The 72,089-nt window shown below is 34.7% G+C and overlaps 2 protein-coding genes across 28 annotated transcripts; both read left to right on the top strand.

Moving 5' to 3' along the window:
- The first annotated feature begins 32,966 nt into the window (after positions 1 to 32,966).
- LOC107944073 (peptidyl-tRNA hydrolase ICT1, mitochondrial) lies at positions 32,967 to 37,084 on the top strand. Of its 27 annotated transcripts, none has more exons than XR_005914505.1 (8): positions 32,968 to 33,313; positions 33,443 to 33,500; positions 33,644 to 33,726; positions 34,370 to 34,483; positions 35,110 to 35,175; positions 35,310 to 35,415; positions 36,119 to 36,242; positions 36,679 to 37,084. XR_005914505.1 is itself a non-coding variant. In XM_041095304.1 (5 exons), the coding sequence occupies exons 1-4, from the start codon at positions 33,203 to 33,205 to the stop codon at positions 34,382 to 34,384; spliced, it is 339 nt and encodes a 112-aa protein (XP_040951238.1). In that variant the 5' UTR covers positions 32,967 to 33,202; the 3' UTR covers positions 34,385 to 34,483; positions 35,110 to 37,084. The 27 variants fall into 27 exon arrangements, 3 of the variants coding, with proteins under 3 accessions (XP_040951238.1, XP_040951240.1, XP_040951239.1); XR_005914507.1 differs by having other exon boundaries at positions 32,968 to 33,331; positions 33,438 to 33,500; XR_005914501.1 differs by having other exon boundaries at positions 32,969 to 33,313; positions 33,438 to 33,500.
- A 25,012-nt stretch (positions 37,085 to 62,096) lies between these two features.
- On the top strand, positions 62,097 to 63,226 carry LOC107952449 (uncharacterized). Its single transcript, XM_041095591.1, has 2 exons — positions 62,097 to 62,586; positions 62,748 to 63,226. Exons 1-2 carry the CDS (start codon positions 62,097 to 62,099, stop codon positions 63,224 to 63,226), a joined length of 969 nt encoding a protein of 322 aa, XP_040951525.1.
- Positions 63,227 to 72,089: the final 8,863 nt, after the last annotated feature.

Below are 72,089 nucleotides of genomic sequence, written 5' to 3'. Positions count from 1 at the left end.
TATCCTTTTCCGTTGATTCAGGTATAGTAAGATCATCGTGTGCCCCAATCTGATCAAAATTTGAGCAGCTTAAATCACCTCGTGCCCCATTCTGATCGATATTTGAGCTGCCTTTTTGGGGTTTTCGACTCAAATCCCTTTTGGTCTCAAGGCGCCCTTTGCGGGTTTTCACCTTGGCCTTTTCGTTTTTTTAGAGACTCAAAATGCCCTTGGCGGGTTTTCACTTTGGTCTCTTTTTTCAAGTGAAGTATTTCTTGACTGAGTCTGAGTTTATAGGATTTGGCAAGTTTTTACCATCCATCTCACTTAGAATCAACGCTCCACTGGAAAAGGCCTTCTTTACAACTAAGGCCCCTCCCAATTTGGCATCCATTTTCCTCTAAAATCCTTTTGTATAGGAAGAATTTTCTTCAACACCAGATCCCCTTCGTGGAATTCTCTGGGACAAACCTTTTTATTATAGGCCCGCATCATCCGTTTTTGATACATTTGACCACGCTGAATGGCTTTTAACCTTTTCCCTTCTATTAAGTTCAACTGGTCGTATCGATATTGAACCCATTCTGCTTCATCCAATTTTAGTTCAGCCAATACCCGGAGCGAAGGAATTTCTACTTCAATGGGTAAAACGACTTTCATCCCACAAACCAGAGAAAATGGTGTTGCCCCAGTAGAGGTCCTAACAGATGTTCGGTAAGCCAAGAGAGCAAACGATAACTTCTCGTGCCAATCCTTGTAGGTTTCAGTCATTTTCCCCACAATTCTCTTAATGTTTTTATTGGCCGCCTCCACTGCACCATTCATTTTTGGGCGATATAGAGATGAGTTACAATGTCTGATCTTAAACTGGTTACAGACCTCCGCTATTGTGCTATTATTCAAATTCAACGTATTGTCTCTTTCAGGCATTCCATATCGACAAATAATCTCCTTTTTCAAGAATTTACTAACCGCAGATTTCGTGACATTTGCATAAGAAGCAGCTTCCACCCACTTGGTAAAGTAATCAATGACCACGAAGATGAAGCGATGCCCATTTGAAGCCTTCGGTGATATTGGTCCAATAACATCCATGCCCTACATGGAGAATGGCCACGGAGCAGTCATAACATGCAGAGGTGAAGGAGGTACATGTATCTTGTCTCCGTAGATTTGACATTTTTTGGCGTAGTTAATACAATCTCCTTCCATGGTAGACCAATAATACCCAAATCTCATGATCTGTCTAGCCATTGTAAAACCATTTGCATGAGTTCCGCAAATGCCCTCATGAACTTCTTCTATGGTCTTTTTAGCCTTCACAGCATCCACACATCTTAACAGCACTTGATCCTTCCCTCTTTTGTACAGTACTTCCCCATCTAAGACATATTCAATGGCTATTCTTCTCAGTGTTCTCTTGTCAATCTTTGTCGCTTGATCAGGATACTCCCGGTTCTTCACATATTGCAGGATATTCTAATACCAAGGATGATCATCTTTTCCCTCCTCCTCAATACTGTTGCAATGAGTCGGAGTCTCATAGATGCTCATCTGAATAGGCTTCATTACCTCTAACCTGTTCACCTGAATCATCGATGCTAGAGTAGCCAATGCATCAGCCATCTGGTTTTCGTCTCGTGGGAGGTTGCAGAAAGTGATGTCATCAAACTCATCCATCAATTCAAGAACCAACTTTCTATAACTGATCAGCTTAGGGTCCCTAGTTTCCCATTCTCCTTTGAGTTGGTATATCACCAATGCGGAATCTCATATACTCTTAGCACTTTGATTTTTCGTTCAATAGCTACACGAATGCCCATAATGCATGCCTCAGATTCTGCCATATTATTTGTACAATCAAAGTCCAGCTTGCTAGCAACAGAGTAGTGATCTCCACTTGGGAATACCAAGACTTCCCCAATTCTATTTGAGGCATACATGATCTACTTGGGGATACCAAGACTGCCCCAATCCCAACAGGGTAGTGATCTCCTTGTAGCATTCGAAGCCCCATCGAAATTTAACCTCCATACATGATCCATTTGAGGATTTTCTTCAGTGTTTGCCACATACATCAAGTTCTCATTTGGGAAATCGAAGTTCAGAGATTCATAATCTTCCAAGGCTCTACTAGCTAGGAAATCAACTATCGCACTTTCCTTTATGACCTTTTGACTTACGTATACTATGTTAAATTCAGAGAGCAGAATTTGCCATCTAGCCATTCTCCCATTTAAAGCAATTGATTCCATCATGTACTTTAAAGGATCCAATTTTGAGATCAACCAAGTCGTATGATACAACATGTACTGCCTTAGTCTCCGAGTCGCCCAGATTAAAGCACAGCACAACTTTTCAATCAATGTGTATCTCATTTTACAATCAGTGAATTTCTTGCTGAGATATTATATTGCCCTTTCTTTCTTTCCCGTCTCATCATGCTGACCTAATACGCATCCTATGGAATTGTCAAACACCGTTAGATACAGTATCAATGGCCTATCTGGACTTGGCGGTGATAGTACTAAAGTATTAGCCAAGTATTGCTTTATCCTGTCGAAAGGTTTTTGACATTCTTCGTCCCATTCACCCGGATTATGTTTCTTCAGAAGACGAAATACTGGATCACATTTCTCAGTCAGTTGTGAAATAAACCGAGCAATGTAATTCTATCTCCCTAGGAAACCTCAAACTTCTTTCTGAGTGCATGGAGGAGCTAGATCTCGTATTGCTTTAACTTTATCTGGGTCAACCTCAATCCCCTTTCTACTGACTATGAAGCCTAATAACTTCCCTGATCTGGCTCCAAATGTGCATTTTGCTGGGTTAAGCTTGAGCTGGAATTTTCTCAATCTCAAAAATAATTTTCTCAAGACTTGAACATGTTCTTCTTCAGTTTTAGATTTTGCAATCATATCATCAACATACACTTCAATTTCTTTATGCATCATGTCATGGAACAAGGTCACTATAGCTCTTTGATACGTTGCTCCTGCATTCTTCAATTCAAAGGGCATTACTTTTTAACAAAATGTTCCCTATAAGGTAATGAATATGGTTTTCCCTATATCTTCAGGATGCATTTTTATTTGATTGTATCTAGAAAAGCCATCCATAAAAGAAAATAATGAGTAGCCTACTGTATTATCTACCAAAGTATCTATGTGAGGCAACGGAAAATTATCTTTTGGACTAGCTTTGTTTAAGTCCCTATAATCCACACACATTCGTACCTTTCCATCCTTTTTGGGAACAGGGACGATGTTTGCTACCCATTCTGAGTACTTGACCTTCTGTAAGAATCTGGCATCGAACTGCAGTTTGACTTCTGTTATTTTTAGCACAATATCAGGTCTCATTCTCCTGAGCTTCTGTTGGACTGGTTTACAATCTTCTTTTATAGGCAAATGATGTACCACAATGCTAGTACTTAGCCCAGTCATATCTTGATATGACCATGCGAAAACATCTTTGAACTCTCGGAGTAATTCAATGAGGTCTCGTTTTGTCTTTTTGGTAATATCAGTTCTAATTTTCACCTCCTTCCCTTCCTCTAGGCTCACGATTTCCAATGATTCCCTATGAGGTAGGATCTATTTATCCTCTTGTTCCACCATTCTCAACAAGTCCAGAGATACACCACAGTCTTCGTCATTTTCAAAGTCATGAGATCCCTCTAAACACATCTCTTGCTCAAGAAGAGACTCCGTGTTTGAAGCAGCATCACTCCTGTCATTGATATCTGAGGACCTATGAGGGTATTCATCAAAGAATATACAACGAATATATAAATTTATGAATGATTATTCGTATAATAAGGTTATAAATGTAATGAAAGAATCATTTGGAAGAAAATCAATCAAATGGAAAATATTTACTTGCATGGAAAGAATAAAATAATAATTGCTCAAAATGAATGCAAAAATGTATTTTATTAGAATAATGATATTCAGACTCAAGCCTATTTCACAAAGGATTTCCTATCATTTTTAGGCTAAAAACAACAAGAATGTTCTGAGCATTACTCTGAATAAGCTCTAAAGACTACAGGTATTTCGTTTGCAGTCCAATTGTTTAGCTTACTCCCAGGTTCGTAAGGGCTGATCTCCAACAAGGTCCTTCTTTCAGTTGTTTGTATAGCATTGATATGAACATTTTCCAACATTTCTTCAATGTCTTCCTTTCTGAGCACCCCTTGCTCAGGGTAAATAAACCCACTTGACATAAAGGATTTAGATATGTGGGGAAAGGTTAAAGGCTCCCACTTGGCTTCCTCTCTGCTCAAACGTGCCCTTTTTCTCTTCTGTCTTTTCTCTGCTTCTTTCCTCTTCTGCTTCATATCTGGCTTGTATGCTAAGCCAAAATTATCAAAATTTTCCCTTAGCATTGGTGCTTCAATCCTTCCTTGGATATGCTTTCCCAATCCTTTCCCTGGCGAGGCTCCTCTTCCTACCATCAACTGTAGACCCATCTCGGTGGTCTTGGATATCTTTGGTACCGGAATTTTGTGCCCCTCAGCAATAAACGTTGTGTTTACAAATTCTAAAGATCGGAAAGAACATTCCACTGCCTCATCATTAGTCTCTACATAAGGCGCATTATCAGTTACAGTCGCAATGATATCCTCCTCTGCACTTATTGTTACCAATCGACCCTCTGATATTAACTTCACCTTCTGATGTAGCGATGAAGGTACTGCCCCTGCCGAGTGTATCCATGGTCTCCCCAATAAACAGTTATAGGAAGGCTTAATATCCATTACTAGGAAGTCAACCTCATAAGTGGTTGGGCCAATCATTAATGATATTTCAATTCTCCCCATAACCCTCCTTACTATATTCTGGCATGTTTTCATATGCAAACTATCCACAGGCAGTCGGTTTAGAGTGGATAAAGGCAATACATTCAGTGCAGATCTATTATCAATTAGAACCCCCGGCAATGTGTATCCCTGGCATCAGGTAGTAATGTGCAGAGCTTTAGTAGAACCCCTACCTCCAGACGGTATTTCATTATCATTGAAGAACATTAAATTGTCAGCACTTATATTGTTGACCAACCGATCCAGCTTATTGACTGAAATGTCATTGGCCACATATGTTTCATTTAGTACCTTCATCAGTGCACTTCGATGTACTTCTGAGCTTAGGAGCAAAGCTAATACAGAAATACGGGCTGGCTGTTTGTGCAGTTGCTCCACAACACTGTATTCACTGTGTTTCAAAAACTTCAAGAACTCCCTTGCTTCTTCTTCTTTTATTGGCTCATTAACCAATGGCTCAGATTCAACTGCTTTCCCTTTCTTCTGTTCTACCACCAGAGTCTTTTATCTTGGCAATTCTGGTTGAGTATCATAACACTTCCCATTACGCGTATATGAACCTATCTCCTGATTGCCCTCAACTTCTTCTCCTGCGATTGTCACATTGCATCCATAATTCCACAAGACCATTGTACTATCCTTATATGAAAAATTTGATGGTTTCTGAATTACAATTTTTGGTGTTACCTGAACCCTAGCCTCATTATTCTTAGGGCGTGAGATAATGACCACAGGATGATTTATTTTCGGAGTCCTCATTCCCGACTCTAACGCGTATATGCTTCTTTTTCCTTTCACCTCTTCATAGAACCTCATCTCTTTGTTATCCATCATGCTTTGAACCAAAGCCCTGAATCTTTCACATTCTTGAAATTTGTGTCCCGTTTCATGGTGGAATTCACAATAGTTTTCAGTCTCATACCCTTCCTCAAAATCTGAAATAACTAGCCCTCTTTTCGCCATCTCTTTCCAAACCCATTTCAACGGTGTTTTTACTTCAGCAATGTCATTCTTGACCTCTTCTCCCTTACCTTCGCTCATCATATTCACCCCCTTATCAGCATGATTAGGTAGCGTATTTTTTGCGTTGGATGAGTCATCAACCTTGACAACACCCATGCTGATGAGTCTTTCAACTAACTTCTTGAAGGCAGTGCAATTCTCTATTGAGTGCCCTGAAATTCCTGAATGATAGTCACATTGTGCATTTATATCGTACCATTTGGGATAAGGGGGTTGTAAAGGGGTCAAGTAATGAGGGGAAACAACATGTGCATTAAATAAATTTTGATACAACTCCTTATATGACATCGAAACTGGCGTGAATTGGGGCCTTTCAGTATTCTGCCTCACTCCTGCTTCTTGTTTCGATGAGCCTTGTTGATTAGCCACCACATTTCCTGGTTGACTCACTGTGATTATCCTACTGTAGGCATTCACATTGTTCATTTCATTTTCTCTTTTCTTTGGGGCTGGTCTTCTATTCTTCTCCCACCATCTATTCTTCCACTTTTAATAGCATGTTCAATCATTTTACCGTTCATGATTATATTCGAGAAATTCTTTGAAGCACTTCCCAACGTGTGAGTAATGGACGGGGCTTTTAATGTATTGATAAAAAGCATTGTCATTTCCTTTTCCAAAAGTGGTAGCTGAACCAGAACCGCAATTTCTCTCCATCTCTGCGCATACTGTCTGAAGCTTTCATTTGATTTCTTCTCCAAATTCTGCAAAGTTATTCTGTCAGGCATCATTTCTGATACATGATTGTACTGTCTCATGAAAGCCTGTGTCAAATCCCTCCAAGTAGCAATTTTGGTTCGGCTCAACTGATTGAACCATTTTGATGCCGCCCCTGTAAGACTATCCTGAAAGCAATGCATTAATAATTGATCATTATTAATTTACCCCGTCATTCTCCTACAGAACATGGTGATATGGGCTTCAGGGCAACTGGTTCCACTGTATTTCTCAAATTCTGGCATCTCAAACTTATAAGGAAGTACCAAATCTGGAACCAAACTCAGATCTTTTACATCTATTCCATGATAGCTTTCAATGCATCCCATTGTTCTAAATTTCTCTTCAATCCATTTCCATTTCTCTTCAAAATACTTTGGAAATTCTGCCTTCACCTTGTCCTTCTCAGCTACTTCATCGAAATCTAGGACAGCAATATTATTCAGGTTATCACCAGTATTAGAGCCTGATCCGACCTGAAAGTTCATCGGCATTGAAGCATCTCCTTGAAACTACTGAGGCCTAATCGAAACAGAAGGTCTCGAAGGATGCGGCTCAGTCTGAACTTGCGCATGCGGAGGCATAAAACCTGGAGGATAAAGTGGTTCATCATTGTTTTCTTCTTCATTACCAATCACAGGACCTTTCCCTTTATCTACTCCTTTGGTTAATAATTGCGTCAACTTGGTCATCATGTCATTTTGAGACTCCAGCATCTTTTGTGTCATGTCATGCTGAATCTTTTCTATTTGTTCCTTCATTTGATCTTGCATTTCCTTTTGAAGGCACTCAAGCTTTTCCAATCTTTCATCCATAATTTTTGATTTCACACGGGTACTGTAACGGTGCTTGGTGGATGAATTTTTGTTGGTTTCCAGATTAACTGAAGCACAATTTTAACCAATTAAAACCTTTTCTTAATAGTCTTGAATGCATATGATGTCATGTAATGCAAATGCATGAAATGAATACAAAAAGAGCGTCGATTCTGGTCTAATTTCTTTTAGAAAGCTTTATTGATAAACAAAATTCTTTACATAAAATGAATTACAAATATGGCTTTGCCCTAATGCTCAAAGCTTTAACCTCTTTCAACAATGAACCTAACTCCTGACCCCGATTCGATTCCATTTCATATTTTACACTTAAAACGTCAGCCTAAATCGCCATTGTTTGTAAATGGTCGGCTACCTCCCGGATCTGAGCCACGGCCTTACCCATAATGTAATCTCTGTTCTGGATTTGATTCTGAGAATGATAAAATTGTTCCTTCCAACGTTCTTCATTTCTTTACAAGAGTTAAATCTGTTGCCTACAGCCATGTAACGCAAACTCTAATTCTTCTATCCTCTTTTTCATTTATTCAATCTTGCATAGGCTTGCTTTTAATTCCACCACAGAATTACGACTTCTATATAGAGCAAGTGATCTCTCAAGTTCTGCTATTCTAACTTTCAGTTCCTCTTGATGGCTTTGAATTTCTAACACCTCTCGTTCTAGAGCCTCTTTCTGCACTTGGGTCTCTTGAGACTTTCTTTCCTGCCAATCGGCTTTGTTTCTTTCTTCCTGTATCTCCTGTCGCCATTGCTCTGAAGTCTTTCCCAGCCCAACAGTTCTCATCTATAGCCGTAACTTCTTGTAATCTGTCTTTAAACTATCTAGGTCCTCCTCTACTTTATTCTTTCCCTTCCTTAATTTTTCAGCCTCTAATTTTTGAACGTCAGCATGTAACCTCAAATGTATCTTTTCCTCTTCCAACCGTTCTAATTTCTTTTCAAGCTCTAAATTCTTTCTTTCGAAATCTTGTTTTATAATTTCCAGCTCTGATGGGATTACCTGTAAGTATTCTTCCATTGGTCGAACACCTTCTGTATTTAACTCTGGGATATTATCATTAACCCTCTTGCTTCGCCACTCACCATACTCAGGAGTCGACATTGAGCCCACAAATAGCTTTTTTATTCTACGAGCCTGATTCCAAGCCTGTGAAATTTATTTTACCCTCTTCTTGTAATTATCTCCTTGGTACGAGAAATCACAATGAGCTAACCGGTGTGTTACCGACACAAACTGCCTTGAACCGTATTGCCTCAGTACCAGCAAATGTGCATACCCAACGGCTCCCCAAATTCCAAGCAACAGAACCCAATCAAAGCTCCCGCATCGGTAAAGAATTCTATCAGGAATCAACCAAGGAGCTCTCCACTCAACATCTTCTTCTTGGAGGTTTTGCAGAATTGCCATCCAATTTTCCTCTGATATATCGCCCCTTCTTGGCATGGCCACTATCTCTTTTAACAAGGAATAATATTCAGAGAAAACTCGATACGAAATTTTATCCACATTCCAGAAATGACTATGAAACCAGGCTAATAGTAACTGTGCACATCCTATAATTCTTCCATCACCAGCTCGTCTACATGCATTCAAGGATCTAAATGTTTCAGCCAGAATTGTAGGAAAAGGTGTGACTCCTTTATCCAGTCGGTCGAAAAGATCTGAAACTGCTTCATCAACATGACCTAATGCCCTAGGGAAAATCACCAACCCATATATACTTAAGGCAAACACGTCAAACTTCTTTTTCACATCTGGGTGCGCTAGAATCAAGTCTCGCAAATTCTTTCATGGGATACATTTACACTCACCCTTCTACTTAATCCTGGCCGTGATCCACTGCTCACTCATTCCAGTAATACTCATCAATTTCTTCTAAAATGTTGGGACATACGCGGCTTTGGAATATGCTTTATCAACCTGAAGCCTTTGGCAATGTAGTAAAGCCATATACTCCTCTACTGTAAGCACCAGATCTACTTTTCCAAAAGTGAAATAGCTATATGCAGGGTTCCGGTATTGAGCAAGGGCCCGAAACAATTGCTCATCCACCTTGATGTCTAATAAGTACGGTAAGTCCCCATAATTTGAGTAGAACAACTGCTTAGTCTCATCATTCCACCGATCCCATATCTCCTTTAACTCCTGCAGTCTATTTTGCGTCACACTAATGCGAGTATAGTCCCACAGCTCTGACACATATCCCTTAGCTAGACTGTCTCCTTTTTCCAATTGCATTTTCTCTGACCATATATGGACAATAGCATTATCCTCCACTTTATCAAGAAATTCGTTTGCCATGACAATTTTCTAATTTAGTAACTGAAATTGAATCGACACTCTTTGAAATATGTAGTGACATGCAAAAATATCAACAAAACACAAACAAGTCAGTACAACATAAAAACAAAATTCAAAGCAAGTATACGAAACACAAACACCTATTTGGGCAGTCACTAAAGGTTGGAATAGTTCTAACTAGGTTGAGCTCCTAAGTCCACTATATGGGGTTTGGTTATAAAGTTAAGGTACCCGAACTAGAAGATTCCTTGATCTTCACCCATTATAGGCTCATACAGACCGAGTTTGATTCAGGGGAATACATTTCTCTATGGCTGCACGGAGATGAAAATCTCACGAAGACATAGGTATGGATGTATCCCGAAAGTGATCCACTATCCTGCACGGAGGTGAAAACCTCACGAAGGAGTAGCTTCTCACTCCCACTTAAAGGGGTAAGACCAAAATAGCCTTTATGTAATATGATGTGAAGATTTTTACAAAAATCAACCTACAATAATCATACAATCAAATTCAAAGAAAGGATCATAATTTTTCAAATCAAATTTTCAATTTTCGAAAATAAGACAAAAAATAATTAATTTTATGGCTTGACTCTCTAATGTCCCCAGTGGAGTCGCCAAGCTGTCAGAACCACCTTTTTTGAAAACAAGAAAAAAAAAAGTAGGTCGACTTACTAAAATGAAAATTAGGGGTCGCCACCAATCTTTTAATAAGGTGTGATCAGATCACCTTGAAAACAATATGGTGTGGATAAACCACTAAATGGTGTAGAAAAGTATGACCCTGTGTGTTCATTCGTTCATTATTTTATAGATTTTTCAAAGCTAGTTACGAGCTCGGGGATCGTCAAGCAAGTCCGTGACACTATCGATCACTATTTCGGTATTTTCAATGTTTGAAACTTTGAACATATGGCATGTATAGACTAGTATTTTTTTTGGTTGGTTTGAAGCTTGTATATATTTAGCCATGCGAAAATGGCTCAATCTTTATGTTAAAGTTCTAATGTATAAGTAATTTTGATCATGAAACATGCGTGTGGAAATCTTGATATATAGATGTGTTTTGATTGTTAATGAAGTTTATGTTATGTAATTTCAGTAAATATGTATACTATGTGGTGTGTTAGAAATTGATTTTGGTATGAAGAAATGATATATATATGTGACTTATGATTAGTTCACTTTGGTATTTACTTATTACTTGAGTTTATTATAGACAAATGTTCTATTGTATATATTTGCTTGTGTTGTTTTGAAGTATGATTCAGTAATGAATGATTACAAGCTTGGTCTATAATCGGCTATGAAAGTGCTCATTTTAAAGATGTGTTAAGGTATATGAAATATAGGTTAAGTAATGGTTATATCATGATTTTTGATTCATTATTTAGATGCGAATGGTGATAGTAAATTATGGATATGTTTTATGGAAGTTTGGTTTGATAATAAGAGTTTGAACTTATGGATCGAATATATGAAAAATGAAACGGTTAAACATGTGTTATTTGGTTGATTGTTTTGGTACAAATCTAAATGGTAAATGATGATTATGAATTTGGTATGTTTTGGGTAGATTAAATGGATTGTTAAAAGTATCAAAATAATGTTAATATTATAATGGGTATGCGCATATGTGTACTTGTATATTTAGTTTGGATATATGGTTTATTTTGGTAAGCCTATGATCTTTATAACGGCGTGGTCGAATCAATGAACTAATTTAAGTTAGTAAGCTTATTACTGAGTATATATGTCTGTGATGTTCGTTAGATGATTTGTTATGGGGTAATGATAAGCATAATGTACATTTGACTATGATGTTAACTTATTTAAAAGTATATGTGTGGCATATGATATGGGATATAATGGTACGAAATTTGTGTTTATAATTGGTGATTGAATTTATGACCATTTAGATAGTTAAGAATGTTAGTTAACGGTTATATACGGCTAGTCATAAGTAAAATAAATGTGCATGCTAACGTTAAGATCAGGTGTACTTGGTTATAAATTCGGCTTGTGATGGCTAGAAATAATCATGATTTGTAATGACAAGGTTAGGTTAATATTGAATGGTAAAATGTCGTGTTACTTTTAAGTTTAAATTTTAATAACCGAAATAGGTGATAAGTGAATTGGTTGTGTGAATGAAAATTTTTGGCATGATAATTAGCATGAAAATGGGTGTACTTCGATTGTATTTTGTGCTTTTATTATGGTTCATAGTGATAGGCTAAAATGTGCATTATATATGTTACATTAGAGATATATTCGAATTTATGGAATGACACCACGGTTACATATATGTTTAAATGTCTTTATGTATGCACAGGAAAATTATCATGTTTTAAAATCATTTTAAAATTTGATTATTTAAATGATTATAAGGAAATGTACTTATGATTTGTATAATTTAATTTATATTACCTTAAACATGAATAGTAATGAATGACTCTCCTAAGTTGTATGATGTTCGGGAATGCCTCGTAACCCTAATCTGGCAATGAATATGGGTTAGGGGTGTTACAGTAAACCACTAATCGGTTCAAATAAAAGTTGCTAATACGGTGTGGATAAACCACTAAATGGTGCAGAAAATCTACTAACAGTTCCTCTATACATTTAGTCTCAACCCATGCAATGCAATAATACAAGCTCAAACAAGCCAATACAGTAGCATTTAATTACGCTTTCAATAGAATAATATAGTAGCAATAATATGCTTATAACAAATCGGAACAGTAGCAATTAATATGCTTATAACAGTTCAACTCGGTAGCAAAAGTCATTCTTATTAAGTGTTTGGTTTAACGGCGTCATAAAGCATACTGTACATACAACTGCAAACACCGAAGCAATAGTCATACATATTGTTCACAATTCATGCAATTATATAATCAACATATTAATACGATCAATCAATTAATGTATTCTGACATAATTCATAGTATCAAGGATTTAATTAAATAATTTAATATACTAAAACAGTTCGAGAATCAATCAGGGACTAAAATGAACATATCATAAATTCTAGGTAAAACGTAAAATTTATGAAGCAGTGGACAAAATTATAAAATTTGAAAAAAAGGAAATACTGTAAAATTTGAAAATATAGGCAAAATTATAAAATCTAAAAAATAGAGGCAAAAATATGAAATTCAAAAAATAAGGGCAAAATTATAAAATTTAAAAAATAGGGGCAAAACTATAAATTTTGAAAAAATAGGGGATAGATGGTTATGTGGTTGGGCCATGTAAAAGATTAAGGCCACGTGAAAATTGCAAAATCAACCTATAGGTGGGACATGGTCGTCTAGAGGGTCCAAGGCCGTGTAATGGGTTGTGTAGTCCACACGCTCGTGTAGCCCTATTCCGAGGCATAGTTCTTGAGCAATGTTCCTCACATTCAAATCTGGTCTGATGCACCTAAAATGGGTCCTTCAAACGATAATTTCATACAGGTTAACATTTGATTTCCAAGATTTATCAATTTTAGTGAAAGATTTGTCGAGAATCATGAAACATTCTCTAATTGATTTGAAAGATTAATATCAAATAGAAATTCTACGAAGGTTGAGGTCTAAATTTTAAAATGAGATGCACTTACCTAAGTTGATGGAATTACAGAGGCTATCAACGATGAATTCAACAAACGGTAAACAATTGATTTATCGGAGATTGATTTGATATCGAAAGCAAAAATAATTATCAACAATTAGGTTGAAAATGTAGTGTAAAGAAAAGAGAAAGAAAATAAATAGAAAGATGGAAGACAAATTCTATTAAGGTTTGAAAATTGGCAAATTGAAAATCTAATTAGGAAAATAAGATAAAAAGATGGTAGAACTCTAATTCTATTGGGATTTTGAGGAAGGGCAAGATATGAGTTCTAGTTAGGAAAGAGTTGGGTGAATTCCTAGGGCTTGTGAACCCTAGAGGCTACACTTGTAATTTTCCCAATATTTTTGCCCAAATTTGAAATTAAAATAAAGGGGAGGAGGCTCAAACATTGGTCACTTAAGGGGGCTAACACCTTAACCATTGGGCTATTGCCCATTTTTTTTAATCATATTGATATGTTTTGGAGTGTCTTTGGAAAAATTATGTAAAAAAAAAGGAAGAAGGAATTCAAACCTAGGTCAATTGGGAAGGGAATTGGAGTGCTAACCATTAAGCCTAAGTCTATTTCTTACTTAGTTTTTAACTCAAATAATATTTGTTTTAGTGTGATTTTAATCCTAAATTGTAGAAAATTAAAAGGAAAAGAAATGGCAGTAAGGTTAGAACCTAGGCTCTCTAGGGAGGGAAGCTAACACTTAATCATTCAATCTATGTCTTCTTTTTTGTTTATTTTAGTTACTTAATTTTATATATTTATTTCAAGCTCAACTTATATGTTGTTTATTAGCTTACACATTTACTAACTTATTTAACTTTATAGTTTTTGACACGTTCTTATTTTTGTTTATATACAATAATTAATGCTCATAATCAAGTCTCATTATTAATATTTTAATTCATTTTACCCATTTTCCAATTAGGTTCTAACTAAATTAAAACACATTATTTTCAAATTAAACCTCGTAATCAAGTTTCATTTTAAACTCATTAATATTATAATACTTGATTATATTATTTTAATACTTTAATTAATTATTTATGAGCCTAATTTTGGTATTCATTTCAAACCCTCGATTTATAAATGCTCAAAGATAACCTTTATAAATCGAGGCGTGACCACTTTCAACTTTTACAAACTCGATTCTTCCAACCTGATTTTTTGGGTGTAACATTGTGGGTTTGTTTGTTGTTATGGAGGAAGCCAACTCAAGAGCTAAAGGAAACCTCCTCTTATAAATGTCCACAACTAAGTTTTTTGTTCTAAGGTAGTATTTATATTTTTTTTTGTAGCAAAATTCTTAAATGAGTTTCCTTTATCCTAGTCCAAACTTGTTCAATATTTTTTAACTATGGGCCAAAATTTGGTCAACTTCCAATGTAGTATGGCTCAAAGCCTACCCAACTATTTTAGCAATATGAGCACACTTAGGATAACCAAATTGGGCCGCACCTAGCTTGTCTCCCCTTATCTTGCTTACTAGGCTCAAAATGGCCTGCTTGAAATTGTACCTTGTCATTTAAGATTAAAGCCTGTTGACTTTCATTAGGAAACAAATCCTTTCTGCTATTTTCATTCATTGCATTATCAATCCCATGAAAATTGTCATTGACCATATCTAAAGATTAAAAACATGAACCGGTATAGAAGTCTAACTTTCATAGCAAGATTCATGTTAGCCTTCCTAATCAGTCGTATAGTTTACTTCTCCACCATCATCCAACTTCCAACATCCAACATCATTCTTCTCCACCTTTCATTCCACATTTGGTTTTGATTCTAGCAAGTCCTCTAGCAGCTCCAATTTATCTTATTCCGTTTACAATATTGAGTTCATCTCTCTTAGGTGTATGTATTTGCTATAATTAAAACAAATATTTGGTAATGGCTCATATTCTACTCAATGTAAAACCATCGATCCATACCTTTGACACTAGTGGCTTCCTTAATTCTAAACAAATTGTCATACTATTGAATTGGCATCTTAAGCAACTTTTGGTATTAAAATTGATCTTGATAACTTTCTTGATAAACTCATCAATTACTGTAACAACTCATTTTCAGTGGCATTGAGAATATTATAATTTAATATTTATGAGTCAAGTATAATATTATATTGAATTTTGGTTTAATAATTTTTTCTAAGTAAACAAATAATTAAGTACAAGTGGTTTGTCCATAAAGTCAAGTGATTTTGGAAAATGAGATTTCGGGACCTCATTTCTATAAAGTAAGCCCGTAAGTATTTTTTAAATATTTACGGAGTTACAATATAGGTTTATTGAAACTTGGTCCAAGAATTTTAACGTTTAGATGGTTAATTAAGTAAAAAGGGTTAAACTGTAAAAGATGAAAAAGTTGATTGCTACTTGCTTAAATGTGTTAATTTGTTAAAGAAACATTATTATAAGGCTTTAAAAGGTAATTAGGTGTTTTTAATGGTAGTGGAAGATTTATGCTTTGTTAATAAAGAAATTATTAATTGTAATTAATAACAAATTGGTAATTAAGTTATTAAAAATGAACAAATGAAAATAAATAAACCATTATCATCTTCCTTTAGCCATTGTCAAATTTGGGAACCAAAATTAGCCATGGGAAGAGCTTGAGTATTCAGTGGTTTTAAGTGCTTGCATGTGAGTGATTTCTTTACTCGTTTTTAGTGATTTTTATGTTTTTGATATCGGTGTAGCTTAATCTAGCTAACCCAAGGACTAGTTCACAAAATTGTTAAAAGTTTTAAATTATGGAATTGAAGAATTGGTGATGTTTTTGAATTTTTATGATAGATTTATAAGATTGATAGTTAAATAGGACAAATTTGTAAAGTGATTTTGGTTAATTTTTATGTTAAAGGACTAAATTGTTAAAATAGTAAATTTAAATGAAATTCTTGTAAAAATATGATGAATATGGGTTGTAGGAGAATTATATAAAAATTTAGCTGGCCTAGTTTGGATTAATTTATGATTGAATTGAATGCTTCGGGTTTAGGGACTAAATTGAATAAGTAAAAGTTTAGTGTAAAAGTGTAAAATGATGATTAAGGGTCAAATATATGAATTTCAATATTTTATGATATTTGAATTGGTTAATTGAATAAAATTATTATTTAAATGAAGAAACAAATCAATCGGACTCAAATCATGGAAAAGCTATATTAATAGATTAGTTGTGGCCCTTGTTTTCGCAACAGTTTTTGTCTAGGTAAGTTCGTAACTTGGTTAAATTAATTAGTTATTTTTTGGTAATTTAATATCTATTTATGTATGTGAGGATCGAGTTAATTGGCTTGAAAAACAAATAAGACCATAGTTGAAAGACATTATGACACTATACTAGAAAAGAATAAGACCATAATTGAAAGACACTATGGAACTATACCGGAAATGAATAAGACCATAGTTGAAAAACACTATGGCAACATGACGGAAATGAATAAGACCATAGTTGAAAGACACTATGACATCATATCGGAAATAAATAAGATCGGGGCTAAAAGACACTATGGCATCCTTGAGCAATTGTTTATCAGGTAATATGTATCGAATGATAAATGTGTTATATGATACGAACATGAGATGGATGATTGAATTGCAATTGTTAATTGTGAACATTACATGATATGATATGGTATATTTTAAGTTCTTATATATGTAAAAATGAAAAGAATATATGCATTAGCTACATGGAATTAAACATTGAAAGGAGAAGTTGGACATGGTACATTAAAATGGAATGTGATTTACCATTTGGATATGAGTTGGAAGAATTGATTGGTAAATATGTTATTTGAATGTTTTTGATATAGTATGATCAAGTTTCATGTATATATGTGAACTCTTGTGAGATTTTTTGTGTGTATAGGAAATGAATGAATTCATAAGCTTGTTAATGAAATTATGCTTGGATTGTACAAAATGGTTCAAATTCGGTAAGTTTAAGTTTCCATTATATATACGAGCTTACTAAGCATTGATTTACTTATGTCCGTTGTTTTCTTTCGTTGTAGATCATCGAAAATCTCGATCGGTTGGAAATTCAAGTCGGATATACACTATCCGTGCCCCAATTGGTAGAAGTTTTGATCATTTTGAAGTTGGGTTATAAATGGCATGTACTAGGATTTCTAAGTTTAATGGTTTATAATGATGTTGTTTTAAACCTTGGTTAAGTAAGGTTTAATGATGTGTATATATTTGGTACTTTGGCTGATGTATGTTCATATGAGTGCTTTGGTTGTTTGGTTCATACCTTATAAAAGTGTTGATGATATGGCAAAATGGATGTGTTGAAATGAATGAATTGGTATAGTAGTATGTCCTTAAGGTAGTAATTGAGATGATTGAATGTGTGTTTAGTTTGGTGTATGAAATGTGGTGTCAATGAGGACATATTGGTTAGACACTTAGGTTGAATGTTTTGGTATGTTTTAAGTTTTTTTGAATGTGTTTTGAAGGTCTGAGAATGGTTGATTTTGGTTTGCTTTGGCACTTAAGGAATGGGAAATGTTTTGGCTTGCTTTAGAAGTGATTTTTGGTGTACACGGGCTGTCACACGGTTGTGTGTCACACACAGCCACTCCACACAGCTATGTGGCCTATTAAATTTTGGTGGAGTTTTTCCCACACAGTCTCAGGGTGTTACACGACCTGGAGACATGGTGTAACACTCCTAACCCGTATCCGTCACCAGAACAGGGTTACAGAGCAGTACCGTAAAAATGTAACCTAAAACATTCATTTTCAAACATTACAATAAACATAGCATAATCCATTTATATATATGCATATCGTCCCTTATTCGAGCCCTCGAGGCCTTAGAATCACTTTAGAAACGATTTCGACTAAATCAAAAACATTTGAAACATTGAGAAAAAAGTTAGAAAATTCAAAACTGTAGGGGTCACACGACCGTATGGTCAGGCCGTGTCTCAAGCCATGTAACAATCGAAATAGGGACACACGGTTGTGTCCCAGCCGTGTCTGTGCCCGTGTAACTCTCTGAGTTGGGTCACATGGCAAAGCCACACGCTCGTGTGTCAGGCCGTGTGCTAGGCCGTGTAACTGTCTGAATTACAACCTTTAAAACCTACAGGGGACACACAGTCGTGTCGCATGGCCGTGTGTCACACACGGATGAGACACATAGCTATGTCTTAGGCTGTGTGGACAATAAATTGGCCAAAATCAAGCCATTTCCTTTACCCAGTTCAAGCATGTACCTAAACACATTTGCACATATGACCAACACATAAAAACCTACCTAAAACATGTATAAAAATGACCAATTCACTATACTATTAATCCATACAACCAATATGCCAACAAGGCACCTCAATCACAAACCATCAAACATATTTAAACATATGCATATTTGGCCATACATCTAACTTATTTCCATACCAAAACATACCATAATTGACCACATTTCAAGCATACCATCATTTACCACTTTGGTCATAAAAACATGCATCAACTTGATCATATTATCACACAACCACAAGGTATCAAAAGTACCAAAAGTACCACAAATTTAAAGTAACGTTTACATGCCATAAACATTAACTATCCATTAAACATAAGTCTACTTATACATGTCATTATAACCTTGACCAAAACATCAAAATCTATTGATGGATAGTGAGATAGGTCTTCGACGAGCTTCCGATAATCTATAAAACATAGGAAAGAAAACTACGTAACCATATAATGCTCAGTAAGTTCGTATAACATGAACATAACTTACCATTTCAATGCATAACTTTAAAATTAAACATGATACAATCCAACCAATAGCTTGGCACAAGCCTAAGCATAGTCAACAACAATTGTTATTGCATTAACACATAATTCACTTGAATTATCACATGAACATAATGCCATTGGATCCTTACTTTCCATAAACATAGATATACATTCATAGATCATTTCATACCTTTCCATAGGTTCACACTTATCGTTCCTTCCTTTTTCATGCCAGTTGAAGCACTTAGAATAATATCAGATACACGGGAAAGCTCACATAAAGTGTGTTAAACATATGGTCGAAACCATTCATTTTCCTTTTCCTTTGCATCGTTGCTCACTCGAGCCATAAAACGGGTATGCTCACACAAGCTAACAGTCGGAATGTAAGCTACACGATATCATTCACACAAGCTGATGCGATCCCGGACAAGTTCGTATCACAAGCTGACGAGTATCCGCAACAAATGTCGGAACTCAGCCATCGGTAGGACATTCAAGACGAACACCTGAAACATGGTAGCCCTAATGACATGTCATTTGTATCAATTTAATCTAGATCCGTACAAGGTTTATCTTGATCTAAATAAGCAAATTCAATCAATTTAATACTCATACTATTGAATTTAGTCCAAAATTCATACTTTAGAAAATTTACAATTTTGCCCCTAACATTTTAACTTCTTTACAATTTAGTTCTTAAGCTTGTAAATTGACATTTATGCAAATCCATCCACATTTCATGCTAGCCGAATTACCTAGGGACTTATTATCAACCCATACAAATCATCATTTCACAATTTTACCATAATATTTTATTACTTTTACAAATAAGTCCCTAAATGATAATTTCATCAAAAATCACTTTACAAAGCTTGTTTATTTAATAATAAGGACTCATAATCTTTCATTAGACTTCAAGAATCATGCAAACATGTTCATGGAAAAACACTAGTATTGCAAATTAGTCCCTGAGCTTATCTAGATTAAGCTACAACGATCTCAAAAACATAAAAATCATTAAAAACAAAGTTTAAAACATACCATGCATGTAGGAAGATGAAAAACCGAAGCTTCCTTCTTCAATAGTGGGTACTTCAGTTTTGAAAGTTGAACTGAGAAAGATGATAGTCATTTTTTTTCTTTTTCTTTTAAACATTAATTTAATTATCAATTTACTAAATTAACCTTTAAAATTTATTAATATTTCATTAAAACCTATCCAACACATTCCACTATCTCATTAATTGGTTCAATTACAACTTAAGGCCTTTAGTTTAAAATTTTATATCCATTAGACCCCTTTAGCTTATAGAATTTAACTTTTACACTTTTTACGATTTAGTCCATTTCACGAAATTAAGCATGCAAACGTCAAAATTTCTTAACGAAATTTTTATATGACTCTACTAGCATTTCATAGACATCAAAATAATAATAAAATAAATATTTACTTATCAAATTCATGGTCCCAAAATCACTATTCTGATTCTATTAAAAACGGGCTATTACTTACTGTCTTCTGACCCTATTTCGAATTGCACACAATCAGACACACGATCTAGCAACATGGTCGTGTGACCCTATTTTCAAACTATACACAGTTTGGCCACGTGGCCATGTTCCTGAGCCATATGGCCTGGCTCTGTTACACAACCCTGTGACCCCTGTTATCAAATTTTCTACATTTTTCTGTTTTATTTCAGTTTAGTCCCTAATTGTTTCCAAATTGATTTTTAGGCTCCATAAGCTCGATATAATACCTGTAATTGTATATATACTATGAATGATTATTGGTTTTCAATATATTTTTTATTTAAATTAATAGTTGAATTATTTTATATTGTCAATTATTTCGATATGTGTTGTAATATTTTGTAACCCTAATTCGACAACGAAGACGGGTTAGGGGTGTTACAATCACCCATAGCAAAATTCTCTTATACAAAGCTCTTGATAACCTTGGTAACCTAATGCATGCCATGACATCATGCAAGTATGTTTTTGATATAGAGAATGTTGAAGTCCAAGGCTAAACTGTAAAATAATTGCCATACATAATCCAAGGACCTTCTGAGAGAGCCTTGGTATAATCCTCCATAGCCTTGAATTTGATCAGATAGTACTCATTCTCTAAATCAACGAGTTTGATTTGTGCAATAGGTTTCCAAATTGCCATGATTTTATTCCATAAAGCATTACAACCTATCTTGTTTTCTCCCAAGAAGTTTAATAATAATTATTTGCAACACATTCTTGTTGACCAAAGCATGGATTCTTTTTAAGAATTTAATTGGAGGCACCCCATCAATGAACTTGATCACTACATCACCGTCTATTAATTCAATATCTTCATCTTCCAGGATAGGGAGTTAACTCGATGAGGCCTGCTTGAAATTCAAAAGTTTATGTTTAAAAGAAACCTTTGTTCCCTCTTGATAATCAAGATTCATATTTTCGTCATCTAGTGAATCTTCCTCCCTTAACCTCACTTTTTTTTTGCTCTATTGATGTTGGAAGACGACAAAAGATTCTCCATTACTCATCATGAGAATATGATTCATTATTAATATCTTTTTAAAGCACTCATCTTGAGGGGGAAATTACTAATAAAAGCCATTTTTTTTCAAAATTTACTGAAATGGGCTGATTTTTTGATTATTTACCGGAATGGTCCATTTTCCAGGAAATCGCATCCACGTCAGCCGATGTCAGGGTACGTGTCAGGACATCGCGTCCACGTCAGCACGACCTGCTGATGTGGACACGATGTCCTCCGCGCGTGACCAGTACCCCAACGGTCAAAAATTTGACCGTTACCCCCCCCAACGGTCAAAAAAAAACTATAAATACCCCCACCCCTTTTTTTCACAAATCATATCTAATATTTCCTCTCTAATCCTCTCAATTTCCTTCCAAATTTTCTTCCAAAATTCTCTCAAACCCATATTTAATTTCAATCAATTTCCTTCCAAAATTCTCTCAAATCCATATTTAATTTCAATTTCCCCTCAATTTCATTTTTTAAAATAATTTTAATTTTTTTTATATTTTTTAAAATAATTTTAATTTTTTTTATATTTTCATCAATGGCCGGATCATTGATTCGTCTTGATAGGAATCACATATCGGTGGAGCAAATGAAAATGATAAGTATTAAATTTAATTTTTAAATATTATTTATGTATTTTTAGATAATTATTAATTTATTATTTGTTATAAAAGTCTGAAGATCGGTTATTGGAATGCAATATCCGGAATATGCATGTTCTTCCATCACCGTTAGTAGAGAACTACCTGCGGGAAGCGGGTTTTTGGCACGTGGCGACGGTAGGGCGGGGATTCAAGTTGGACCTGAAACTGATCAGTGCGTTGATCGAGAGGTGGAGACCCGAGACACACACATTCCATCTTCCATGTGGAGAGTGCACTACATTCCATCTTCCATGTGGAGAGTGCACTATCACTCTAGAAGATGTCCATCTGCAATTGGGATTGCCGGTGGACGAGCACCCAGTCACCGGGTCTGCCCAATCTAGTAATTGGGAGGCGATGTGCTACGAGCTTTTGGGCGCTATTCGGATAAAATGGATGGAGGTAAGGTCGAGATGGGCTGGTTACGTGCCACCTTCCCCTATCCGAATGAAAATTCAACCGAAATTGAAAGAATCTGATATGCTCGATCATACATTTTCAAATAATTGGAGGTTATATGATGCCCGACACGTCACGGAGTCGTGTACATCTAAGGTGGCTGCTAAAACTCGTTGATTTTAGAGGAGCCGGTGAATTTAGTTTGGGGTCTGCCATCTTGGCAACATTATATCGGGAGATGTGTGGGGCGACACGACCGAGGAGAGCAAACATCAGAGGTTGCCTGTCACTACTGCAACCATGGGCACGGTTTCGTTTTCTATTTCTACGTCCTTGAGTGAACCACCCATATACATTCTCACTCGTAACGAGGTAAATTTTATATTACATTTTGGAATTATTATGTAGATTTTTTAAAAATAAAAGTATGCTAAAAATTTATTTAATTAGGTGGAACCATCCGGCAAGTTATCGTGGATTACCGTCTGAACTTGAAGATATACGGCTTCTATTGGAGCAACGGTGGGAAGCAGAAGTAAGTATTATTGCAAATAGATATTTCCATACATTTGCTAGTCGATTGATATTTAGTATTTAGTATTTAGTATTATGTATATAACTAATATTTCTATCATGTTCATATAGTTTTAATGGACACCATACGAGGATCCGGCAATTCGAGCAGTAATCCCGGAAGAGTTTTTACAAAATCCGAACGCTTGGCACGCGAAAGTGGTGTTGATCAACTATGCAACCGTGGAGCCCCACCAGACAGACAAAGTGCTACGACAGTTTGGATGTAAACAACCGATTTCTGCAGACCCTGAGGTGTTTGACGATCACTACAAAATCGACCTTCGGCTATTAGGTATGGATTAGCCTAGATACTGGTCCGAGTACAAGGAAATGTGGGAAAATTGGCATGAATATCTACCTACTCGGGAACAAATCATCGTTCCGGAGTTAGCGTGCGTTCCAGAATACATGCCATGGTTTAGGATCCATGGTAAGCCGTATTTACTTACGCCAAAGGAGAGGCAGCGACAAATACGTGTCGGAAGGGAAAGGCGCGGGCCTCTAAATCCAAGACGACAAGACTACGAAGGCAGCCCCTCAACGAGGCCCAGACAGTCACCCGGCTCATCATCAGTGGCCATGCAATCACCGTCCCCAACGAGAGCACCGACCCAGTCACCTGACGCAGCAATTCAACAGATGATACCCATGAAACCGCCTTTCCCTATGATGCCAGGTGTGTTTCCTAGCCCTTATATGTACCCTAACCCTTACATGTATCCTTTTCCGAATCCTATGCCAGGTTGGAGCCAAATGCCCGGTTCAGCTCCATTTCCTGTTATGCCGAGCGGACCGCCGATATCTAGGCCAGCGGCGTAGGAGGGATCGCAAGGGGGGCCGTCGGGGAGCTCTCCTTTTTACCAATTGCCACCAACGTATGGCTTTCAAACACCGTCGCCGTTCATGATGCAAACACCTCCACATACACTATTCTTTGAAGGTGGATCATCGTCCCAAGTCTGACAACCAGATGCCGAACCGGAAGAACCACAATCACCACCGGAGGCAAAACAACCGCCGCTGGAATCTAGAGGAAGAAGGAATCCAGCGCGTAACCGTCGATGGCCGCCATGTGGAACCGAATCCCCGGGGCATAGACATTGATTGCCGTATTTAAATTTATTATTTGATGTAATAAAATAGAAGTTTATTTAATGAAATATGCATAGAAATTTTTTCGAGTTATTTTGATATTATCTGATGTAATAAAATAGAAGTTTATTTAATATAATAGGCATAGAAATTTTTTCGAGTTATTTTGATATTATTTAATATAATAAAATAGAAGTTCTATTTGATGTAATAAAAACCCTAATTTAATTAAAAACCCACTGCCCTAACCTAATTTAATTAAAAACCCTAACCTTAACCTAATTTAATTAAAAACCCACTGCCCTAACCTAATTTAATTAAAAACCTTAACCCTAACCTAATTTAATTAAAAACCCTAACCCTAACCTAACCTAATTAAAAACCCACTGCCCTAACCTAATTTAATTAGAAACCCTAACCATAACCTAATTTAATTAAAAACCCTAACCCTAACTTAATTTAATTAAAAACCTTAACCCTAACCTAATTTAATTAAAAACCCTAACCCTAACCTAATTTAATTAAAAACCCACTACCCTAACCTAATTTAATTAAAAACCCTAACCATAACCTAATTTAATTAAAAACCCTAACCCTAACCTAACATAATTAAAAACTCACAGCCCTAACCTAATTTAATTAAAAACCCTAACCTAATTTAATTAAAAACCCTAACCATAACCTAATTTAATTAAAAACCCTAACCCTAACCTAACATAATTAAAAACCCACTGCCCTAACCTAATTTAATTAAAAACCCACTGCCCTAACATAATTTAATTAAAAATCCTATCCTAACCTAATTTAATTAAAAACCCACTGCCCTAACCTAATTTAATTAAAAACCCTAACCCTAACCTAATTTAATTAAAAAACCTAACCCAAAACCCACTGCCCTAACCTAATTTAATTAAAAACCCACTGCCCTAACCTAATTTAATTAAAAACCCTAACCCTAACCTAATTTAATTAAAAACCCTAACTCTAACCTAATTTTACATAATTTGATAATTTTACTAACCATTAACACAATTTTTGGACTTAATAATTTTACATAATTTGATAATTTTACCAACCATTAACACAATTTTTGGACTTAATAATTTTACATAATTTGATAATTTTACTAACCATTAACACAATTTTTGGACTTAATAATTTTACATAATTTTACATAATGTTAGATTTGGTAACATGTTTTGACTGGTACTAAGAATTAAGAAATTCAACTAATTTGATAATTTTACTAACAATTAATACAATTATCAATTAATAATTGCATAAAATATAATTTTTTTCTAAAATTACATTCAACTATTGCGATTAGGGCATGATCGACTTGTATGGCCTGGGTTCCTACACCATCCGCACAACTTCTGTTGACTGGCTGTTTCTCGGATGTCCATATTGTTCCGTATTCTAGTGGAGCAAGGTCGACCCTTTGGTTTGCGACGCAATTCTCTATCCAGTAACAGCTTAAAAGGATCAAGAGATACGGGCGGCCACTTACGTTCATTTGGGACCGGTGGGAAAACGTGTCTCCATACATTGTACATGTTTTCTAATTTGTACACTTCGTCCACATAACTCATCGGATCCAGACGGAGTTTCTGACAAGCTTCAATAACATGAGCGCATGGAGAACGAAGTGTATCAAACTTCCCACAGTCACAAGTTCTGTTTCGCAAGTGTACACGATATTGCCCGCCAACAACACCTTGGTGCGGTCTATCAAACTCCGTCACGCGAAACCATAAATTGTCTCGATCATGACACACTATGTGCATGATGTTTGCCCTCGCCTTCGCCTTGTTAATTTCTTGAACTACCTTACTGCACCATATATGGCCACCCTGCATCTGGCCTGCAAAAGTTGCTGCTCGCTTTGGAAATAGCGCCGCCAAACGGAAATATGTCTATCGCACAACCGATGTTATTGATAGATAGCGCGTTCCTTTAAGAACAAAATTTATGCATTCTACCAGGTTCGACGTCATATGGTCATATCGTAGGCCTCCGTTGTATGCTTGTGCCCACTGTTCGAAATGTATGTTACAAAGGTAGTCCGCCCCTTCTCCATTTTGGGATCGTAAAATTGCCAACATCTCGCGAAAACGATCTTTATTTATTTCATACCCTGCCAATATAAGATCATAACGAATCTTTTATACCACTTCTACCAATAAAACTAATTCAAATTGACAAAAGAAATAATACAGTTATAGACTAAATACCCATGTTGGTCACTTGTCGTCGTTCGCTCTTAGATGAATATTGCCTGTAGTAGTTCGAAGCAACGTGTCTTAGGCAATATCTATGGTGTGTGCGCTGCCACAAGCTTCCCTCTTGATCAAATGCAGCTAGTATACCGGCGCCCCGATCTGAAATAACACAGATATCAGGTTGGGGGCACACATGCCTCCTTAACCTAGAGAGAAAGAAATCCCAGTCAGCAGACGACTCCCCTGGTGTTATTGCAAATGCAATTGGAAGAATTCTCCCACCGTCGTCCTGTGCCACTGCAACCAATAGCCGATGAGTATACCTACTGAACATGAAGGTACCGTCAATTTGTACCAACGGCTTGCAGTATGGAAATGCATCTAAGCATTGCTTAAAGGACCAAAATAGGCGTTTGAACACTTGGCATCCACGTAGCAATCGACCGTTGTAGTACGCATGTTCCGTTTCAAGGTCTATGATGGCACTTGGGACGTATCTCTCTAGCACCTGACGCCACTGCCATATTTCATTATATGAGGCGTCCCACCCACTATGCATCTTCTCCAACGCCTTTTGCTTAGCTATCCAAGCCTTGCGGTAAGAGGGCGTGTACCCCATTTGGCTACGGATATTGGCAATTATCACCGGCACTCAAGTCCTAGGATCTGCTTTTATCGTAGGCAGTATCAAGCTAGCTAACATAGCTGAATCCATTTTGGGATGATCTTGTGAAACACCTACAGAGGGAGTACATTAAATAATGCAACATTGCAAAATAAAATTATTATTCAGATACATTAAATACTGAACCTGCAGCACATGTATGTGGACCTTTGTACTTTTTTATCTCCCACAACCCTGTCATTTTCCTTAACGAAGCGAAGATTTTCCATGAACATGTGCCGTCTTGCACTGCACACTTCGCCTCAAAATTATCAGATTTTGATTTAACGGCGTGGTAATTAACGTCGTTTTTGATGCTATGCTGTTTCAAAGCACCAATAAAACTATCCTTGTTGGTAAACTGATTACCAACTTCAAGTTCACCGAAATCTACCCCCAAACTTGTACGATCGCGCAACCGATGTGGTAGATCTGGAAACTCTAACGCATCATCTGCTGACAGATCGACATTATGCATATGGGCTGGAGGTGAGTATGCTCTAAATCGTGGATTTTCTTCATCATCTGAACTCCTTTCAGCATCTTCACCTTCTGTTGGAATAGGCTCCGGTTTAGAAAATATTCTCACTTCTGCACCATCCGGCCCGGGCTCTCTAGGTGGATCCACATCGGAGTCATCTTCTAACCCACAATCATCTGCAGCGTACGACGTCCCCTCATCGGTTGACATCGTAGGTAGTACGTCATCCCTTCTTCTAGTCATTTGATAACGTCCCCAATTGGATGTAGATTGTCATCCACTAGAACTTGATGCAGTTCCCCAGTACGTATTTCCAGCATCAAACGTCGAGCCACCAACGTACATGTCCCATCCACCGACAAAGTGTCTTGCGAGGGATGTGCATTCGACACCGCTACCGAACATGGGCTGTTCTGTATTTTGTAACCTGCTAACCGAGTGTCGGCCAGGGGTCGTGTATACATATCGAACACCGGACGGAAGTACATCAGTTGGCGACGTAAATTGTACATATAACTCAATATAAGATGCTCCACTAGCAAGATGAGTCTGCACCATTGCCTCTAAGCTACGAGCACCTTTTATGTCGAACAAGTCATATGTCACCGGATCAACACAAGAACAAAATCGATACGTGATTGACAGAACTTTCATCGGCGTCGTTCCGAAGATTTTACGCCTAATTCTTTTATGAAGTTCTGTCAAATCTATGTTCTGGTTAAATGACAGTAGCACCGTATTCTCCGACAAAAAAACAACACCATTCTCAGTGTGGCAAACCTCACCATCGTAATAAATAACAGCACTAATACGTTCACTCATTTTGAAACTCTAACTTTCTTAGCCTCTCTAAATTGTTTCTGCTATGACTTATGAATTCTAAGAACATTTTCTACCTAATTTATAGCCTCAGCCCAAACTTGCTACTGTAGCAAAATCGCGTCCACGAGGGCGCGATTTCACAATTTCTTCTCAAATAGCATCCTGGTAGAAGTGATTTTATACTATTTGCTCAGAAAACGTCAAAAAAAATTATTTCTTTTATGACCAACTGTAGCAAAATCGCGTCCACGAGGGCACGATTTCGCAATTTCTTCTCAAATAGCATCCTGGTAGAAGCGATTTTATACTATTTGCTCAGAAACGTCAAAAAAATTATTTCTTACATGACCTACCGTAGCAAAATCGCATCCACAATGGCGCGATTTCACAATTTCTTCTCAAATAGCATCCTGGTAGAAGCGATTTTATACTATTTGCTCAAAAACGTCAACTCGAAATAATTTATTCCGGGCCTAAAAACCCTAAAAAGCTTGAACCCTAAACCCTAAAAGCCAAAAAAACCAAACGTGAAAAAATGTCAAAATCGCGTCCACGTCAGCAGGTCGCGCTGACGTGGACGCGATGTCCTGACACGTACCCTGACATCGCGCTGACGTGGACGCGATTTCCCAAAAAATGGACCATTCCGGTAAATAATCAAAAAATCGGCCTATTTCAGTAAATTTTAAAAAAACGGCTTTTTTGATAAATTGCCCTCTTCTTGAAGCTTAAAATGGGGTACAAATATAATAATATCAATTGACATTAGCAAAGATATTACATTCAAATTACTGCAAGTAAAATTAAACATTACAAACCACAAATCAAATATAATATTTACCAACTATGTGGACGCCTCATTGTCATTTATTATTAATATATTAACGTTCTCCTAAAATATAAATCTTAAATGATGTATTTTTGTAGACAAAATCTAGATGCTATAGAAGTATGAGCCTTTAACGGCTTCAAATTATTAGTTAAAGGACAAAATATTCCCTTTAATTAGTCCTATTTTGTTGCATCAAGTGCCTAAAGAAATTGGCCCAAAACATATGAAAAGTGTGGCACCTAAATTTGTAAAAATTAATATAATAATAAATAGAAATTTTATCATAGGTATATGCATGTAGAAACTACATATTTAGAACTTAAATTTGTTTTAAAATAACATATAATAAGTATATATGAAATCAACATAAAATTAGTTTAAATTGTTGAGTAAAAGAAATTTTAAATAGTTAACTACATCAAACTGAAAATATTAAAAGCATTTTAATTGTTTATTATGTATTGTGTCAATTATTTTTTCAAATTCACTTACAAATTTTTAAAAATATAAAAAAAGTATTAAAAAATCCCAAAAATACTAAAACTAAAAAAGTAAAAAAAATTTCTATTTTTGAAAATTATAAAAAATTTTAAAACTATAAGTATGCAAAATTTAAAAAAATTAAAAATTCTTAAAAAATTAAAAATAAACTGTTTGGAATTTTAAGAGGTTTAGAAATTTTTGGACTTTTATAAAAAAAATAATTGTATGGTATTTTTTACTAAAAACTCAACATTCCTTAAAAAAATATCAAAATTTTCATAAAAAATACAAAAAAAAATCCTTAAAATTTCCCAAAAAAATTCTTTATAAAATTATAATTTTTTTTCTAAAGCCCTAAAATTCCAAACAAACACATTTTTCAAAATTTTATGAAATTTTTTAAGTTTTTTTAAAGTTTCACGTACTTATAATTTTAAAAATATTTTTTTTATAATTTCAAAAAATAGATTATGATTTTTTTTAGTTTTTATAAATTTATAAATTTTAATATTTTTGAGTTTTTTTTGGATTTTTATATTTTTTAAATTTAAATTTTTAACATGTGGCATCTTGTCATTAGTTGGTTTAATTTTTTTAACGGTAAATTGGATTGGGGTAATGGGCTATACATAATGAAAGTACAGCAGCCAAATTGATAAAAAAAATAGTACATGTACCACAGTGATAATTTGCTTATAATACAGGGCCAAAAGAGGTATTAAGTGTAATAATAATAAGAAGGGTATATTATAAAAATAGTCACCCAACTATTAGCATGTTTTTTTATTTTGGTCATCTAAATTTAAAATTTTCTATTTTAGCCACTAACATTATTGAAATTTAATATTTTGGTCACCCTCCATTAAATCACTAACAATAGTCTCTTTTTTATTGGCATAATAACAAATTTGGCCCTCCAATACTTACAAATTCTATCAGTTTAGTTCTAAATCTAAAACATTCAATAAATTTACAATACACCAAAACAGGCTTTTAGCGGCGTTTGGATAAAAAACGCCGCTAAAGATCGATCATTAGCGGCGCTTTATGCAAAACGCCGCTGAAAATAAGAATTAGCGGTGTTTTCCGGAAAGCGCCGCAAAAACCTAAGCCCAACGACGCCGTTTACCGAGCTTTCGGAGATTTAGCAGTGTTTTTTATAAAGCGCCACTAATGCTCAGGGCTTTAGCAGCATTTTTGGGAAAGCGCCGCAAAAAAAACTAAGCCCAACAGTGCCGTTTTCTGAGCTTTCGGGGATTTAGCGGCGTTTTTTTATAAAGCGCCGCTAATGCTCAGGGCTTTAGCGGCGTTTTTGGGAAAGCGCCGCAAAAAAAAATAACCCTAACGGCGTCATTTTCTGAGCTTTTGGGGATTTAGCGGCATTTTTATGAAAGCGCCGCTAATGTTCAGGGCTTTAGCGGCGTTTTTGGTAAAGTGCCGCAAAAAACTAAACCAAACGACGCCATTTTCTGAGCTTTCGAGGATTTAGCGGGGTTTTTTATAAAGCGCCGCTAATGCTCAGGGCTTTAGCGGCGTTTTTGGGAAAGCGCCGCAAAAAAAAACCCAACGGCGCCGTTTTCTGAGCTTTCAGGGATTTAGCGGCATTTTTAAGAAAGCGCCGCTAATGTTCATGGCTTTAGCGGCGTTTTTGGGAAAGCGCCTCAAAAAAAACTAAGCCCAACGGCGTCGTTTTCTGAGCTTTCGGGGATTTAGCGGCATTTTTGGGATAGTGCCACAAAAAAAAACTAAGCCCAACGGCGCCGTTTTCTGAGCTTTCGAGGATTTAGCGACGTTTTTAAGAAAGCGCCGCTAATGCTCAGGGATTTAAAATAATTGTTAAAAATGAAAAAAATAAAATAATATTATTTAAAATAATTTTAAAGTTTTTTGGATACATTACTGATTTTTTTAGCTTATATATTAAATAATTTCTTATATAATTGTAAAAGAGATAGTATTAATTTTAAAATATTGAATTATTTATCACTATAGTATATGGTTTAGAGTTTAAGAGTAGGCTGGGGTATGGATTTAGGGTTTGTGATTTAAGGTTTAGAGGTTAAGTGTTATGCTTTAGGGGTTAGGGGATTTAGGGGTTAGGAGATCTAGGGGTTAGGGGATTTAGGGGTTAGGGGTTAGTGATTTAGGGTTTAGGGTTTCAACAGTTAGGTTAGAGTTTAATTTTGGGAGGATTAGAGGCGGGATCTGTGGAATCAATTGAAACGGTGCGTGGTGAAATCAATGGAAACGAAACGGTGAGTTTTGAAGTAATAATTCATGAACAGTTTATGTTTTTTAGCTTGGAAAACTTTGAAAGGCCATAACTTTTCGCTCGGTTGTCCGATTGAGACGATTTTTTTTATTTCGAATAACTTTTTGAGATCTACGCGCTGACAAACAGCCGAAGGCGGTTTGCCGCAGTTTTCGTCGAAAAAGATCCTTTTTTGCCTCTAAATTTTGATTTTTTCAGTTTAAAATTGAATTTTGAAACATGCAAATCATTATTTTCCTTATTTATTTGAAGTAAACACCGGATTTTTTTACAGAATTGTTGTATTATTTTTTCTGATTTGACACGTGTATGGAATAGGCCCGATAAATCATTAGAACATAAGTAATATAATTAAGATAATAACAGTATTTTTATAATATGTCAATTAATTAGTTTGACTTAGTTGATTAAGATGCTTGCTCTTTTCCTTTAGTACCTTGGTTCAAATCTTGTTAGTAATAATACCAAAAAAGCCCTATTTATACATGTATGAAATACTTTTAAATATTACTTAAAATTTTAATAATTATTTACGTAAAATTTAAATGAAAGATACAAAAAATAAATAAATAAAATTTATGAGATTTAGTGGCGTTTTTAACAAAAAACGCCGTTACTATATATTCAAATTTCCCAAAACGACACCGTTTGGATAGAGATTTATTAGTGGCGTTTTTATAAAAAACACCGCAAAAGGTAAGCAATAGCGGTGTTTTTTATAAAAACGCCACAAAAAATAAATTAATTTATAAAAAACAAATTAAAAAATTTTGTGTATAGTAAAACGGCGTCATTTTATTTAAAATAAAATAATTTTTTATGGCGTTTCCGCAAAAATAATTTCATTTTAAGCGGTTTTATTCCAAAATTCCCCCGAAACCCCTAAATTTCCCCCCCTAAAATCGGCTTCTGTTTAAGTTCAGACGTTCACCTAGACACACACACTCTCTCAGTTTTTCAGCGCTCGTTTTTTTTCTCTCGACGGTTCTCTCAACATCCCTAATCTTCAAAGCCTATCATATCCCTAATTCATTGCGTAACCCCATCATCTGACTGACGCCCAATCGTGGAATCAGTTTTAGTCCAATTCGTTGCGCCGCACCCGACGCCGATGCCGACAGAAAAGTCTCCGCTCATCTCTCACAAATGCAGCAGCTCCTTCAGGAAGCGGAAGAGAGAGCCAGCTCTGCCGGGAATAAGCCCACTCCTCAAATCACTTTGGGTAACTAATGATATTCATGTATGAATTCATTTTAGGAGCTAGAGGTTGAACTGCAATTTTATCATGTATGAATTCATAACTTTTTAGATTTTAGAGGGGCTAAAACTTCAATTTTTCATTTTAGGGCAGTTACAAAGAGCCAATAAACATTTATGGTGCTGAATTCTTGTATACAGATCATGTTATGGTGAGTTTTGCAAGGAGTGGTGGCCCTAGTGGTCAAAATGTAAACAAGGGTATATTGTATATATCTTCTTCATGTTTGAGAATCTATGTCATCTCTTGTTGCTAAGATTTATAGTGGATTTACTTTTGTTGCTACATATGCAGTTAACACCAAGGTGGACATGCGGTTCAATGTAAAACAAGCTTATTGGCTTAGTGACAGGATTAGAGAGAGGATTATGCAAATGGTTTGTCACTGCCATCAATTATCTTTTAAAGAATTTATGATATTGCTAATCGTTTGCCTTCGAGATAAGAACTGAAATGAAGCTGATTTGTACTTGTGCATTGATTTTACTTTTACAACCCTGTGATTTTATACTTGATTCTCACATAATCGAGAAAAGCTCCAAAGTATCGTGCCATGGCTGTAAATGAGAAGGCTTTAAGCAATGTTTTGCCTAGATTAGCAGAAGCAAGCAACTATTACTTCTTCTTTTTCTTCCTCTTCTATGTATAGCTTGTCCTGTTCGTGGAGTTATGGTATTATCATCAAGCAGTGTAGCTTTTATACTGTAGTAATTTAGAACTGTTTGCTGAGATCATAGCTAAACCAACATAATAGTAGTTATGTGAAGTCCGTGGCTAGTTCAGGATTGTTTAAGGGAACTTAAATGGTACTTTTGGTTAAGTCTGCTGGGAATTTGCATAAGGTAGAATTTGCATAAGGTAAAATTTCAAATTTGTTTTTCATAAATATTCTTTAATTTGGTTGAGCAAGTAAATTAAACAGCATGAACAACAAATAGTGCAGATCTTCAACAAATAAGACGGTATAGTTGGTTGATTCAAAAACTAATGAAGTAATTTGGGGGAGTCTTCGTTTTACAGATTATTGGGTTTTGAGGGACGATAAGGGGGAAGTTAGAAGGAAGATATCAGCAGCGTCAGCCAGGGCTCACACCAGAAAATCTCATCAAAGCTCTTCTTTCAAGCTTTCTCCAGGTGTGTTTTACATTAGATTTATGTTTCATTTGATCCATTCAAATTTCAAGCTTTTCTGCTGGCGTATTTGGTTGATAAGCAGATATGAAAAGAACCTTTTGAATTCATTGTATTTGGTCACTGTTTCGAAAGGATAAAAACAGATTGTTCTTTTCATTTCTTGGTGACTTTGTTTTAATTGGCTTAGGACTTTGTTCATTTAGACTTCCACTGATTTTATACCTCAAAAGTGGTAGCATTTTAGGTAATAGCTGTTGAATGAGTGTTTAAATTAAACCATTTGAGTAAAAGGGCAAAATGTAATCCAACTTTTAGTATATTGACTTCCATGATACTTTTACCATAATTTTATATAATTAAATATATGTTTTTTTTATCTCAATACAGATTGCAAGCACACGCACACTCACAAGCATATATATATATACACATACACAAAATACATGTGGGGTGTCGATTTCTAGAGGGATGATTCTTTTTTTTTTTTTTGCTGTAACTATCATATTCTATTAATGTATGAAAAAGAGAATATAGTTTAAGTGAAAGTAAAATAGTAAATTAATCACCTACTTTTTCTTCTTTTCTGACTTGTATATATATACATATACATATATGTTATATGGCAGGTGAGGAAAGAAAAATTAGGAGACAGAATTACAGCACTTCACCAGCTTGTTTCACCGTTTGGGAAGGTATAAAAAACTTTAGATATTTGCAAGAAAAGAAAAAAAAAATCATGTTTTAACTCAGTTAATTGCAATCATTTTGATGAATAGTTTAATTTCGGTTGATCATTGGATTTTTTATAAACATATAACAATCACAGTCCCGCTGGACTTTTAGCAAAATCCAAAAATCTCTCTTCCTCCATGGAAGCTGCTTTGAGAAACTTATTGAGCTTCATTTCCATGCTACCGACATGTTTCATACTCGTAAGCACTCTGATATCTCTCCTTTCTCGATTTATTTTTTAAAAAATCTGCTTAAATTAGCTTATTGGAAATATTGTTGTATATTACTTTGAGTTTTTCAAAAATCAAAGAGAAATGTCTTTGAAAAACGGGAATACGGGTTTTGTTTAACTGTCTGAATTGCTTCTTGACAAAACCCAGTTTACAACATTTCTGACGTTATAAAATCTTGATTCCTTACTGATTCTACTGAATTTGTGTTTATGATTGTCGATATATGCTGTTTGTTGCTGTATATTGCTTTTGAGTTTTACAAAAGTCGAAGAGAAACATTTTTAAGAATGGGAATTCAGGTGTTGTTTAACTATCCGAATTTCTTCTCAACAAAACCCCATCTTATGACATATCCGAAGCTATGAAATCTTGATTCCTTAATGTTTCTGCTGGATTTGTGTTTATGATTGTTGATATATGTTGTTTGTTGCTATATATTGCTTTTGAGTTTTTCAAGAGTCGAAGAAAAACGACTTTTAAGAACGGGAATCTGTTTGTCGTTTAACCATCTAAATTGCTGCTCTGGTCGTATGATTGATGTTGGGAATATCTTTTTCTGGTCGTTTAACATTATTGTCCTATTGGATTAATTCCATGTACATATAAATTATATATATACCCAGGTTATTAATTTCATGTTTTTATGGTACATATTGACTGAGAATGGCAGCATCTAAAGGCTGAATCAGCAAACATGTTGAAGACAGTAGAGGATCTTATAGTTTCAAGAAAGTATTGATCTTTTTATAAGATTCAACCCCCCACCAAAATATATATTGGGGTTAAAATATAAGGTAAGTCCATGTACTCTTAAAAATTTTGATCCATCTTTGTCTTTCACTGTGATGGACATTAAAGGCTTTCTGCTATGCAGCAATAAGCTCCAGTTGCAGGCTTTTCGGCATATGTAGAATTATCTCGGCACTCACAAATGCTTTTTCTTGCGAAGGATGTTTCTGGTCTACTTAGATGAACAATGCTTATTTGTTTTTTTGTTTTCTTTTAACTATAAATGATAAGAATGGAGTCTTAATGACAATTATTATCAATGCTCTTTTACTCAGTTTCTAGCGCTGCAAGTGTGAGCTAAGAAGAAAAGCTATTTTTTTTCTTGTTTGTAAAATTGCTAAAACGTGTGTGCTTATGATAGAAACGTGTGTGCTAAAACTGACTATTGCAAATATGACAACTAGCTCCTCACACTTTTTAAGTCTTCGCTTTACTTCTCAGGCCTTGTTTCTACATTTGGAGCCTCCTATGTTACTAGAAACAAAGGACGTCGAGCCAACATCCTTGTTGGTGCAGTCAGCTTCTTCCTAGGAGGAGCTAGCAATGCAGGTGCGGTGAATATCACAATGTTGATCATAGGACGCATTCTTCTTGGTGCAAGCATCTAAATGTGTTTGGTATTTTAGGTATCCAACATTTATTGATGCACTTAGAGATTTGGATGATCCTTTTACAATGCTGCACCTGTTTGCAATGTTAACTTTGAATCTTTGAATCTTTGAATCTTTAGATTTAGGATTTGTTTGAATTATCCTTCTAATTAGTTACTTTTCTCATTTCCTACTGGATAGAAATGTGTTTGACTCTGGATATTTTCATCATTTCAGGCAAGACTTATTGATTTTTATTACAGTCTGATTATGGTTTTAGTCCCTTTGTTATCATTTGATTTTAATTTAGTATAATTTGGTTTCTTTAATTTTATAATATTGATGTGAATTTTAAAAAAATATGGTAGATATGTGAATTTATTATTTGTTAGGATTGATTGGAATTTTAGGTGCTCATTTATTTAAACATAATATTTTAATTCTAAATTTAAATTTATTAATTTTTATATTTAGCTTTAAAGTTAAAATTTTAATAGAAATTTTAATTTAATTAATATTTTTTATCCTTAAAAGTATATAGTTTAAAGTTTAAATTTAAAAAATATAATATAATATTTATCATAGAAATAAATATTATTTAATTAAAATATTTTTTAAAAAGTCAAGTCTTTAGCGGCGTTTGTCAAAAAGCACCGCTAAAAGTCCTATTTATAGTGGCGTTTGAGGTAGAAGCGCTGCTAAAGGTTATTATCTTTAGCGGCGTTTGTGTTAGAAGCGCCGCTAAAGGTCTTGTTAACGTTAGTGGCGATGTCAACAGCGGCATTTTTAGCGGCACTTAATACTTTTAGCGGCGTTAAAAAGCGCCGCTAAAGGCCTAAAAAAACGCCGCTAAAAGCCTTTTTTGATGTAGTGTTAGCCATCAACTTTACACATTCTATCAATTTAGTCTTGATTCTTAAAAATTTAAAAATAAAAAACTTATTTAAAAGTTCATTTTTCTATAAAAATACATAAGACATTATAAAATACATACAAAATTAAAAAATATATAAATAAATGAATATATATTTCTCATTTTATAACATAAATTTTATTTATTAAAATAATATCTTATAAATAAAACAATTTAACTGGAAAAAACCATGAAGAAAACTTAAACAAATTCAAGTTTTTTCTTTTTTCAACATTAATGACCACCATGTTCAGGTTGGGGTCAAAAACTACAACATGCAGTCAAAAAAATGAGAATCAATATCTTTGGGTTGTTGCTTAAGATGAGTTTATTACATTTGGGGTTGTACTTGAGGGTAGGCTTGATTAGAGATATATAGGTGAGGATGATGTCTTGAAGGCCTAGTAGGTGGAAGGCCATGTTAGTAGCTCCACAACCAAATCCTAGTTCAATGGCACATGATGCACGATGTAAAAATTAATGAATTAAGAGTCATGGTGTTTGTGGTTGTGGTTGTGGGCGAAGGCGATGTGCTACGTTGCGCTCAACAAATTTGATGAGGACTAGGGAATAAAGCCAAACATAGAATAAAATTTTATTAATTATAAAATAGACTAAAATAAAAAGTTTGAATATGCTTTAAACAAATTTGATGAGGACTAGGGAATAAAGCCAAACATATAATAAAATTTTATTAATTATAAAATAGACTAAAATAAAAAGTTTGAATATGCTTTAAGTCTTGTTTGTGGTTTTTTAAAAAAAAATTATAAATAAAATTTTTATTTTAATAAATAAAATTCATGGAAAAAAGGAAAATAATGATATTTATTTATTTATATTTTTATGTATTTTTATAAAATCAAATGTGCTTTAATTGAATAATGGACTTTTAAATAATTTTTTTTAATTTTAACTTTGAATTTTTAAGAAGTAAAACTAAATTGATAGAATGCGTAGAGTTGAGGGCTCAATTTATTGATTTTTATAAAATTAGGATTAATCAATATAGTCTGTAAATATTAGAGGGTTAAATTTATTATTGTGTCAATGGAAAAGAGGCCACTATTAATGATTTAATGGAGGGTGACCAAAATATTTAATTTTGATAATATTAGTGACTAAATAGAAAAGTTTAAATATGAATGATGAAAACGTAAATATATTAATAGTTTGGTGAGTAGTTTAGCCTAATAATTCTGAAAAATCAAAAAACACGTGGTTAATCAAGTCCAGGTAGGAAAAGGTGAAAAGGGAATGTTTCAAAATAAAACAAGAAATCGAGACGACTGTAGTGGGGGCATGCACATCACAGAAGCCAGACCAGACCAGTCAAGAAAAGTTGATATGAAACCGAGTTTCATTTTATTTCCACATTTCCGAGTTCATATGACCAGAAAAAAGAAAATAAAGGAAAAGTTAGGCTAAAGCCCTACTATTCTATTCTGTCGCTGTTATGCTCCAAGTTTTTGGCATAAACCATGACTGAATCAAATTAAAACATCTTATTTTTGCCATAAAACTATGATCCCTCAACTTTATGCCACAAATTTACCATAATGATTTCACCAAAGTGATTTTTGGCAATTCACCGACATTACTTGACATTTTGAATTTTCTTCGTTAAATGAACATTTCATTCATAGAAAGCATTAAGGTGTAAAGCAATCATCTCAGAAGGTAAAACCACAAATAAGAAAACAAAGAAATAAAGCTATATGAGGTATGGATCAAATGATCCCAACCCTTCCTGGTTAGTAGAATTCAATATATGGTTAGGGAAGCCAGCCATGACCTAAATCAGTTTTAGCCACCAGAATCCGCCTACTCCATTTACAATTTTTACAATACAAAGATATCTTGCATCGGTTTCATTACACAATAACATAGGAGTAAAGGCTGAAAAACATAATAACAAAAACACCTTTCCCTTTTAAGAAATATAATCAGATACACCATCAACATCAAAAACTCGCCACCTTACTCCATGAAAACTTGAAACTTCTTAGGAAGAATACAAAGGGAAGACACCAAGAATGCAATGCACCAAAGATGGGAGCCAAAGACAAAACATAAGGGTTCACGAAAAATTAAAAGTAAGAGCAATGTAAAAGGAAAAATTGTGAAAAAAAAATCCTAAAATTATTTTATCAAGAGATGAAAGGTTAGTTTGAAGGAAAGATTGTATGAAACATAAATATTATCCCTTTTTAATAACATCAGAAAATTCGTCTTGAATTTCATACAACCTTTTTCCTGTTAATTTGTATTATCTTTCAACTTTAATTAAACTCAAATAAAGTAAACATCTTTATATCTAAGGGGTATTTTCATTTTTTTTTATCTTTAATGAAAGTAAATAATTTAATTAATTCTTTAGTATAAAAATGTCTAACTTTAACCCAATAATTTATATTTTTATCTTGGTGCCTAACAAATGATTTCTCTATTTATATCTTCAAATTTATTTTTTCTATGTTTTAAAAAAATTCTTTATATATTAGTCTTAATAAAATATTTATTACATGAACTTCACATATTTTTTTAAGTGGTGCTAAGCCTGTTTTTACCCCAAGTTGGTACCTAAACTTGACTTTTTTTTTTCTAATTTGGTACCTAAGTTTTTTTGGTCCAATTTAATGCCAAAACTTGTCAAATGTTATACAAAATATCCAAAAATACTAATACTGTTAGTTTTTTTTTATGAGGGAACAAAAATAACTAATGGATGACCAACATGTAATGGATGACATGAAATTTAATGATAAGAATGATTACATTTATTTGGAGATGTCTCAATTTCGGCAAATAGTATGCTCAAACTTTACTTTTTATTGGGGTTAAGGTTACTTTGACTGTTGTAACACCCCAAAACTACAGGGTCTAATTCTTTTAGAAAAAATTATAAATTTAGTCCTAGCATTAGTGGTTAAGAGTTTAGTAAAACCCCTAAAAAAACTAAGAATCAAGCCCCATTATTTGTATTTTTCCTCTTTATCTTTTAGCAACTAAAGATGAAAGCTAACCTAGCATAAGAAATAAATATGGTAGAATATAATTAAGAAATGGGTAATACCTTAATGGTCAAACATCACACCTTTAACATTTTAATCCTAGGTTCCATCCAAACCATTTCCTTTCATTTTTCTTCATGAATTTTGGCCAAAACGGGGCATTTACCAAATAGCCCTTGAGTTTTTCCTTAACTCAAACATTAAGTTCCCTTTCTAGCACGATTAGGATTTCCTATTTGATTCTAACCTAAATTGAAACCCTCGTTCTCCCTATTTATTCTCAATTTTCTCTACAAACCCTCTGTTACAAAATTCTTGCTGGAAATTTAATTCTTGAAACTCAACTTTGCAATCAAGTCCAAACCAAATCGTTTATCAACCAATCATTGAATTTCGTGCGATCAATCTCTAAAAAGTTTTCTCCTTTTTCAATGGTTAGATTTCTTCAATTCTAGAAAATCATAGTTTTCGATAGATCTTTTGTTTGCTATGAGTCTTTTACGATCTTAGCGAAAAACCCCCCAAATCTTGAAAATCCATTATTAATTCTTGCGTTTGTCAATTGAAAGACCTGTGTAGGTAATACGGATCATACCTAGACATGAGGACTATTGTACGAAACCTTGAAAGACAGGTGTGCGTTCTTTTACGAAAAATCGAGTTAAAATTTTTAACCGCCCAGCTGTACACGGCCTACCACACGGGCGTGTGGCCAACCCATGTGGATTGCACAGCCTTACACACGACCATGTTCCTCTATAATTCTTCGCACCTTCATTTTGCACATGACCTGATGTGTCACACACGGTCCAGTCACACGGCCATGTGGCCCCTACACCTCATCTATTCAAATCACACACGACCTGGGGCTTTGTACAAAGTCCAGTCACACGACCGTGTAGCCTTTGAAACTCAAAAATTACATTTTTTCTCAACTTTAATTATTTTATTCAAATTAGTCCCTGATTAGGTTTTAATGGTATTTAGAGAACTAGATTATACAATTAGGTCATGGATTAAGAATAGAACAACATATGGATGATTGAATTTATTGATTGAATTACTCTTGATTGATTGCTTGAATAATGAATAATGTTACACGTATTTTATGGATATCCAATTAAATGATCCAAATGCCCTAATTGTTTGCAAAATTGGATGTTTAATTTATTCATTATTTTCATTTATTAGTTATTGGATTAAATGTAAACGATATATAGATTGAATGACTTGGAATGTATTTATTTTACTTTTTCATGGGTTGGGTTGATATGATCGAAGGATGAACAGACAGTTTATCTGCATTTAATCGTTTGATGTGTACTCACAATTACAGCATATTCTAACTGTGATAGTCTCATTGTGTACCTACAATTATAACAGATCCTAACTGTAACATTTCCATTATGCTCTCACATTCCCTCTGACAGCTCTTATCTGCGAGATGGTCGTGTTTCCGTAGTTATCAGTACCTTTCATCTGCAATTATCCAAATATGAATGTGGTATTAAGTCTACAAGTTGGAGTGATGGTAGAGGGAGTTTTGGTGAACTTCCAATTTTGGAGTGCTAGTGGTTGGGGGTAGGACAATCAATTTTTAAACCGATTTTTGTATGGCATATTTGATAATTTATGCATATATGACTGAATTTACTTGATGAAATGATTAAACTAATTTATACGCATATATCCTTCGTCAACTATATGAATACCTCTGAAATTGATTCTATTGATTGTCTATGGTTGGGTATGTTATTATTATTATTACTATTATTTTGACTAAGGTAGCAACATCAATTTACTGTGTTAAGATTGACAAATATTTATAACCGAGTGTTAATCTTGATAATGATGTATGATGTGAATTTATAGTTTAAAAATATAGTAGTATGATTCAGTTTATTGTAAAGGAACTCACATTGAGCTCCCAAAGCTCAGTCCTCCTAATTTTCCATCTTTACAAATAATACTTCAAACTAAGACGCAGACATGACACTCGGAGGGTCTCGGCTTGGGTTTCATTTTTATTTCCGTTAATACTATTGTTTTTAATTCCTTAGGAGGTTGAGTTATTTTTGTTTTCTTTTATTATGAACCGTGGTTTGGGATTTGGTTTTAATTTAGTTGTTAGGTGCATCGCATTCAGTATAGGTTATAAAGTTAGGTTATTATTTATTAATATTTGATTAAACGAAATTGTTTTATTAAATCGACTTATGTTTTTATTTCAGCTACTATTCCTTATAAGTTAAACTAGAGCATATAAATTGCCTGTGTGAACTTGAGTTTTAAAAGGAAAATTGATTTCGATAAAGGCCGAGCCACTTCGATGGTTAATGTAATCTTTCAAATTCGAGTCTACCGTCTAGGCGGGGTTGGGGAGGTTACAACTATAATGCCATGAATGATTCAAGAGGGGCCACATACTTAAAACATGGTTTGACATTCACAAAATCCTCAATTCCATAAATATATCATTAATATTAAAGGAAATTCATGTTTAAAAAGATATGCTTTGAGCTATACTTAACGAATTGATATTGAAGAAGAAAACAAGAGTTTTAGAAAACCAAAATAAAAGAAATTTATTATGTTGAATTAAAAAAAAACTAAAAGTAATTTAACATTTAAAATACAAAAAAAAAATTCATGTCATCTACCACATGTTGGTCATACATTGATTAGTTTTGGTTCCTCATAAAAAATAACATTGTTAGTATATTGGAGTAATTTGTTTAATGTTTGACAATTTCAGATATCAAATTGGAAAAAAATGTAGTTACCAAATTAGAAAAAAGTTCAAGTTCAGGTACCAAATTGAATAAAAAAATATTAGGAATCAAATTAAGAAAAAGTGTTGTGTTAAGTTCAAATATCAAATTGGACAAAAACAAAGCTTAGGTACCAAATTAAGATAAATTGTCAAATTCATGTACTAAATATTATATTAAATTTGTTTTCAAGAACCCAAATAAAATCATATCTCAACTTTTATCCAATTATTTTGTGGTAATATTTTTGAAAATTTTAAATGTACAAACCCAATAATGCCCGGGCCCAACTAAACCTAGAATGGCCCAACACTTGACCCAAACTAAACCTAGCCCAAAAAACAAAAAAAAGAAACCCTAGCAGCCTCCCCTCTCCAGCCGCCGCAGCTCACCCACTCCACACAAATCGCGCCTCCACGATCGTCGTACCTGCGAGAAAAACAGATCCAACATCAGTATTCATCGCAACAATAATGAGAAAATAAGGATTCTTTTGATTTTTTTTGATATTTTGATGTTTTATTTCGGTTATATAAACCGATTGTAAAAAAGATATAAGGGGGAGAAAAAACACAAATTTTTTTAATGTAAAGGTGATCTTTTACTTTTTTTTGCTTTTGTTTTATTTTCTTTTACTTTTTTTTTATTTTGCTTAAAATAATAAAAGGGGAAGAACATGAGACTCACCTTTTGTTTCTACCGAAACCACCCAGTTGTTGCCGGCTTCGTCGTGATCGGGGCTCTGGCATAGGGCTGAACGGCGGCAATTGGGGGTTGAAGAAACCCTAAGGAAACTGTTTCCTTTGCTGAAGGGGGAAACAAAGTTAACTTCTGATTTTTTTGTTAAAACCTAAAGAAGAAACAAGAAACGGCGCCGTTTAGCTTTGGGGGGGGTCTGCGCGTCTCCACATAAATGGGGAAATTGCGCAGTTAGCCCTCCCCCTTTTGTGACGTGTTTTAATCAAGTTCTTTTTTCTCTTTAAAATTTGGCCCAAATATTTTACTCGCATGACGATTTAATCCAGTGTTGCGCAGCATATAGGAGGGAGGGATTAATTCCCCTTTTGGTCCTTCATTGTTTCCTGCGCATTCGATTTAGTCCTTTTATTTATTTCTAATTTGCCCCCGTTTTTTCGTCTTTTGTTCAATTTAATCCACTTTTTCTTTTTGAACTATTTTTTATTTAATTATTTAAAAAAACATTATTATTATATTATATATTATCATTATTACTATCATTATCTCTATGTTCATTCACATGCATTTTTCTTATATAATATATATGCATTTTTCTTATATAGTATTCACATATTGTTTTTTATAATATACATATATATATGCATGTTTTACATTAACGTCTGCCTATATATTTTATACATGTGATTATATTTTTTTTCAACTTCTATATATATATATTTTTATATTTTAGTTTCAAATATTTTTTACTTTTGTAAATATGTATATACGTATTTTTTATATATTATTCTTCATAAATTCTTTTTTTACAAACATATATATATGTATACATATACATTTTAGAATACTTACATGTTTCCCATATTTTACAATTTAAAATACACATACATTTTCCATGATATATTTATGTATACATTTTCATATTTTTAAATCATTATAAATATTTTTATTATTTTATATATTGTACATATATGTAAATATTTGGATATATACATAAGCATATTTTCATGACTTACGTATACATATACGTTTGTTTTTTTTTATTTTGTAAATATATACACATATACATATTTTTATATTTTATCCTTTTTCACGATTTTCAAATACATATACATGCATTTTTTTAGTTTTTTTGATTGATATATTTCATTCTATCTTTTTATGTGTATCCTTGTACATGTGTGTCAAATATATGCATGCACGTATTTGTGAATTTACTTGTATATTGTACTTGTATATATATTTTGTAAATACGTATTCATATACGTTCTAAATTAAAGTATTTGTATCATATTGTACATTAACTTTAAATACACCCTTTGGGAAATATATTTTGGTTTTGCCAATATATCAAAATCATTTTCTCTTAATTCAAGGTTTATTTTGAATAAAGGCAATATTCGAAGTTTGAGATTTTCGATAAAATTGAGCCCTAACGTATTGGGTTCCGATTTTCTTTGTTAATCTTAAATAATCGAGGATATTCTTTATTCAAAATGCATGAGTATAAAAATCATTTTTGGGAACTTAACTTGTTGTGTCCTAACGTATTGGGTGTGGCATGTTACTTTCTCAAAATGAAGATTTTCGCATAAAATAAAAGTGATATTCAAAGTTCGGGAATTATAAGTAATTGTACCCTAACATATTGGGACTCGATTTCTTCTCATGACTTGAACAATTGATTATCCTTTTGCAAATTTCATCATTTGAGCTTATTTTAAAATCTTTTTAACTTTCGACACTAAGACATTAAATGATCAATTTGGTACCGATTTTGGGCGTTACGAGGGTGCTAACCCTTCCTCGTGCGTAACCGACTCCCGAACTCATTTTCTTAAAATTTGTAGACCAAAATAATTTTTAAAGTGAGCCGATCACACCCTAATAAAGGATCGGTGGCGACTCCATTTTGTTTTTTTAAAGTCGACAACCAAATTTTTGTTTAAAAAAAACGATTTCAACAGCTTGGCGACTCTACTGGGGACTTTAGAGAGTCGAGCCATAAACTGATTATATTTGTCTTTGTGTCGAAAATCAAAAGTTTTTTAAAAAATTCATGAGTTCCCTTTGCATTCATTGATTTTTCATCTTGGAAAGTTGACAACTTTGCATTTGCATTTTGCATTTCACCCTTAAGTGGGAGCGAGAAACTAGTCCTTCGTGAGGTTTTCACCTCCGTGCAGGGTAGTGGACCGCTTCTGGGATACATCCGTACCTATGTCTTCGTGAGATTTTCATCTCCGTGCAGCCATAGGGAAATGTATCCCCCTGAATTGAACTCGATCCACATGAGCCTATAATGGGTGAAGATCGAGGAATCTGCTAGTTCGGGTACCCTTACTTTAGAAAAAAACCCTCATATAGTAAACCTTAGGAACTTACCCTAGGTAGAGCTATACCAAACCCTAGAGGGGTCCTGAATATGTGCTTTTATAATTTCCTGTGTACATTGAATTATGATTTTATACATAATACTGACTTTTTTGTGTTTCACTTTGACTGCATAGCATTTAGACTGCATGGCATTTCATTATAGAAAAGAGGTGTTGATTCACGTTTGGTTATTAATAGAGAGCTCACCATGGAAAACGGGTTTCTTGATAAGGTGGAAGATAATACGGTTGTCTGAATACAGTCTAAGAAAACGTGACACGAAAGGTCTAACAAGAGGAGTATACGAATTTGCTACGTGACCTGAGAATTCAAATTGTCAAAGATTATTCAAAGTCATCAAAGGTCCCAACCTCTTAAAGAAGCTAATGAACGTGAATGAGCAAGGAGTTATGACCTAGATCAAACAAAAAGGAGTTCAAATTCGCGAGGTGCATCTTAATATCCGAATGGTCGATGCCTTCGCTTGAAGTACGAAGGTGAAGCCGTATATATATATCCGCTTTATGTAAAGAGATTTGTTTTCTAGTAAAACTTTCTAGTAAAGAATTGAACATGAATCAACATCTCTTTTTGCATTCATTTCATGCATTTGCATTTCATTACATTATATGCATTAGACACCTTTAAATGATCCTAATTAATTAAAATCCCTGCTCAGTTAACCTGGAAACCAACCAACCAACCAAGCACCGTTACGGCACTCGAGCAAAGATTAAAGACATGGATCAGAGATTGGAAAAACTCGAACAGTGTCAGAAGGAGATGCAAGACCGACTTCAGCTATAGGTGCAGGAGCGGTTAGATAAGATGCAACAAGATATGTCTGAGAAGATGCGAGAATCCCAAGATGATATTATGGCGAAGCTAACCAAACTGTTGACTGGAGGAGGTGATAAGGGAAAGGGTCCCATGGCTGATGTCGAAGTGGGTAATGAACCACTCTATCCTCTAGGCTTTACTCCTCCACATGTTCGAACTCAAGCTGAATATCCGCACAAACCCACTGCCACAATCAAGCCTCAGCAGTCCCAGGCCAGTGTTTCAAACTTTCAAGCTAGATTGGGCTCTAACCCTAAAAACTACCCTGTTAACTCTGCCATTCCTGACTTCGATGAAATGGCTGAAAAGGAAAGAATAAAGGAGGAGTTACCAAGGTAGTTAGAGGAAAGGTGCAAATGGCTAGAGGAGAAATTCAAAGCGATGAAAGACACTGAAAGCTATCGCGGGATTGACGCCAAAGAGCTAAGCTTAGTTCCAGATTGGTACTCCCTCACAAGTTTAAGATGTCGGAATTCGAGAAGTACAATGGGACAACTTGCCCAGAAGCTCATATCACCATGTTCTGTAGGCAAATGGCTGGATACGTTAACAATGACCAGCTATTGATACATTGTTTCCAGGATAGCCTTTCAGGGGCAGCATCTAAATGGTACAACCAATTGAGTCGTACCACGATTGGTTCATGGAGGGACTTGGCACAAGCATTCATGAAACATTATAGTCATGTGACAGACATGGCTTCTGATAGAATTACCCTTCAAAACATGGAGAAGAAGCCGAGCGAAAGCTTTAGGCAGTACGCACAAAGATGGAGGGAAGTCGCAGTCCAAGTTCAACCACCGCTCTTAGAGAAAGAAATGACGATGCTTTTTATAAATATATTGAAAGCCCGTTCATTACACATATGTTAGGAAGTGCCACAAAAAGCTTTTCTGACATAGTTATGAATGGTGAAATGATCGAAAATGCTATAAGAAGCGGGAAAATTGAGACAGAAGAGAGTAGTAAGTGGTCAACCTCGAGGAGAAAAGAAAATGAGGTGAACAACACAAGTTACTCTAAATCAGTTATTGTAAGTCATCCTGGAAAGAGGGTTGCTAGTCAACAAAGTTCATCTGGAGTAAAACCAGGTACTGAGAAGCTCCAGTTCACGCCAATTCCGATGTCGTATAAGGAGCTGTACCAAAGCTTATTTGATGCGCATGTTGTTTCCCCTTCCTACTTAAAACCGCCACAACCTCCGTATCCCAAGTGGTATGATGCGAACGCACAATGTGACTACCATGTGGGAATTACGGGGCACTCAATTGAGAATTGCATTACCTTCAAAAAGCTAGTTGAAAAACTCATCAACATGGGTGTTGTCAAGCTTGATGACTCATCTAGTGCAAAAAATCCGCTTCCCAATCCTGATTGACAATAGAGTGGATGCAATGTATGAAGAGGTGTTAGGAAGTATCCACATCAGTGACATATACGAAGAAACAACTGAAGAAGGGACATTGTCAGATATTCGCCCTTGTAAACTTGAGAGTGTTCTAAATAATTAGAGTGCAGAAGAAACCCTGTAGTATTTAGAATTTGTTAGAGTAATGTTCAGAACACACTTGTTGCTTTTAGCCTAGAAGCAATAAGAACTTCTTTGTGAAATAGGCTCATGTCTGAACATTATTATTTCAATAAAATGCATCATTGCAATCATCTTTGAGCAAATACTCTTTTATTCTTTACGATTCTTTCATTCTGTTGGATTTTTTCTGCCAAACCATTCATTCATTCATTTATATTATTCTTTGTATATTCTTTGGCACCTACTATGGGTCCCCAAATATCAATGACATGAGTGACGCTGCTACAGACTCAAAATCGCCTTTTGAGTGAGACATGTGTTTAGAGGGATCTCATGACTTTGAAGATGTCATAAACTGTAGCTTATCTCCTGACTTGTTGAGGATGGTAAATCAATAAGAGAAATGAATGTGACAATAGAGACTGTGACCTTGAGGGAACATGCATGACTGAAAAAAATAAAGCAAGACGTTGTTGGGTTACTTCAAGCATTCAAAGGTGTCTTCGTATGGTCATACTAGGATGTGCTCGGTTTAAGCGCTGTCATTACAATCTGAACGACAGCACGATTTTAGAAATTTACAGTATGTTCAAGGTGAATATCATGAATGGTACAGTGAAAACTCTACCAGGGCAATGCCACTCTTTTCAGTTTATCACGATTTTTTTCATTAAAGTTGAAGTTCTTTCTCTTCAGATTTTGACTGAGCTGAAGTAGGATGAAGATCCAATCCCGATACGATTAGTTGAACCTAATTGAAGGAAGAAGACTAAAAACTATTCATCACGGTCAGTGTACCAGAAATGAATGATGCGAGCCCATAAAAAGGGTTCATCCTAGAGAATTCCACGAGGGTGACCAAATGTTGAAGATTTTCCCTCTATAAAAAATGTTTTGGGGGGGAACGGATGCCAAATTGGGAAAAACCTTTTGTTATAGAGAAGGTTTTTTTTCCCAAAGGAGCTTTGATTGGCTGAGCAAGTTGGATGAAGCAGAATAGATCCAATCGCAATGTGATCAATTGAACTTGATAGAAGGAAGAAGATTAAAAGCTATTCATCAGGGTCAGATGTACCAAGAAAGGAATGATGCGAGCCTATAACAAAAGGTTCATCCTAGAGAATTCCACGAGGGTGACCAAATGTTGAAGATCCTCCATCTACAAAAAATATTATGGAGGGAAACAGTTGCCAAATTGAGAGGAACCTTATGATTATAGAGAAGGTTTTTTTCCAAAGGAGCTTTGATTTTGAGCGAGATGGATGATAAACCTGCAAAGTCCTGTAAACTCAGATGCAGTCAGGAAATACTCCGCTTAAGGAAGGAGAGGACCAAGGTAAAAACCCGCGAAGGGAAGTTTGAGTCCAAAAAAAAAGTGATGTGAAAAATGAAAAGATGAAAATGAAAAATTAAAAAAAAAATGGAGAGGCTAAGGTGAAAACTCGCAAGGGGCGCCTTAAACCAAAGGGGATTTGAGTTGAAAACCCAAAAAGGGCGGCTCAAATGTTGACCAAAATGGTGTTTGAAATTTTCAGAGCAGCTCAAATACTGATTAGAATGGGGCATGCAGTGGTCTTGCTATACCTGAATCAATAGGAAAGGGTAGGTGACATCTTGGGGCATCGACAAAGTACTCCTAAACACATGTTAAACTCAGAATGGTCTTTAAAAAATCTGTACAGAGAAGTTCAAGCTGCAATATCTGGGGCACCTAATCCTTATACTATTTTTTTTTTGTTATTCTTGAAACACTTCATTCATTTCCAAGATATGCATTCCTAAATCAATTTCTTTGTTATCCAGCTTTATTATCCTTGGCAATTTATTCATTTCGAGTTGTGCTCAGAACCAACTCTATTTTTATCCATGATCTTTTTGGCGAGCAAGTTGCATTAGAATAATGGTTAATAGACTAATAAAACTTTCACAAGGGAAGTTTTGCATATTACTCTAGAAGTTTCAAAATAATACAGGAACCTGAAACAGGACTATTGTTTAGAACGCACCAGGTTGGAAATCTGATAAGGAAGAGTCTAAACTAAGACTATCCTTTTGAATTTTCTTATCTAAAGTATTGATTGAACAAAATGGCAAGATGTCGTGTTGGTGACAAAGCTTCAATGAACAAGCAAGCAATGTTCACCGAATAATAAGTAAAAGTTGTTCTTGGAGAAGAATTCTTCATTTGTGCATGAGCATCTGGTGTAACACCCTGGGAATGGTGTAAGAGACCAAAGAGTTTCACATTCTGTATCCTTGAATTGTGATAGCAGAGGATTGAGAAAGGCCAAATCTTTTTACTCTTGGGTTACAACGGGAGAAAGATGGTACAAATTTTACATCCCAATAGATCAAACTTGGAGGTTTACAATGGGGGCAATCTGGTCAAGTGTTTCTTTGAAGATGCCATTCGAGCAAGAAGGCGCTATAGCATATTAGCGATGAAACTTTAACTAAACTTTGAGTAATGATAACCTGAGTGACAAGAAGGAATCATTCTCGAAAAATGACATTTTGCATTCATTCAAATGTTATTCACACATGCTTAGCTAGGAGCATTTGATTCATTCTATTCATGACATCCTAATCATTAGGCATAATTAGGTTCATAAAGTGAATTATACAGGTTATGTTCCATAGAAAACAGATCGGAGAAATCATGAAGCCTTATCTCCCTAAGCAACAGTGGAGTAGGTTGAAAAGCAGCAGATCTTGTCTTCCTGCATAGACAACGAAGCAGATTAAAGATGGCGAATTTTACCTCCCTGTGGTTACAGTGGAGTACATTGAAGCCAGTAATTCTACTTCCCTGGGTAGTAGTGGAATAGATTGAAGATTTCATATCTTGTCTCCCTAAGCAGTAGTGGAGCAGATCAAAGATGGTGAATTTTACCTCCCTATGGTTACAGTGGAGTACATTGAAGCCAGTAATTCTATCTCCCTCGGTAGCAGTGGAATAGACTGAAGATTTTAGATCTTGCATTCCTGCATAAATAGCGAAGTAGATCGAAGACGGCAAATTTTACCTCCCTGTGGTTACAGTGGAGTACATTGAAGCCAGTAATTCTATCTCCATGTGTAGCAGTGGAATAGACTGAAAATTTTAGATCTTGCATTCCTGCATAGACAGCGAAGCAGATCGAAGACGACAGATTTTACCTCCCTATGGTTACAGTGGAGTACATTGAAGCCAATAATTCTACTTCCCTGGGTAGCAGCAGAATAGATTGAAGATTTCAGATCTTGTCTCCCTAAGCAGTAGTGGAGCAGATCAGAGATGGCAGATTTTACCTCCCTGTGGTTACAGTGGAGTACATTGAAGCCAGTAATTCTATCTCCCTAGGCAACAGTGGAATAGATTGAAGATTACAGATCTTATCTCCCTAAGCAGTAGTGGAGCAGATCAAAGATGGTGGATTTTACCTCCCTGAGGTTGCAGTGGAGTACATTGAAGCCAGTAGTTCTATCTCCCTGGGCAACAGTGGAATAGATTGAAGATTACAGATCTTATCTCCCTAAGCAGTAGTGGAGCAAATCAAATATGGTGGATTTTACCTCCCTGAGGTTGCAGTGGAGTACATTGAAGCCAGTAATTCTATCTCCCTGGGCAACAGTGGAATAGATTGAAGATTACAGATCTTATCTCCCTAAGCAGTAGTGGAGCAGATCAAAGATGGTGGATTTTACCTCCCTGAGGTTGCAGTGGAGTACATTGAAGCCAGTAATTCTACTTCCTTGGGCAGCAGTGGAATAGATTGAAGACAGATCTTATCTCCCTAAGCAGTAGTGGAGCAGATCGAAGATGGTGGATTTTACCTCCCTGAGGTTACAGTGGAGTACATTGAAGCCAATAATTCTACTTCCCTGGGCAGCAGTGGAATAGATTGAAGATTTCATATATTGCCTCCCTAAACAGTAGTGGAGCAGATCAAAGATGGCGGATTTTACCTCCCTGTGGTTACAGTGGAGTACATTGAAGCCAGTAATTCTATCTCCCTGGGCAACAGTGGAATAGATTGAAGATTACAGATCTTATCTCCCTAAGCAGTAGTGGAGCAGATCAAAGATGGCAGATTTTACCTCCCTGAGGTTGCAGCGGAGTATATTGGAGCCAGTAATTCTATCTCCCTGGTCAGTAGTGGAATCGATTGAAGAAAGCAGATCTTGTCTTCATGTATTGGCATGAAGTAGATCAAAGAGAACATATCTTGTCTTCCCATACTGGTGGTAAAGTAGATCGAAGATACAAGTCTTATCTCCCTGAAGTTGCAGTGGAGTAGACAGAAGTAACCAATCCTATCTCCTTGAAGTTGCAATGGAGTGGACTAAAACCACAGATCTCATCTCTCTAAAGTTGCAGTAGAGCAGATCGCGTCAGATTTATCCTTAAGTTGTAGCAGAACAAATTGAAGCTACAGGTCGTATCCCCCTGAAGTTGCAGTGGAGCAGATTAAAGATAGCAAATTTAGTTCTTTTGAAAAGCTACAACATACGAATCCTATCTCCCTGACATACATTGCAGTGGAGTAGATTGAAGCACCAGTTCCTATACCTCTGAAGATGCAGTAGGAAGGAATCAAGCTATTTGAAGTAAAGAAGTACTGAAGAAGTCGAGGCTCAGTAAGACTGGACATAATTGGGCTTTTAGTCTTTGCTCTATTCCCGTTACACGACAATGAGCAAAGAAGGGCAGCTGTACAAAACCAATAATGCCCGGGCCCAACTAAACCTAGAATGGCCCAACACTTGACCCAAACTAAACCTAGCCCAAAAAACAAAAAAAAAAACCCGAGTAGCCTCCCCTCTCCAGCCACCACAGCTCACCCACTCCGCACAAATCGCGCCTCCACGATCGTCGTACCTGCGAGAAAAGCGGATCCAACATCAGTATTCATCGCAACAATAACGAGAAAATAAGGATTCTTTTGATTTTTTTTGATATTTTGATGTTTTATTTCGATTATATAAACCGATTGTAAAAAAGATATAAGGGGGAGAAAAAACACAAATTTTTTTAATGTAAATGTGATCTTTTACTTTTTTTGCTTTTGTTTTATTTTCTTTTTATTTTTTTTATTTTGTTTAAAATAATAAAAGGGGAAGAACAGGAGACTCACCTTTTGTTTCTGCCAAAACCACCAGTTGTTGCCGGCTTCGTCGTGATCGGGGCTCTGGCATAGGGCTGAACGGCGGCAATTGGGGGTTGAAGAAACCCTAAGGAAACTGTTTCCTTTGTTGAAGGGGGAAAGAAAGTTAACTTCTGATTTTTTTGTTAAAACCTAAAGAAGAAACAAGAAACGGCACTGTTTAGCTTTGGGGGGGGTCTGCGCGTCTCCACATAAATGGGGAAATTGCGCAGTTAGCCCTCCCCCTTTTGTGACGTGTTTTAATCAAGTTCTTTTTCCTCTTTAAAAATTGGCCCAAATATTTTACTGGCGTGACGATTTAATCCAGTGCTGCGCAGCATATAGGAGGGAGGGATTAATTCCCCTTTTGGTCCTCCATTGTTTCCTGTGCATTCGATTTAGTCCTTTTATTTATTTCTAATTTGCCCCCGTTTTTTTCGTCTTTTGTTCAATTTAATCCACTTTTTCTTTTTGAACTATTTTTTTATTTAATTATTTAAAAAAACATTATTATTATATTATATATTATCATTATTACTATCATTATCTCTATGTTCATTCACATGCATTTTTCTTATATAATATCTATGCATTTTTCTTATATAGTATTCACATATTGTTTTTTATAATATATATATATGCATGTTTTACATTACATGTCTACCTATATATTTTATACATCTGATTATATTTTTTTTTTCAACTTCTATATATATATATACTTTTATATTTTAGTTTCAAATATTTTTTACTTTTGTAAATATGTATATACGTATTTTTTATATATTATTCTTCATAAATTCTTTTTTACAAACATATATATATGTATACATATACATTTTAGAATACTTACATGTTTCCCATATTTTACAATTTAAAATACACATACATTTTCCATGATATATTTATGTATACATTTTCATATTTTTAAATCATTATAAATATTTTTATTATTTTATATATTGTACATATATGTAAATATTTGGATATATACATAAGCATATTTTCATGACTTACGTATACATATACGTTTATTTTTTTTATTTTGTAAATATATACACATATATATATTTTTGTATTTTATCCTTTTTCACGATTTTCAAATACATATACATGCATTTTTTTAGTTTTTTTATTGATATATTTCATTCTATCTTTTTATGTGTATCCTTGTACATGTGTGTCAAATATATGCATGCACGTATTTGTGAATTTACTTGTATATTGTACTTGTATATATATTTTGTAAATACGTATTCATATACGTTCTAAATTAAAGTATTTGTATCATATTGTACATTAACTTTAAATACACCCTTTGGGAAATATATTTTGGTTTTGTCAATATATCAAAATCATTTTCTCTTAATTCAAGGTTTATTTTGAATAAAGGCAATATTCGAAGTTTGGGATTTTCGATAAAATTGAGCCCTAACGTATTGGGTTCCGATTTTCTTTGTTAATCTTAAATAATCGAGGATATTCTTTATTCAAAATGCATGAGTATAAAAATCATTTTTGGGAACTTAACTTGTTGTGTCCTAACGTATTGGGTGTGGCATGTTACTTTCTCAAAATGAAGATTTTTGCATAAAATAAAAGCGATATTCAAAGTTCGGGAATTATAAATAATTGTACCCTAACGTATTGGGACTCGATTTCTTCACATGACTTGAACAATTGATTATCCTTTTGCAAATTTCATCATTTGAGCTGATTTTAAAATCTTTTTAACTTTCGACACTAAGACATTAAATGATCAATTTGGTACCGATTTTGGGCGTTACGAGGGTGCTAACCCTTCCTCATGCGTAACCGACTCCCGAACTCATTTTCTCAAAATTTGTAGACCAAAATAGTTTTTAAGGTGAGCCGATCACACCCTAATAAAGGATCGGTGGCGACTCCATTTTGTTTTTTTAAAGTCGACAACCAAATTTTTGTTTAAAAAAAAAAACGGTTTCGACATTAAAGATAGTAAATAATGTTGTAATTCAAAGAATTATTTTGCTACACAAACTCGTATTTTAAGAGCTAAAATAGGATATTTTACTTTGTTAGTTTCTTTATAGCCGATCTGAATATAAAAGTATTATCTTTTAGGGTAAACTATAAAAATAGTCACTTTTGTTTGCCTCAGATTACATTTTAGTCACTTATGTTTGAAATGTTACAATTTAGTCACTTGCATTATCGTTTTGTTACGAAGTGGTTACTCTACCGTTAAACTCAGTTACCTCCCTAACGGCAGTTCTACATGGCAATCCAAATGAGTTTTAAATGCCAACTTGGATATCCAGTTACTCGGATGAAAATAAGTTTTTAATTAAATAAATTTAATTTGGACTGCCACATAAGACATCTAAATTGGCATTTAAAACCTATTTGGACTGCCACGTAGGACCGCCATTAGGGAGGTAACGGAGCTTAACGGTAGAGTGACCACATTGTAACGAAATGATAACATAAACGACTAAAACGTAACATTTCAAATATAAGTGACTAATATATAATCTAAAACAAACAAAAGTGACTATTTTCACAGTTTATCCTATCTTTTAAAGGGTTGATTAAGTTAACGTAAGTTGAATTGCATTTCAATTGGTTTTAATAAATAATAAAAAAGGTTATTTTTTATTTTTATATTTCATGTAAAATTTAAAATATTGCTTGAATTTAAGATGTCATAATTTTGATATGTTAATTTTATTATTTTAATTAAAATTTCACTTTTAGTATTTGGTCCATTAACAATAAACATTTTTTATTCCACGAGCAGTCTCAAAAAATTGTCATGTTTCTTTTCTTTTTAATATTTATTTTTAAATATTTTACTATGTTTCTATAGCACACATGTCAATTTCTTGATCCAAAAATAGACATGTGTCTCTCTTTTTTCTGAATATTTCTTTTTTTTTAATATTTTACTATACTCTTATATAGACCTGTACATGGGCAGGGCCAAGGCCCGTCTGAAAAGTAGAATGGTTTGAAAAAAAATATTGGTCCAAAAAATAAGTTTGGGCAAAAAAAAAAAGAGTTTAAACGGGCTGGACCTTGGGCAGGATATTTTTGGCCCAAATTCACAAAAGAACAAAAAAAGTTATTTTTTGCTATTTTCTCCGTATTTTGCTACCACTAACTATTATGTTGCTACTATTTTTTTGTTATTGCTTGAATTTTGTATAACACTTGTTTTATTGTTAATTTTGTTATTATTTTAGAGACATTTGCTTGTTAAGTTGTATCTACCTTATTGTTATTTAAGTATACATATTTTTTTAAAAATTATTTTCAATTTGTTAGAAAATATTTATTTTAATTAGTATATATATTTAAAAATTATATAAAAAATAATATAAAAACTTTTAATATGGGGCAGGTCAGGCCGGGCCTAGTAAACGGACTTAAGATTTTGGTTGGGCCTGACCTGACCCATGAACACTTCTACTCCTATAGGACACTTGTCAATTTCCTGGCCCTACTTGTAGTGTCTAAAAACCAATGTATCAAATAATTCTCCTTTTATAAATATATTTATTACATAATTTTTTACCCACGTAGAGAGTATGTCATAATATCAAACTAAATTCTAAGAATTATTTAAATATATATTAGATTATTGTACACCCTGGGTGAAATTTTTTATGTAAAAATATATATACTAAAATTTTATATAAAAACAAACGATGTTTTGGTTTAAATGTAAAATTGAATATTTATGTAAGGTAAAGTTGAAGGTTTAAAAATTATAATATCCTAAATGCAAATTTAATCATATATTAATTTTTATTGATTTTATATAAAAATTGAAAAAAAACCATCATAATAATATAGATTTGTAAAAAAAAAAACATAATTTCTTAAATTTTTTTCAACTGAATTAGCGTGTGATTAACTTGTAACACTAATTTAATCAAAGGCTTAAATAATAGTGATTAAAATATGTCATAAGTCTTTGTATTCTTCGTAAATTTAAAATTTAGTCCTTGCACTTTTATCTCTAGGAATATAGTCCCTTTAATTTTTAGATTTCAAAAGTCAAATTCAATTGTTAACATTGTTAAATTTATTTTGTTAAATTCAAGTTCATTACAACATCAGTTTTCTTTAGTTACATTGCTATCAAATGAGAGATTTTTTTATTATTTCAAACTATCAAAGCAACAAATTTAACAAAAAAATTGGTAAAAGGACCTCTTCAGTCCCTCTCCATTTTAAAATTGAGCAAATTGGTCATTCTCAAAATAATCAAAGCAATTTAGTCGTTGTCAATTTTAAAGTGAGCAACTAAGGACAATTTATCATGATGTTAATGTTTTTATATCAATTGTACATGATTTTGATAGGTATAATGTAACGCCCCAAAATTTCTAATTTCTTTATTATGAAAATATGACACAAATATCTGTCAGCTTTAGTGGTTAAGTGTTTTGGGAGTGTTTGGGAGGTCCCAAGTTTAAGCATTCGCTTGGGCAAATTTTGATATTTTGAATGAATTAGGCCTTACTCTTGTTTAATAGGCTTTTATTTGATTGTTGGGTAAATTACATTAGAATTGGCCTACTGGTTTGGTGGTTAAATGGTGTGTTATTATGGTGGAAGTCTTGTGTTTGAATCCCTATGTAGGCAAGGGTATTATTTTTTGCTTGGATTTCGGGAGAGAGTTGTGTAATAGGGGGACTATGAGTAGTGTATGGGTAGTGGGAATTAGGGGAGAAGATTACAAGATTTTGGGGGTTATCGGAATTTTATTTTATTTTTTTCCCATAACTGAATTTTGACTCTATTTTCCAAAAAAAAAAATTACTGTCTATTCTTCTCCCTCTCTTCTTGCCGAAATTCTCTGAGTTTTTCCATATTTCTCTTCTTTTTCTTCTTCTTGAGTTTTCCTTAATTCATTTATTTTCTTTCATTTTCGTACGCGGTTAGTGCTCGCTTAGTTTCGGTAAGTGTTTCTCTTTGTTTCTGTCATGAATCTCTTAACGACTGAAGTGGTAATGTTTTTTCTCTGTGATTTGGGCGTAGGGGGAGGCTCGGACTGGTGAATTCGGTGTTCTCGTCCTAACAATAGTTAAACGGAGGGTTATCGTTGGTGGTAAGTTGGGTTTCTGTTTGTTCTTGGTTGTCAATTTGCTTGTAAATCCGTTAAATTGATGTTGAGTATCTTGATTATAGGCTTTGGAGTGCTCGGGGACTGTTTTAGCATCAAACAAAACCAAGTGTGTATTCGAAACGCAAAAAAAAAAAAAGATTTGGCGAAAAGTCGAAATTGCTTGCTGTTTGGACAACAACACTAGGCTAAATTTGAAAAATTGCCATAAATTGTGTAAATAGAATTAGAGGATGAAAAATATATGGAATTAAATCTTATTGAGTCTAGTTTCTCATAGAAGAAACTGTGTAAGTTATGGAATTTTAAATCGTGAGACAAGGTCAGAATGAATTTGGGTTCCCCTGTTCTAACTTTGGAAAATCATCAAAAATTGGAGAAAAATAATTAGGGGTCAAAATTTACATGTCTAAATAATTAATGAGTCTATTTTCAATAGAAACAAATGGAAACATCATCCAAATTTTGTACTAAAAGATAATTAATTTTTAGCAAAGAATGGATGAAGCTATCAGACAACAGAATAGGGATAAGTTTGAAGATTTTACTGTACTTATTGGCTGAACTAAAAATTTTATGATAGAAAGGTATTTGAGTTTATTTTCAAAGACATCAAGCAGATCTTAATTCGGAATTTTGTAGCTCAAGATATAAATATTTTAGTAATAGTGACATAAGTACACATCTTTGAAGGAACATAGTAGTAAATAGTGAAAACATATACGAATAATTAACTAGCACGGGTTACATTAAAAATGGATCACGTGGCCAAGGCCAATTTGGGCCGAGTGGGCCACATGGGAATGTGAACTCATTTTTTTTAAAAGTACTATAAGCTTGCACGGGTCGCCCAAGTCGACTGTGGATCTACTGTAAGGTCGGTAAGCTTTACTTAGACCCCTATATGTGTGATCTGTCTATCTGATTTCTATACCGAGCATGACTTATGATATCTGAATGTATGTATTATTAATTGCATAATGGCATGACATATTTTGTATGTTGCATTGCATCGGGGTGGGTTGATGATATTTGAAGGAAGTGTCTGAACGGCTATTAAGCCTGTTATCTGGCAGCTCAGCTGCAACCTTCTGATTATGTGAAGCATTTCGATATAGCATGGTGTGTAGGGATGAGTGGATTGATTTAATCCTCATATAGTGTGTAAGGTTGGACTAAAATGTTGTGTAGAGGCTGATGGGTAGGATTCTGATTTACTATATCTGCATTCTGTATCTGATATGGGCCAAGGCCCTAATGTATTTCTGAGACCATATTTGAATGGGCTAAGGCCCAAACTGATTCTGTGATGGACACAGGCCCCAGACTGTATCTCACTGAATTTTGTTGATTATTTGTATGCATTTTTTCTGTGGGGATTACACACTGAGTTTGCAAAAACTCACCCTTTCTATATTTAATCTGTACAGGTAATCCCGAGACTTGATGGGTCGGTGCAACAGAGGACTCGACAGTGGCCACATGTAAATTTTATACTGTTTTACGTTAATGCCCATAATTTATTACTTATTTAGGGTTTTTGATGTAACTTCTGGACTATGGATTGGTTGAATTTAAATTTAGGACTTTATACTATTTTTATGGATTTTTTTTTAAAACTGCAACTCCACAAAACACATTTTTTTTCTAAAAGATAAGGTTTTTCATAAATAGAAACGATTTTCCCTAAATTAATTGGTTACAAAAGCTTCTACTAAGAGACAAGTTTTAAAGTAAATCCACTAGTTTTTTCGAATTAAATAAAAGCTAACTTTTTGTAACAGTTCTTAAACTCGACAATCTTGTCTTCAAATCCCTTTCCATGTGACATCGCCAAATTCGACCATAACGTCTAGGCCAGATTTGGGGTGTTAGATTTAGTGATATCAGAGCCAGGTTGCAAAACTCGACTGTAGATTTGGGTTTTAAAACTTGGTTTTTAATAGATGATTTTTAAATGGTTTGAAATATTTTTGACTGAGCATGTGGTACACCGAGTCTCCAGCACCGATTCTGTCAGTGTTCTAAAAACTCTGATAAGTTTTTGAAAATTTGAGTAGCATATTCTGAAACTACTATACTGTGTTGAGAACACTATAGATAGTGTGTACTGAAAACAGTAGCGAAACTGAAAACTGTAGTAAGACTACGATTCGTGATAACAAACTCTAAACTTCTGATACTATTTTGCATAAAATATCTACTAATAGATATCAAAACTGTAACTGATTCATAAAAATTTTAACACAGATAAGCTACAAATTCTACAATGAGTGCACGAGGTATTCGCGGATGAGGTACTAGAGGCCGAGGTAGAGGCCGTAGAGGGGCTCGAGCTGAGTCATCGTTGTTAGGCAGCATGCCGAATCTAGATACTAGCGAGATGCCGGTTTCACCTGCTACAGAGACTAGGTCTCATGATCGTATGCCCAGGGACGATGCCTTGTCCCATGCTATGTTGAGGATATTAAAGGCGGTCGCTGGGCCCAATATTGGACCTGGGGGCCGAGGGTCAGTTACGAAACGACTCCGGTCCAATAGGGCTGAGCTATTCAAGGGTGTCACTCGAGTCGCCCCTAGCGTGGCCGAGTACTAGGTGGAGGCCACAGAAAGAATCATGGACGATCTGGACTTTACCCCTGAATAGAAATTGAAATGAGTTGTTTCCTTACTTCGCGATGAAACATACCAATGGTGGCTGACTGCTAAGGAGGACACTCAGCCCGAACGACTGACTTAGGATTTTTATAAGTCTACTTTTCAAGGTAAATATGTGGGGCAAGTTACATTGATGCTAAAAGATGTGATTTTCTGAATCTCACGCAAGAGGATTGTTCAGTGGCCGAGTATGAGGTCGGGTTTCTAAGATTGAGTAGCTATGAGCGAGGCATGGTGGCGATTCAATATGAGTGTTGTGTCCGCTTCGAGGATGGACTCAGGGATAGTTTGAAAGCTCTAATAGCTCCGCAGAGAGAGCGTGACTTTTCAATACTGGTAGAGAAGGCAAAGATCGCTGAGGAGGTAAAGCACGCTGAGCGACAAAACCGGGATAAGGAGAGAGGCAAGAATAAAAGGGATTCGGAGCCCTCGAGTTCTGTGATGAGGCCTAAGAATAAGGTTAGATCTGGTGGGCCAGTTAGAGTTGGGGCCCCTATTACACCTACTAGGATCACGCTTTGTAGGCATTGTGGAAGACGCCATTCGGGCGAATGTTGGAGGACAAATGAGGCTTGTTTAAACTGTAGGTCTACTGAACACAGTGTTCGAGAGTGTCCGCTGAGGGCCAATCAGGTTCAAGTTGAGGGTTCTGGTACTGCACAGCCATCGGGGGTAGTTCAGCAACCGCCTAGGGGCCGTGGTCAGGCTAGGGGTGGTAATGGTATGGGTCGGGGTAGAGAGCACCGGGCAGAGGTGTTGGACAGGCTGAGGCAATACAGCCGGCCCTAGTTTATGCTGTTCATCGCCAAGAGGATAGAGATGCTCCAGACGTTATCATGGGCACGTTTCTTATTTTTGATTTGCCTTACACTGTGTTGATAGATATAGGATCTACGCCTTACCTGAGCTTGCTGGGGCAATCTGTTAGAGTTAGCAAACTGTACAGGGATGTTTCTTTAGAGGTACAAGGGGCAGTATTTTTGGCTAATTTGATGGAGCTTCCATTTGGGGAGTTCGATATGATATTGGGGATGGACTGGTTAGTCAAGCATTGTGTCAGTTTGGACTGTACGACTAAGAGGGTTGTATTGAGAACTGAAGGGGGTAATGAAGTAGTTGTGATTGGGGAACGTCAGAATTACTTGGCTAACGTGATCTCTGTATTGGTAGCTGAGAAACTCGTTCGCAAGGGATGTGAGGCGTATTTGGCCTACGTAAGTGTTTCCGGTTCTAAGGACTCTATTGTTAAGGACATCAAAACTGTGAGGGATTTTTTAGACATCTTTCCTAAGGAGCTACCGAGTTTACCTCCGAATCAGAAAGTGGAGTTTGGGATTGAGCTTCTCCCTGGTATAGCCTAGTGCCTATCACTCCCTATCGAATGGCACCGAAGGAGCTTATAAAGTTCAAGGCTCAAATTCAGGAGTTATTGGATCGTGGGTTCATCTGCCCTAGTGTGTCCCCATGGGGAGCACCAGTACTGTTTGTTAAGAAAAAGGATGGATCCATGAAGATGCCTATCGACTACCTACAACTAAATAAGTTAACTATTAAGAACAAGTATCCACTTCCGAGCATTGATGATTTGTTTGACCAGTTTCGAGGGGTGTCTATGTTCTCCAAAATTAACTTGCGTTCTGGGTATCACCAGTTGAGGGTTAAGGAGGCTGATGTACATAAGACGGCATTTAGGACTTGTTATGGTCACTACGAGTTCCTAGTTATGCCATTTGGACTGACTAATGCACCGGCAACTTTCATGGATTTGATGAACCGAGTGTTTCAGCCCTACCTGGATCGGTTTGTAGTGGTGTTCTTCAATGACATATTGGTTTATTCGAGGATTGACGATAAGCATGACAACCACCTTAGGATTGTTCTTCAGATTTTGAAGGAAAGCAACTCTAAGCTAAGTTTAACAAGTGCGAGTTCTGGTTACGTGAAGTAACATTTCTAGGTCATGTGGTGTCACTGAGGGGATTCGAGTCGATCCTCGAAAAATTGAGGCTGTATTGGACTAGAAGCAGCTTAAGACTGTGTTTGAGATTCGCAGCTTTTTGGGGTTGGCAGATTATTACCGACGGTTTGTGGAAGGATTTTGATTGATCGAAGCACCATTGACTAAGCTATTACGTAAAGGTGTACCGTTTGACTGGACTAATTCGTAGCAAGAGAGCTTTGAGAAGCTTAAGACTGTACGTACTGAGGCTCTTATTTTGGTATAGCCTGAACCTGGAAAGGAGTTCACGGTTTATAGTGAGGCATCACATGTCAGTTTGGGATGTGTCTTGATGCAAGATGGTAAGGTGGTTGCATATGCGTCTCGTCAGCTTAAGACACACGAGGCGAATTATCCGACACACGATTTGGAGTTGGCCACCGTAGTCTTTGTATTGAAAATCTGGAGACATTATCTATACGATGAGAAGTGTATTATCTACACTGATCATAAGAGCCTCAAGTATCTCCTCACTTAGAAAGAGTTAAATCTTAGGCCGTGTAGATGGGTTGAGCTGCTTAAGGATTATAATTGTACCATTGAGTACCATCCCGACAAGACCAATATAGTGGTCGATGCGATGAGCCGTAGGGCTATGACCGATTTGAAAGTGATGCTCACTTGACTTAGCCTATTCGACGATGGAAGTTTGTTGGCAGAACTTCAGGTCAAACCGACATGGATTGAATAGATTCGAGGTAAATAGTTGGGGGATAAGTCTCTCAGGTTGTGTTTTCATCAGGTTAAGAATGGTGGCACTACTGATTTTGGGATAAACAGTGATGGGGTATTTTTTTTCCGTGGTCGAATTTGTGTACCGAATGATAAGGATTTAAGGCAGTCGATTCTGAGAGAGGCGCATGGTAGTCCCTGTACTATGCATCCCGACAGGAACAAGATGTACCGAGATCTTCGAGAATTATACTGGTGGCCAAGGTTGAAGCGTGAGGTTATCAACTTCATTGTTTACTGTTTGACTTGCCAGCAGGTTAAGGCTAAGCATCAGTTACCTTCGGGTTTACTGTAGCCGGTTAAGAACCATTATGAAAATGGGAGCGAGTAACGATGGACTTCGTTAGTGGGTTGCCTCTAACACCCACTAAGAAGGATTCTGTCTGGGTCATCGTGGATCGATTGACCAAGTCTGCTCACTTCATCCCGGTAAGGACAGACTTTTCTCTTCAGAAATTAGCTAAGCTCTATATATCGGAAATAGTGAGACTGCATGGGGTACCTGTGTCGATCATTTCCGATCAGGATCCTCGTTTCACTTCTCAGTTCTGGAAGAAGCTTCATAAAGCTCTGGGTTCAAGATTAGACTTTAGTATTGCTTTCCATCCCAAGATAGATGGTCAGTCGGAGAGGGTGATTCAGATACTAGAGGACATATTGAGGAGCTGTGTTATTTATTTCTGAGGCAGTTGGGAGGAGTACTTGCCGTTAGCGGAGTTTACCTACAATAATAGCTTCCAGTCTAGCATCCAGATGGCACCTTACGAGGCACTGTACAGTCGTAAGTGTTGCACTCTTTTATGTTGGACTGAGTTGGGTGAGCGATGTGTTCTGGGTCCTGAGCTGGTCTCTCAGATCGAGGATAATGTTAGATTAATTTAGGATCGTTTGAAAGCAGCTTCTGATAGGCAAAAATTGTATACGGATTTGAAGAGGCGTGAGATCAAGTATTTTTTGGAGGGACTTAGTTTTTCTCAGGGTCTCACCATGAAAAAAGGTTCTGAGGTTCGGTCACAAGGGCAAGCTGAGGCCTCGATTTATTGGACCTTACTGCATTCTGAAACGTGTGGGATCTGTCGCTTATCAGTTGGAGTTACCTCTGGAGTTGGACCGTATTCATGATGTTTTTCACGTCTCGATGTTGAGGCGCTACCGCTCTGATCCCACGCATGTTGTTTCTGTTGAGGAGATTGAGGTAGGCAAGACTTGACCTTCAAGGAGGAGTCAGTTCAGATTTTGGAGCGTGATGTAACGGTTCTTCGAAAAAAGTCTATTCCCTTAGTAAAGGTTCTCTGGCGTAATCATAACACTGAGAAGGCCCCGTGGGAGCCTGAGGATGTGATGCATTAGTAATATCCTCATCTATTCTGATCAGGTAAAATTTTGAGGGCGAAATTTTCTTTTAGAGGGTAATGTTGTAACACCCCAAAATTTCTAATTTCATTATTGTGAACATATGACACAAATATCTATCAGCTTTAATGGTTATGTGTTCTGGGAGTGTTTGAGAGGTCCCAAGTTCAAGCTTTCGCTTGGGCAAATTTTGGTATTTTGAATGAACTAGGCCTCACTCTTGTTTAATAGGCTTTTATTTGATTGTTGGATAAATTACAACAGAATGGGTCCGATGGTTAAATGGTGTGTTATTATAGTGGAGGTCTTGTGTTTGAATCCCTATGCAGGCAAAGGTATTATTTTTTGCTTAGATTTCGGGAAAGAGTTGTGTAATAAGGGGATTAGTAGTGGATGGGTAGTGGGAATTAGAGGAGAAGATTAAAGGATTTTGGGGGTTATCGGGATTTTATTTTATTTTTTTCCCAAAACCAAATTTTGACTCTCTTTTTGAGAAAAAAATTCTGCCGTCTATTCTTCTCCCTCTTCTCTTGCCTAAATTCTCTGAGTTTTTCCATCTTTCTCTTCTTTTTCTTCTTCTTGATTTTTCCCTAATCCATTTATTTTCCTTCGTTTTCGTACGCAGTTAATGCTCGCTTAGTTTCGGTAAGTGTTTCGCTTCATTTTTGTCATGAATCTCTTAACGACTAAAGTGGTAATATTTTTTCTCTATGATTTGGGCGTAGGCAGAGGCTCGGACTAGTGAATTCAGTGTTCTCGTCTTAACAATAGTGAAACAGAGGGTTATCGTTGGTGGTAAGTTGGGTTTCTGTTCGTTCTTAGTTGTCAATCTGCTTGTAAATCCGTTAAATTGATGTTGAGTATCTTGATTATAGGCTTTTCAGTACTCGTGGACTATTTTAGCATCAAACAAAACCAAGTGTGCACCCGAAACACAAAAAAAAGGGATTTGGCAAAAAGCCAAAATTGCTTGCTGTTTCGACAGTAGCAGTAGGCTAAATTACAAAAATCATCATAAATTGTGGAAATCGAATTAGAGGGTGAAAAAAATATGGAATTAAATCTTATTGAGCCTAGTTTCTCATAGAAGAAACAGTGTAAGTAATGGAATTGTAAATGGTGAGGTATAATAAACTTTGTGACACAAGGGCAGAATGAATTCAAGTTCCCCTGTTTTGACTTTGGAAAATTATCAAAAATTGGAGAAAAATAATTAGGGGTTAAAATTTATATTTTTAAATAATTAATGAGTCTATTTTCAGTAAAAATAAATGGAAACATCATCCAAATTTTGTACTAAAATATAATTAATTTTTAGCAAAGAAGGGACGAAGCTGTCAGACAGCAGAATAGGGGTAAGTTTGAAGATTTTACTGTACTTATTCGTTGAACCAAAAATTCTAAAAATTTTATGGTAGAAAGGTATTTGAGTTTATTTTCAAAGAAATCAAGCGGATCTTAATTCGGAATTCTGTAGCTCAAGATATAAATAATTTAGTAACAGTGACACAAGTAGACAGCTTTGAAGGAATATATAAGTAAATAGTGAAAACATATATAAATAATTAACTTGCACGGGTTACATTAAAAATGGATCATGTGGCCAAGGACAATTTGGGCCGAGTGGGCCATATGGGCGTGTGAGCCCATTTTTCTGAAAAGTTCTGTAAGGTTGCACGGGTCGCCCAAGTCGACTGTGGACCTATTGTAGGGTCGGTAAGCTTTACTTAGACCCTTATATGTGTGATCTGTCTGTCTGACTTCTATACCAAACATGACTTATGATATCTGAATGTATGTACTATTAATTGCATAATGGCATGACATATTTTGTATGTTGCATTGCATCGGGGTGGGTTGATGATATTTGGAAGAAGTGTCTGAAAGGCTATTAAGCCTATTATCTGGCAACTTAGTTGCAACCTTCTGATTATGTGGCGCATTTGGATACAACATGGTGTGTAGGGATGGATGGGTTGATTTAATCCCCACATGGTGTGTAGGGTTGGACGAAGATAGTGTGTAGAGGCTGGTAGGTAGGATTCTGATTTACAGTATCTGCATTTTGTATCTAATATGGGTCAAGGCCCTAATGTATTTCTGATACTGTATCTGAATGAGTTAAGGCTCAAACTGATTCTGTGATGGACACAGGCCCTAGACTATATCTAACTAAATTCTGTTTATTATCTATATGCATGTTTTCTGTGGGGATTACACACCGAGTTTGCGAAAACTCACATTTTCTCTGTTTAATCTATACAGGTAATCCCTAGACTTGACGGGTCAGTGCAACGGAGGACTAGACAGTGGCCATACATAAATTTAGATTGTTTTCCATTAATGCCCAGAATTTATTACTTATTTGGGGTTTTTGATATATCTTCTGGACTATGGACTGGTTGGCTTTAAATTTGGGACTTTATACTATTTTTATGGATTTTTTTTAAAACTGCAACTCCGAAAAATTCGGTTTTTTTTCTTAAAAACTAAGGTTTTTCGTATAGAAACAATTTTCCCTAAATTAATTGGTTACAAAAGCTTCCGCTAAGAGACAAGTTTTGAAGCAAATCAACTAGTTTTTTTTCGAATTAAATAAAAGCTAACTTACTATAACGGTTTTTAAACTCGACAATCTTGTCTTCAAATCTTTTTTCATGTGACGTCGCCAGATTCGGGCATAAAGTCTAGGCCGGGTTTGGGGTGTTACATATAATAAATTTATCCCTTAAAGTTTTAACATTCTGTGAATTTAGTCCTAATTTAACAAATTTATCTTGTAACATATATGTAAATGTGTAAATGATGAGGTTGAGTTTGTTGAATTTTTTAGAATCAAAATGACCAAATATGTAAACATTGAAGGTTAAATTTTCTATTATACCAATCAAAATTATGTACAATTGCCAAAGATATTAACGTTGTGATTAATTGTCCTTATTGATAGATCAATTTGCTCAAATTTAAAACTGAGAAAGATTAGACAGGTCTTTTTACTAAAATATTAACAATGTTAGCAATTAGACCTAAATTTAAAATTTGTGAAAAGTAGAATAAAGAAATTATGAAATTATGAAATATTTTAAGCAATAACAGTATATATATGTATATATGTACTAATGCATGTATATGCCTTCGCACTACAATTCAACACGGTTTGCCCCAAAAAAAGAAAAAAAAAGGTATAATTCTGGCAGTAAAGAAGATATTTCGGCGTTTGGGGGTTGTCCCACCACTATATATAATGTTATAAAATTCGTAATCTTGGGGATCAAGCTTTTCCCTAATTAACCAGGAAAGGGTGGATCACATTTTCAACCCTCAAGTATGACCAATTTCAACCTTCATACTATTTTATATCCATTTTCAATTTTTCTTTTCTGAATATAAGAGAATATTAAAATTTGAATTCTACATTTATTCAACGTTATTTTTAAAAAATAAAATGTATTTGATATATTATTAATATATATAACTGTATATATTAATAGTAACCCGTACATTGATATATCAATAAAATTTTTTAAAATATAAAGTATTATGAATATTTTATTATTAAGTTGATGTTGATTAAAATCAAGATAAATTTTGATGTATTTTAAATTCTAATAGTTATTAGAAGTAGATCTTTACTTCATTTATACTTTTTATGCCTATAAATAGAGACTTTCGATAATGTAACAATATGTAATAAATTAAAAAGACATAATCTTGAACGTAGATGTAGTAAGTTGGGCTATAATAATAGTTATAGGGGATAATCGTAATAAAATTTCTCACCACCAAAAGTGGAAAAATGAAGAAAGTAATAAAAGAACAAAAATTTTCAAGAACTCTTTAAGGAGTGAAGATAACTTATGTTATCAATATGGTAAAGAAAGTCATTAGTTACGTACCTGTCGTACACCTAAACATTTAGTTTAATTCTATCAAATTTCTATGAAACGGAAAGGAGACAATGTGAAAATGAATAATAAGACTGATTTTGAATCAAATTTGGCATACAAGATTGATGATTGTGATGAATCTAAGCAATAAAGGGATACTGACGTTGTCTTTATTATGGTGATCATTTTAAATATTAGCATGTCAATTTTATGATTTCTATATTCCATATTGAGGAATTTGGTACTAGAATTTATTGATATTGATATTCATCACTAAACTTTAGGTTAGTGATTTGATTTTGATATTTATATGTAATCTTATGGTCAATTTTTTTTTAGGATCATATGTATTTTGTTAAAGACGGAATCTCTAGTATGATTTGCACTATTTTTGTGAATTGTGACACTCATTACTTGATTCTTGGATATCTTATTACTAATATTTCTTTTTGCCACTAGAAGTGAAAGATAGAGATAAATAAGAGAATAACAAGAGTTCTCCATATAAACTTTCAAAGAAGAGAGACAACTTATGTATGAAAAGTAATTGGTTATGTACCTGTTGTACACCTGGAAAATAAGATTCACTCTCAAAGTTTGCTATTATTAAATTTTGATTAGATTTAAAGTCTATTACTGGAGTTTAATTTGTTTACTTCTTGATAGAATCGTCAAGACTCAACGTAGAATAAAAAAGGTACATCTTTAAATATTAAATCGACTTGATATATGGTTTAAATATTTGAGATTGTCTACTTTTTAAGTTTTGATTACATGGGTTACATATTGTTTTAAGCATCTCATTTGTTCATGAAAATGAATATTAACTGATTTATTTATGTCACTATAGTTGGTTTTATAATTAAATAATATATTTGACTAAAACATATCTAGAATGCAAATTTGTGTTAATAAACCAATGAATTTTATGATTATCTATATTTGATTTAGTTCAAAGGATTGTTAAAGGTAGTAGCTCATATGTTTTACATTATTCCATTTTTTAATTATTTACAGAAATGACATGAGCAATTGTAAATGAAAAGTTCTATGACTATCAATGGTTGGATTTTGAATTAAATTTCATGCATGTTTATGATGGATTATAACAAACAATGCTAGTTTTTCATTATGTCATATTTTTATGTTTGAGATGTGACTTTTATTCATATATTTAATTTAGGCTTGTTTCTATACATGACCTAACTAGTTATTTTTTTGTAGTTAACTGATTATGCAAAACTCTTGTTAAAAGGGCTTTAAAAGTATTTTGAATTAATCTCATATCTTCTTATGGCTAAACAAAATAGCGAGTTACTAGTTCCACTAGTTCTACTCCATTCCCCAAAGTGATTGTAGTAATACATAACAATTATGAAATTTTAAATTATTGTCATTATTGACAAATAGGTAAGAAGAAGATGAATGATTAAAAAATGTTGTCAAATGCTTATTCTTAGTACAAAATCTTCAATGATTTATACTAATTTATCATTCCTTGAAGAAAATAATATCTATATAATTTTATTGGTAAAAAATATGATATATGCTTACATTATTGTTTGAATTATTTTTTGCACATTCCTTGAAGTGAATGTCTGCAATAAATATAATAATGTTTTCTATCTTTAAAGTCAATTTGGAAATTTGAAGGTTTAGGCATATTCCTTGAAGTGAATATTGCATATAATTGTTTGAAAATTATATTTATTTTGTTGACTTAGTGGCATTATAGACTTCACATTGATTTAGACATTTTCAGTAGTAAATGTCACAATAGTACTTATATTTGGATACAAAGTAAAAGGAATGACAGTAAAATTATCAATTTGCCACAATTTATATTGACATTATTAGTACAATTGAAATACATGTTAAAGTAAACCAAAAGTTTAATGATACAAATACATTTACTATTTGGTGTGACCAGTTAGACCATCATGGATCACATACTATGCGAAAATTAATTGAGAATTTATATGGACATTCTTTAAAAAACAAAAATATTCTTTAATTTAAAGAATTCTCATTTGTTGCTTGTTCTCAATGAAAATTGATTATTAGAAACCCACTAGCTAAATTTGAGATTTAATGGCTTACATTTCTTAAATGAATATGGGCTCATTCATCTACCATGTGGATGGTTTTGATATTACATGATTTTGGAAGATGCATCTAGAAAATAATCACATATGTATTACCAGCTTGCAACCTATTGTTTGTAAGATTGCTTGTTTAAATAATTAATTTCAT

This window comes from Gossypium hirsutum, chromosome D06 (genome assembly GCF_007990345.1).
Source record: "Gossypium hirsutum isolate 1008001.06 chromosome D06, Gossypium_hirsutum_v2.1, whole genome shotgun sequence".
Classification (NCBI taxonomy): domain Eukaryota; kingdom Viridiplantae; phylum Streptophyta; class Magnoliopsida; order Malvales; family Malvaceae; genus Gossypium; species Gossypium hirsutum.
This window is presented reverse-complemented; position numbering and strand designations above follow the sequence as displayed.

What these genes read in the sequence shown, in the direction of transcription:
- LOC107944073 (XM_041095304.1), top strand. Translation starts at nt 33,203, where the DNA reads ATGCCGACAGAAAAGTCTCCGCTCATCTCTCACAAATGCAGCAGCTCC. An exon ending in GGGTAACTAATGATATTCAT is followed by an intron (nt 33,332 to 33,437) that starts GTATGAATTCAT and finishes TTTTCATTTTAG; the next exon opens with GGCAGTTACAAAGAGCCAAT. An exon ending in TGGTCAAAATGTAAACAAGG is followed by an intron (nt 33,550 to 33,643) that starts GTATATTGTATA and finishes CTACATATGCAG; the next exon opens with TTAACACCAAGGTGGACATG.
- LOC107952449 (XM_041095591.1), top strand. Translation starts at nt 62,097, where the DNA reads ATGGTGGCGATTCAATATGAGTGTTGTGTCCGCTTCGAGGATGGACTC. An exon ending in TCAGGCTAGGGGTGGTAATG is followed by an intron (nt 62,587 to 62,747) that starts GTATGGGTCGGG and finishes CTGTGTTGATAG; the next exon opens with ATATAGGATCTACGCCTTAC.